General features: G+C 33.0%; 2 protein-coding genes and 1 pseudogene across 3 annotated transcripts; 2 read left to right on the top strand and 1 right to left on the bottom strand.

Annotated features, from left to right (window-relative positions):
• The first annotated feature begins 39,323 nt into the window (after positions 1–39,323).
• Positions 39,324–53,595, top strand: LOC105762309 (phenylacetaldehyde reductase-like; annotated as a pseudogene).
• Positions 53,596–59,588: 5,993 nt separating this feature from the next.
• Positions 59,589–61,932, top strand: LOC105794181 (phenylacetaldehyde reductase). Its single transcript, XM_012623224.2, has 6 exons — positions 59,589–59,819; positions 59,902–60,071; positions 60,168–60,359; positions 60,954–61,116; positions 61,278–61,464; positions 61,628–61,932. Exons 1-6 carry the CDS (start codon positions 59,699–59,701, stop codon positions 61,782–61,784), a joined length of 990 nt encoding a protein of 329 aa, XP_012478678.1. The 5' UTR covers positions 59,589–59,698; the 3' UTR covers positions 61,785–61,932.
• Positions 61,933–61,987: 55 nt separating this feature from the next.
• On the bottom strand, positions 61,988–66,906 carry LOC105794174 (sulfite reductase [ferredoxin], chloroplastic). 2 transcript variants are annotated; one of them, XM_052633046.1, is made up of 9 exons: positions 66,575–66,906; positions 65,424–66,209; positions 65,034–65,330; positions 64,629–64,826; positions 63,193–63,327; positions 63,025–63,075; positions 62,814–62,930; positions 62,569–62,727; positions 61,988–62,400 (listed from the first exon to the last, which is right to left on the bottom strand). In XM_052633046.1, exons 1-9 carry the CDS (start codon positions 66,743–66,745, stop codon positions 62,191–62,193), a joined length of 2,124 nt encoding a protein of 707 aa, XP_052489006.1. In that variant the 5' UTR covers positions 66,746–66,906; the 3' UTR covers positions 61,988–62,190. The 2 variants fall into 2 exon arrangements, with proteins under 2 accessions (XP_052489006.1, XP_012478667.1); XM_012623213.2 differs by lacking the exon at positions 63,025–63,075 and having other exon boundaries at positions 66,575–66,905.
• Between the last annotated feature and the right edge of the window lie 5,183 nt (positions 66,907–72,089).

Raw genomic sequence — 72,089 nt, 5'->3', positions numbered from 1 at the left:
GTTAACCCAAGCTCTTGTGTTAATTTAGCTCGAATCAGGGAAAGAATATGTGATGTACAGTGATACATCCTATACCGGCCATGGATGTGTGTTGATGCAAGACAATAAAATTGTTGTCTATGTGTTAAGGCAATTGAAGCAATATGAGTGCAATTACCCGACTAATGATTTAGATTTGGTTGTAGTAGTTTTTGCACTAAAAATTTGAATGCACTACTTGTATTGGGAGAAGTGTTACACCTATATTGATCATAAGAGTCTTAAGTACTTTCTCACTCAAAAAGAATTGAACCTGAGGCAATGGAGGTGGTTAGAGCTAGTAAAATATTATGATTGTGTAATTTAATACCATCCTAAAAAAGCCAATGTTTTAGCAAGTGTTCTAAGTAGAAAACAGATGATTGATTTAAGAATAATGTTTACTAGGCTAAGTTTAGTGGATGATGGAGGCTTACTAGCCGAGCTACAAGTGAAACCCACCTTAGCTAATAAGATCAAAGTCAAACAACCCTTAGGTATATCCATATTATCGTGGATTAAACAGGTGGACGACGGTCATTTCGGGTTTAATGACGATGGTATATTGTGCTTCCACGAAAGATATTGTGTACTTAATAACAAGGATTTAAGACAAATCATAGTGCGGGAAATGTATACTAGCCATTATTCCATGCATCCCGGATAAGATAAGATGTATTGTGATTTAAAGAAACTATACTGGTGGCTAAGACTGAAATGAGATGTAATGGGGTTTGTGCCTAAGTGCCTAACATGTTATCAAGTGAAAGCTAAACATCAGTTTCCCTCTAAGTTGTTACAACCTATCAAAATACATAAATGGAAATGGGAGCGAATAACAATTGAATTTATTAATGGATTACTCTTAACACCCACTAAGAAAGATTCAATTTGGGTGATAGTAGACCGATAAATTAAGTCAACACAATTCTTACCCGTCCATAAGGATTATTCGTTGCAAAAGTTAGTTAAGTTATATATTTCGGAGATAGTGAGGTTGCATAGGGTTCCCATATCGATTATTTTCTATTAGGATCCCCGTTTTACATCTCAATTCTAGAAGAAGCGCCAAGAGTCATTATGTACCCGTTTGGACTTTAGCACTGTCTTCTATCCACAGTGTGATTGGCAATCCAAACGAGTTATACAAATATTGAAAGATATTTTAAAAGGCCACATTATCAAATTCTAAGGCTGTTGGGAGGAACATTTGTATCTAGCCAAATTTTCCTACAATAATAGCTTCCAATCGAGTATCTAAATGCCATCTTATGAGGCCTTATATGGTCGTAAATGTCAAACACCTTTGTGTTGGACCAAACTAGGTGAAAGGAAAGTTTTGGGTCCCGAGTTAGTACAAAAGTCTGAGGGGAAAATCAAACTAATACATGAGAGACTGAAAGCAACTTCGAATAGGCAAAAATCATATACAAACTTAAAGGAAAAATACATTGAGTACAATGTCAAAGATCAAGTCTTCCATTGAAAGTGTTAAGGTTCGGAAGAAATGGAAAGTTAAGTCCTAAATTCATTGGACTTTATAAAATCCTTAATAGAGTCATTCCAGTTGGTTATCAACTGGAATTACCTCCTGAACTGAATTGAATCTATGACGTTTTCCATGTCTCCATGTTGAGACAATAGTAATCAGACCTGTCCCATATTTTCCAATCGAAGAGATTGAGGTACGACCAGATTTGTCCTTTGAGGAGGAACTTGTACAAATTTTGGACCGTGGGGTAAATTTTCTAAGAAGGAAACGAATCCTATTTGTTAAGGTTCTGTGGCAGAACCATGGCATCGAGGAGGGCACGTGGGAACCAAAAGATGCAATTCGTCAATAATATCCTCATTTTTTCTATCCAGGTAAATTTAGAGGATAAAATTTCTTTAAGGAAGGGGGAACTGTAACACCCCAAAATATATAGGGTTAGATGAAATAATTATCAAAGAAATGACCTAGGCCGAGTGGTTAAGTAGTTAGGACACTCCCTAGAGGTCCTAAGTTTTATCCACACATCTCCCAATTCTTTTATTTTCATTTTTAGCAAACTAGGATGAAAATCACTCTAAAATAAATATTATTTAGAGTAAAAATAAAACAAGAAGTGGGTAGCAGCCTAATGGTTAGACATGCCCAACTCCCCTTAGCTTACTTGTGATCGAGCCTTCAAATTCTCATTTCCCCTTTTTATTTTTGGCAACAGGGGTAAATTGCCATCCAACCCCGTTAAAGTTTGAAAACCCAAGGTATATAATCCCTTTTCCTAATTACAATTGAGTTATTTCTTTATTTTCCAAATCAAACTAAAATTTTGTTTTTCTCTTCTCTGTTTTTTCTACCTTTTCATGTTCATCTTCTTCTTTACAAATATTTTCTCGTCATTGTTGTAAATTTATATTGCTTATTCAGAACCTAAGCCAACCTCTATTAACTCATTTTCCTACTAGAATCATAATCGTCATTAGAAACCCCCTAATCTTTGTCAAGAAGTGGTAAGTACGCCTCAAATCCCAAAGTTTGATATTGAATCTTTATAGATTTTCTATCTAACGATAATCTTGTGACCGATTAAACAATCTTTCTCGTTTTTTCATCAAAACTTTGATAATCTTGACAAATCTTGAAATTCGTTATTAATTCTTGAGTAAATGTCATTTGAAAGACCCGTTTTAGGTACCTCAGATCAGATTTGAACGTGAGGAATGTCGTTGAAGATCCTGGTGATAGGTGTGTGTGTTCTTTTACAAGCGAATAGGGAAAAATCGTACCTCGGAATTGGGCCACATGGCTAGCCACACTTCCCCCTCACAGCCATGTCCCCCTTGAAACCCTAGGATATTCGATTCTAACACAGTTTGGAACCCTCCACATGACCTACCATAGGTTGTGTCTACACTGTACCTTGATTTTACAATTTTCACACGACCTCAATCTATTACATGACCTGACCACACAACCATGTAACCCCTTCACACAGCTTAAGGCATTGCACATGACTTGACTACACGACCATGTGCCCTTATTTTCCAGATTTTAAATTTTTTTCTAGAATTTTATTTTTTGTTCAATTTAGTCCTTGAATGGTTCTCGAACTTTTTTTAGTGTTTTATTTTATTCAATTGAGTCCCTAATGATATGAATAATGTTAGAATCCACACTTTGATTGACTGAATTATTAATACATACATGCATAAACTGTGAATAATGTATATATATATGCTTATCGATTCTGTATTTGTGATTTTACATACAACATGTCTTATTCTTACCGTTAATTCGAATTAATGATAAACATGTTTTATTGTAGTGATTAAATGAGAGCATATTTATTACTGCCACATTGTTATGTAGAAAGTATATTATTCGTTTATGATTTATATGTTATAAGCATGTCATATTACATTGCATGGGGAGAGACGTTTTGAAAATGAGGAAGTTTTAGCAGATCGATAATTTGCAACTCTGGTGGTTTACCCACAAACTATCTGACAACTTTTATTTACAATCATGTTGTGTATTCACAACCATCTGACAACATATTAACCTGCAGCATTGGTGGTTCACCCACCCATATGGTAGCTCTTATCTACAAATATGTTGTGCATTCACAACCATTTGACAACGTATTAACCTACAACTTATGTTTATCCATAACCCGATGTGTAAGGATGGATGAGTTTTGGGAAACTGTTGCTATGGTGTATAGCGGTGGGGTAGGATCTTTTTTGTTAAATTCGAAACTATGATGCATTCACAAAGCATGTGCAAACGATTCTAAGATTTCTAATATGGTATATATGTATATGTATGTGTGTATTGTGTTGATTTGATATTCCGATAATTCGAAACTGCTATTGTGAATTATTTTAGGTGATGTGATTTTGTATGTTAGCCGGTTGCACAGATTTTCTTGTGATGGAACTCACACTGAGCTTCATAGCTCACTCATTTTTAATTTTCATCCTTACAGATAACCCACTAGGTTAGGATGCGGACACAACATCTGGAGGATCTCAACTCAGATTTTAATTATAAAATCGTTTTAGGCTCATTATTTGATTTATTTTATTATTCGAGGATTGTAATATTTTATTTTGAACTGTGGCATGAGATTTAGGATTTGGGTTTTATTTTATTGCTGAAATTTAATTTGATTTTAGGATATTAGAATATGAATATTAACTAATTATGTATGAACTTCCATTTTTTTTATTAAAATACAAACTATTATTACTTGATTGTTGCTAAATTATAGTTAAGAATTTTGTACAATAAATAAATCGATAATTATCTAAGTTTTCTACTAAAATAATCAAATGTTTTAAAATGATTGTTTTCAAAAACTCGATAGCTTACTAGACTATTTTGGTGGTTAATATAATTTTCCAAATTTAAACTTAACGTTTAGGCGAATTGAGAAGATTACAGCTCATATGTAACAAATTGAAATTCAATAGGAAAATATCTTGAAAGCATATGTATAAAAAAATCGAATGAAGATAAGTAAAATTCCTTAAATAAATCAAAAATGTCTTATAATGTTAGTATTGAAAAAACCGTTATTAAACTCATAATGATAAAATTTTAATTAATTAAAAACTATATCGTAAATGAATTCAAAATATTTGTCATAATTCAATAACTGTTACAAAATACGGATATAAATTTTTGTTTTTGTAAGTCATTAATATAATATATTGTAAATGGAACAATTCCATTGTTTTCTATAAACTTATAATAAAAAGAAAAGAAGTTGGAGGGATGGAAGAATTTCATTGTTTATCAGTCATTGTAAAGATTTCACTACAATTCCAACTCTCATGTTTCACGACCTTACTGTTTAATTTCTCATCTTCAACATTTGATTTTACTTTTCCGATGCAACGCTTTTATTAACGAAAGTAAAATAAAAGTCGATTGAGTCTTAACTCGATTGACATGGATATTATTATTAAAGTAGAAAAACATGGATTTGAATGTGCTAAAGTACATTATTCTCTTATTTATGAATTGAGGAGGATTATGAATAATTGTAAACAAATATAATCAGATATAATAAAATTATTTAAAATATATATAGACATAAACATATCTTCCATACCTACAAGTCTACAACCTTATATTGCTATATATATAATTTATTTTCTTATATGGAAAAATATTGTAATGGATTGATTATCGGGTTTTGTGGTCTCTTTCTTTACAGGATTTGGAAATTATTTTTATATAGCATTCAATTATGTACTTCATTTTTCTTATATTGAAATTATTTCTATCGTTAAATGTCTAATATCCTAATCTTGGTTACTTTACAATTGTTGAGAATTACTTTATATACAATTAGATTTTATCACATGGAAAAATATACTTTATATTATAATGAAATAGTAATAAATGTGTATTTTAATATTATCTAACACGTCAATGGATATGTAATTTTAATTTTATTATTTAAAATTATATAAAAATATAAAAGAAAAATATTAATTATAATTTAAAATAATAGTATTTCAGTAATTTAATTACTAAATTAATTATTTTTTAATTTTACATAGATATAAATAGATATTTTCTATACACATTTTAGATAGTTAATTATATAAATGTTTGATCTTCTAATCAATTGAGTGTTGAGTTTATTTCTTTTACAATTTTTATTTAAACAATAAAGTAGTAAAATACATTTTTATAATTTTTAATTAATATTTTAATAAATCTTATCTTATGTATCTTTCATGTATTAAAGCTAAAGCATCTATAAGAAAAAAAATTTACTCTCCTGTGGCTATCATTTTAACATGTGGAGGATATCAATTTTCCGACGCATCATTCATTTGATTTTAAAATATTTTATAAATTTATTCATTTATTCACTTTAACTTTCTACTTTTCACCCCTCATTTTCATTTCATATTTTACACTATTTATTAATTTAATTATTCTTTCTCAAATATTTGGTTATGTATTAGAATATATAAATGTAACTATGAGATAAAAAATTCCATCGCATTACAATTACTGTTCATTCAAAGGGGTCTAGAGGCCGCCGCCATTTTTCTTACCTCCAAATGGTATGGTTCTTACAACCTTATAATAAAATTTGATAGTGAAATTATTGAGAGATTCCCGAGAGTCATGATAGGATAGAGAGTTATGCAACTCCATTCTAATGTGTACTCCTATCGTTAAGAGATGGATGTTTAAGGTTAGTATTCACTGAATGAATCTTTTAGTATTTTCCACGACCACTATTCAGGGTTCGTGGTTATTTTTTTAATAATATTATGTTCAAAATTTGAATTTACGTTTCCATATATATGTAATAAAATTATTTTAGCAAAAACATTTTTATCTATAAAATATAAAATATTTATAATAAATTAGATCTGCACATAAAAGGTCTTTTATTAACAAAATTAATCACATTAATTTATTTCTTTTTAATTTTAAAATTGTCAAAATTAATGAATTTTAAATTTAATAGTAATTAAAAATAACTGAATTATTTGTATTAATATTTTCCTAAAATAAAAACTTTAATTGCCACATTAACACATGGTATAGTATGTATCACATTCTTACAAGTATAAATTAGGATAAATTATAGAATTAGAGTGTTTCTGTTTTGGTCACCCAATTATGAAAGTTTTCAATTTTGGTTACTAATGTTTTACATTATTTTTATTTTGGTCACTCACGTTTTAGATCGTTTATATTTTGGTCACTCTCTATTAAATGGTTAATGGAAGTGATGATGTGATCTTTTTCTAATTTGTATAATAATATATTTAGTCCTCAATACTTACACGTTTTATCAATTTAATCCTAATTCTAAATAATTCAATAAATTTAATCCTACACATTTACAAATTCTATCATTTTTTTATTATATTAATAGTAAACAAAATAATAATAAAAAATATTCCTCCCCTTTCCCAAACCTTCCCCCACCGTTCCTCTCCTTCTCCCCTACTGTCCCTCCCTTTCTCTCCATCTTCTCAAGCTTTTATTGCTCTGTTTGGAACTGTAGAAGTAATAAAACGGTTCATGTGTTGCGAAGGGGATTTTATTGTATGCATCTAGTCATGCTTTTCTTCCCCTTGTTTTTTGTGTCTTGTTCTTGCTCAAGATAAAACTATTAAGTTTTTCCGATGAATTAAAGAGAGATAAGGTAAGATGTAATGGATAAATCTGTTGACTTGGAAATAGTTTGTCCTCCCTTGGATGCTTTGTGTTGATTCTCTTTCTTCACCTTTGATTTATGAAATTGCTTTTGTATGCTTTTCTTATTCCTAAGAATATTGTTTGACTTGATCACTATAAATATATTTATAGATTAACCATTCTATAGAATTTAATTTTGCATTTGTGCATTTATTTTATTACTTAAATTTAATTTTACCTTAATTCTAATTATTTTTATGTTTAAATAATATTAGTTTTACTAAATTCATAGTTGATTAGCATGTCTTGTGCATAGCATGGTTTATAACATTTTTAATCAAATTATAACATTTAAATTTGAAGGTTAAAATATGTTTTAAATCTTTATACTTTTGTATATTTAAAATTTAATGATGATACTTTTATTTTCAGTTATTTAGTCTCTTTACTTTTTCAGATCTAATTATTAATCTTGTTAAAATTCTTTGGTGTAACATATTGAAATTTTAAAAATAATCACTAGTAACGATGTAACAAAAGAGAAAACATTACAATAATGACATTAATTTAATAGGAAATTTAACGGTAATAACAATTCTTAGAAATTCACTAAACGTTTTAATTTGAATAAAATATTTAGACTAACTAATGATATTATAAAAGTTGAAGTATTAAATTATGCCAAAATTAAAGTATAGAGATTACATTTCAAAAGCATAATATAAGGACCAAAATTGAAATTTGAAGTTTTTCATATAATCTTTATATATATATATATATATATATATATATATATATATATATATGGCATCTATTTGGACAAGTGTTAGTTAAAGAATGCCTTAAGAAGACATTCTTGTTTTTTTTTAAGAGCGGATTTGATAACATTCTTAACTTGACTCATGAATAAATGTGCGAATCAAACTGTTTAAATATGTCGTTTAAAATTAAAATAATAAATTAACAAAATATATTTATCCATGCAGGCATATAAAATGTATTATTTAGAAATAAAACTAAATGATAATAATTTTAATTTTTTCGTAAGTTGTTAGAAAACAAATAATAAATTGATTCGTAAGTTGGCATATACAAACACATTTAAATACGTATTTTAAATATAAAATGAATTAATAAAATACTTTTTCTAGATTAGATATAAATGTTAAATCAAAGTTACTATAGATAAAATGATGAGGTGGAATTTTTTATTAAAATATACATTCAAACTTATCATGTTAAGAGAGATTTTGTTATATGTTAAAAGGTATTTTTAAAAAATTATGTTAGCAGTTTAAGATAATAACAATTTAGATTAACTAACGCTATTGTAAAAATAAAAATTAAATTATGTTAAATTAAAATATAAATATAATAATAGTTGAAGGATCAAAATTGAAAATGTATTTTGATGGGAAAAAAAAAAGAAGAAGAAGGAGGAGGAGGAGGAAAGCCTTGTGGGCATTTTAAAAAGAAGAATAAAAGTAAAATCACATGTAGAAATAATACAAATAATTGGAGCGTGCAAAACACCTCCTAAAACATACGTGTAGATTTGTGGCAGAGAGAGGTAGCACACATTGCATAGGTTCCACGATCACATTGATTTATGGAATCTTAACAATATTTAAAATTATTTTAAAATATGCCAGAATCTTTTTGTTTGCTTTATATTATAAACTACGTTTACGCTTGCCATATCCACATTAATTAATTTTATGTATTAATTAAATTATGTTAATCATTTTAATTTTTATAATTTTTATAAATAATATAATTATGAAATTAAAATATCCTCTCTTTTATGTTGAATTTATTATTTCTTTGTGTCAAATTATGGAATATAAATTTGAAGGTTAAGATATATTCTAATCCTACCTTTAGTTTAAAAATTTAGACTTTTTACTTTTGGATTTAGAAATTTAGATAATAAAATCATGATAATTGATATTATAATGAATTAAAAAATATTTTGAATTTATTGTTAAAATATGAATACCATGGTAATAGATTGTTATATATAATTTTAATTTAATTTTAATTAATAATTAGTGAATGTAGATTGTTAATTAAATGTAAATAATGTGACTATTAAATAAATCTAGAAATATATTTTAACAATTGGCATCCCTATTTATTATAATCCTTGTAATATAACCTTTCCAAACTTCATAATTAATATATATTTTACATATCAATTCTTTAATGTTAAGATTGAATTTACATGATTTATTTCTATTTCTTTTAAAATAATTTGTATTGACAAACATTATTAACTCCTGTATTGTACAAGTATGTAAACTAATATATATGATTGTTTTTCTTTATTTAAGACTTAAAGTTGGAGTCGATTTTTATTTTTAACTTATCATTGGTAGGTGTTGGTCAACGTTGACCGATGTTCATCGGAACTCAATCTTTTCTTTTGAATTTTAATGTATTTTTGTTTTTTTCAACTCAAATTTTTATTTTTCTATAAATTGTTTTGAATTTATATAATATTTAAAATTTTAATTATTTCTTAATTTTAGCTATTTTAAAATTTAATTATATTTTTGAAATTTTAATTTTTATTTATATATGTTTACATTTAAAAGAAACATTTTCAAAATTTTACTTAAATTAATTAACATTTAAAACTGACACGTGTCCAATTCTCATTGGCTCAAATTAAAAAATTAACGTTATTTGCCTTAGGTACTAGATCGAGATGAAATCAAAAGTTAAGAATTTAATTGGAAAAAATAATACCAAATTAAACATAGGTCAAGTACCATTAAAGAAGAAAAGAATATATTTCTAATATTGGTGACCCAAAAATAGTCTTGAGTATTCTATAAGAGAACAAAAGAATCTTTAGAAAATATAATAAATACATGACATATGCTAGTTTGTGTAAAATTCTAACAATTGTGATTTAAAATTAATATATTTATTAAGAAATTCATTTCGCACCAAGTGTTTAAGATTTTAATACATGTTTTACAAAACTATTCAACAAAAGACTCCGCTGAAAATTTATTAAAATATATTATTTTTACAAAGTAAATTATGTTATTATAAAATAAAATTTTTTAAAATGTTTTTATATAAAATCGATAAAATCTCATACAGATTTGAACCTAAAATACAATCTTTTTCTTTTACATAAACATCATAATTTTAAACATTCAACTTTACTGTTTTAATCAAAGCTTTATTTAGTTATTACCTAACCTTTTAATAAATATATTTTTATATGATTTTTTACCCGCATTGTAAATGTATCATAATCTATCAAGATATTTTTTCACCACATCGCACCAAGGGCTAATCAAAAGTACGTCATAATTTTTCACCTGTAATAATATAATTTTAACATGAGTAGATGTAATTTTAACATTCAATACTTTATTTTTAAAATATTTTCACTAAAATCAAATTGACTGAGAAATAAAAGAAAATCTTGAAAATGATATACAACTACATCTAATAAAAGGAGAGCATGCCATTTCATTTCCAATGGTGATGAGATTGAGAAGAATAACAAAAAAAAAAAAAAAAGGCAAAACTATTCTTAGCAGCACTATCTTTTCTTATTTTTCTACTTTCCACCATTCTTAAACAATTATCAAGGTGAAAGACAAAAGAAAAGGTGTTGGAACCCAGTTCTCTTTCATAATGACTAGTATTATTCCCCGCTACGCTGGGGATTTTTCACGATTTCTTTATTTAGGAGATTTTATTTTCAATTTCCAAGTAATATTCATATATATACAGACAAGTTATTAATATTTTTGGACCTTAGGCTAAATAATAAATTGGACCTCTTTTAAAGAATTATAAAATGTAATATAATAAAATAAAAATATATACTAATAATTTTATTAAAATCATCTTTTATGACATTAAGCAAATAAGATAGTTTCTAACAAAATTTAAAAAAAAAACATTTTTCATTCAATCTACTCCAATGTCATCAACTACAAAAATACAAAAAATCATAAAAAAAGGGTTCTATGAGCATTCCGAGATGCAAAATCATTAATGATAACATTAACATCAATGTTTTCCAAAAAAATTCTTCTCGATTGTTAAAATTGCTAGACCATTCAACTATTATTGTGACATTGATGACCTCAAGTAGGTTTTGATTAACTTTAGCTTTGAAAAACGTCTTTCAGTTGATGCCACAGTCACAGGGATTGTTAAAAAAAATTCTATAACCAATTGAAACATTAATTCATTCTGTAAAGTAAATTGCAACACTTTCAATTTAGATAAAAGATCATTTAAATCAACATCTAATGAATCACCATGAGAAAAGGTAGAGTGAAAAGTAGCACAACATTCTCTCAATTCCTTTTCATCCAATGACTTTAACTTGTTTGAATCAAACAAAAACCCAAAAATACTTTCAAATATTTTTAGTTGCTCAAATCTGCTCTTTAAAAAGTAATTGTCATGTCTACAATAACTAAAAAGTGATTAACTCTAAATAATTTATCAGCCGACTGAATTTCTTTATCCTCTTGGTTATTCTCATCAAATTGTTTTTTTTCTAATAATACGACACTTTGTTGGAAGGGTAGGCTCTACATTCATATCAAGTGTAATACTTTTAGCAATATTCATACTAGAAGTAAAGCCTTCATCTCTATACTTTTCAAAATATGACAATACACCTTCTGATTGCTTTATTGTGGTGTCAATGCACATAGACTTAGATTGCAATTTCTTGCTCACCATATTTATAACAAATAAAATTTCATACCAAATTAAATACCAAGCAAAAACTCAAAACTCTCAAGTGCATTGACCAAACTCTTTGCTACACTTTTTGACTTTGCATCATCACAAGATTCATATAATTCCGACAAAGCCAATCTTATTTGGGAAGTTTGAAATCTAATAGCTTTAACACTTTTAATTCAACTCTCCTAACGAGTATTAGATAAAATTTCACAGTTAATTCAAGGACATTGTCAAGTAAAATTTGTCATCCTTTTGTAAAACTCGAAAATAATGAATATATGCGTTGAACAATTCCAAAAAAAAATGAAATAGCTCTAATGCAAGAATGTGACATATCACTAAGAGTAAGATTCAGACTATGACAAGCACAAGGCATATATAATGCTCTCGGGTTTATTTCAAGAAATCGCTTTTGAACACCTTGGTGCTTCCCTTTCATATTGGAACCATTATCATAATCCTGACCCCTTACATCCTCAGCACTAAGATCAAGAGACTTCAAAATATCTTGTAATTCAATAAAAAGTCTCGACCTAGTTGTATCATCCACCTTCAAAAACTCTAAAAAATACCCCTTAATTTTCATTTTATTAGTTCACAAATTTGCACATCGTACTATTAGAGTCATTTGTTTTTGATGACCAATATTAGGGGTACAATCAAGAATTATAGGAAAAACATTTCGCCTCTTTGATGGTCTTAATTATAAAACTTTTAACAGTATCAGCCAAAAGGGAATCAATTCATTTTGAATTTTATGCCCAAGATAATGATAACAAATTTCACGGTTTTGAATGCGTCTAACATTATCGTGCATTTTCACATCGAATTCCGCAATCATTTCAATCAATCCCAGGAAATTACCATTGCTATCTTGGTAGAGTTTTTCATTGGATCCTCGAAAAGCCAAATTATGAGTAGCAAGACATTTCATAGCTGAAAATATTCTAAGTAAAACTTGCCACCATCGCTCTTTCTCTTTCATATTTTGTTATTACAAACTTTTATCAATTGTTTCATTTTTATCCAACCTTACTCTCATTTCATTCCAAGTATTCATATTAGTCATATGCTTATCACTGTTTTCATGTTGTTTGAGCCTCTCACTAATATACCTCCAATCACTTAAACCCTCATTTGCTAACAAACTTTTGTTACTAATAAATTTGAACAACTTACAACAAAAACAAAACACTTTGTCAACATGTTTGGAATAAACCAACCATTTTCTATCGCTAATCTCACCATTGCTCAACTTCTTAGAAAAATAAGCATATATTGAGAGGAAAATCAAGATTCATTTCTCTTATAGGCCCCTTTTCAACTAAAATGTCCCTTGTTTTGTTATCAAGATTAGCACAATTTCTAGAATCATAAATATCCAAAGAAGGAATTATTTGTCCTCCATCAATGCCAATATCAGGAGGAATTGTTTGTTCTTCATTAAGATCAAGATTTTCAATATTGGATACATTTGGCACACCATTAGGCTCATTTAGATCATTAATTTCATCATTCTCATGGGCATGCAAACTTTCATTTGATTGATCCAAATTTTCATTAAAAACTACTTTTTTAAAAATAAATTTATCAATAGCATCTTGCTGTGATTTTTTTAACTCTTCAGCACGTTTTCTCTTTTTTCACTTCTAGATAAATGTTTCTTAGACAACATTATATATGAAATATAAATCAGATACTCAAGTGACACAACAAAATAAAACAATAGCACCTAATAGAAGAATTTTAGTTGAATATTTGCTTTCACATTTGCTAGATCCAAAAGTCAAATCGAGTTATTGGAATTATGTAAATATAATTATAATAATCAATTACAAATAGACATTGTAATGAACTAAAAATTAAATGAAATGCAAATAAAAAATTAAATGAGTAACAAAAACTTAGCATCAAGGAAATTTTTTTAATAGGACAATGGCATGATACTTCATACTTTAAAATATTACTCTATAGACTATAGCAAACTGGCTTCATCTTCTCATCTAATTTCGAGTCTCCGGTCTCGAAACTCCACCAAATCCCACCATATTATATATATAACTATTGATGATGATAATGATGATATGATATCAAATTGACAAATCCAACCCCGTACCATATATATCAAACATGAAATTGAAAACCATATAGTTCCTCACTTCCCTTAAAAAGAAAAAACATTAACAAAACCCAACTCAAAGGTTGTTCCCTTCCCCCAAGAATACTAAAAGCTTAAAGTAAAAACACAACCCAGAATCTGTATAACATTAGGAAGAAAAAGACAAGAACAAATGGCTATTTTTCGTACCATTCTTTCAATTACATGAAGCAATACCCGCATTACAAGATTCGCTCGAGTTGAACCATATTAAAACCAACCCAATAACATATAGTTCCCCAAGAATACTAAAAGCTTAAAGTAAAAACACAACCCCGAATCCATCACCTCTTTATTTCTCGATTCTTTTTCCAATGCAAAAATAGAAACATTGATTTTTTTGGTTTTATCAATTGGGGTTGGAATTTGGGATGTAAGGGACAGTCGGAGAAGTCAAAGAGTTAGAGATAAAGCAAGGAAAAATTCAAAGCACACTTTTTTTGGGAAGAATTGAAAACACTTTTATTTTCTGCTTTTATTTTCTTGCCTATTATGAAAAGTTCATGAGAAAAACTGTTTTTTTTTTAGAAATAAAATTTTTTGGCTCCCTTCCAACTTTGGGCCCTAGGAAGTTGCACTTCTAGACTACCCACAAGGTCAGGCATGTATATATATAATATAGTCAATTAAGTCCTAACCCAATTGGCATGGACATTGTTGCTAATGCAAGAAGACGTAGGTTCGAGTGCACTGAAGCGCATTATCCTCCTATTTATGTGCTGGGGAGGGGCTATGGGTAGTTCTAAGCATTGTGTAAAAAAAAAAAGATATGATCATAACTTATAATGAGATTGTGTCAAAATTTATTCTCTCAAGCAAAACTCTAAGCCTCTCAAAATTTAAGCTCTCAAATTCAAATTTTATCATGTTAGTCTTTTGCATTTTTTTCCATTATTAGTGTTATTAATAATTTTATATGGTTTTTTTATGTTAAACGCTATTTTTGTATTGTTGAAGTTGTAACTATGATTAAAAATGTTTTTATTATTGAAATTTTTTATTCTCTTAGCATTTTTCTAACTTAACATTTTACAACTTCAATTGCCAAAATGACGAATTGATTTATTACACAATTCTATTGTAATGGATCAATCATGATGATTGATATAGGTGTCATTTTTGAATTGAAAAATTCCATTAACATCATGTTTAAGATGGATGTCACATTGGAGGGAATGAAACGGAGGGTTTGTTGTGGAATTTTCAAACACATGCAAGCATACGTACTATACAAGTAGTATAAAAAATTTTGATCCCTCAAAGACCAAATTAAGCTAAATAATTCTCACTAATATAATTCAGTCCAAGTTAAAAATGATAAAAGAGGAATTAAAAATATGGGCGAATGAGAACACGAAATAAGAAAATAATTGTAAATCCTTAAATGAAAGTTTATTAATATCTATAAATATATGTACCTAACTTTCCCCTACATTTCCCTTCAATGAGTATTTCTATCCTTCTATCCTTATATTTTGGTTGTTAACCTAAGGTTCGGATTAATCACTAAGTTCTCTTGAATCAATAATGAATCTAATTATTAGATCAATTTTCTATATTCCTATGGTAAATTGTAATCTAATAAAAGCTTTAAGCATCAACCTTAATTAGGATACCTATGGTGTTTAGGTATATTTCTATCCTAATCTCAAGGGTCAATCACAAGCTATATTGATTGGGTCTAAAATAAGTTTCCTTTTCCAAGTTTCACTTAGATTACACTAAAAAATTCCAAATATAACCCGTTAATAGAAAGTATCAAAACAAATCAATATATACAACTTTTATTAGCAAAATAATAAGAATCCAAAAATAACCCAATTCAAATTAAAATTGAGTTCCATTGAATCTCTAGAAAATAAAGTTTTGTTCCTCACAACAAAAAACATTTCAAAATAGTAAGAAAATGTGAATATAAACATGAAATAAAAATACTAAAATAGAAAGAAGATGTAATCCTAGAGTAGAAATCATCCTCCTTACACTCCCTTGAATCTTGTCTTTCAAATCCTCTCTAAAATGACTATAGAGACACCCTTTGATCATTCCTTTTGAAAATTGGCTTATTTCCTATTTGTATGGACTAAGAATTAGGTCTAAAAGGGTGAAAATTTTCTTTTAATCAAAACATCATTTTGGTTCTCTTGACCACCGCTTAGACGAGAAATAGTGTTGCCCATGTAACAGCCCGAATTTTGGGCTAGTCGGAATAATGGTTTCGGGACCTCAAATTCGACGAGAAAAAAAATTATTTTCATTATATTTTTATGGTCTAAGATTTCAAAAAATGATTTTGTGAAAATTTCGTTCGAAAATTTTGACGTTTGGGCACTCAATTTAGTCAAAAGAACTAAATTGTAAAAAGTGCAAAAGTTGAGTTCTACATGTTAGAAGTGTCCAATTGTTATGAAATTTTAAATTGGAGGTCCTTAAATGGTAATTATACCATTGGTTAACTTGTTGGACAAAAATAGACAAGAGATAACTGAAATAAGAAATTTTTAAGTTGGGGGCATTTTGGTCATTTAGTAATTAAAAGAATTAAAAAGGCCAAAATAGCCAGAAATTTGTCCATCTTCTCCATGGTGAACAAAATCAGCCAGGGAGAAGCCATATTTAGGGTTTTCAAGCTTCCAAGCTCCATAGTAAGTGATTTCAAGCCTCGTTTTAATGTTCTTTACGTTTTTGGAGTCCCAGTAACTTGATTTAGCTTATTCTAGCAATAATTTAATCTAAGGTTCATATTTGGAAAAATAACCGTAGGTGAAATATGTTTATTTTGATGTTTTATGATAGAATATGAAGCTTGAAATTATGTTAAATAACTTTTGCTAGCCAATTTTAAGTGAAAACGAGTAAATTGACATAATCGGTAAAAATACCTAATGTTCATAAGTAAGTGTTAGAGTGAGAATTTGATGTTGCCATAGAAGGTAAAGATGTTCAGCATGTCATAAAACATAAGAAAAAGGAATAAAGTTTAATTTCTGAGCCTAGGGGCAAAATCATAATTTTTGTAAAACTTTAGGGGAAAAATGTAATTTTTCTAAAATGTGATTTTTGGACTGGATTGAATAATGTGAGTGTTAAATAAGTTAAATGTGTTATTATAAGTCAAGAAAGACAAGGAATTGACTTTGATTAGTGAAAAGGAAAAATGAGAAAAGTGAGAAATTTCCGATTGAACATTCGGAATAAAAAGGGATACGAATGAAGTGACAGAAATGATCACATGTGTGGCATGGACTGTGTGTAGGCCACTATGTGAAAGTGAAAGTGATGGTCACGTGTGTAATACTATGTGCAGGCTACTACGTGTACCAGAATGATAGGTTGCATGTGTAGTACTATGTGCAGGCTACTATGCGTACCGGATAGTTTCGATCACGTGTGTAGTACTATGTGCAGCTACTACGTGTATCGGATAGTGATGGTCACATGTGTAGTACTATGTGCAGGCTACTATGTGAACCAGTATCATTAATTATAAGGTGGTTGCTATGTGCTGATCCCACCGGATATCATTGATTACAAAGGGTGGTTGCTGTGTGCTGAATCCACCGTGTATCTGTTATTATTCCAAAGTGTTCATCCGGAAATTGACTAAGTGAAAATACATGAGATCATGTAATGATTAAGTGTGATTGAATGATGAATATATGTGTGGAATTGAATTGAATAATGATTGAAAGTGAAAAAGTGAAATTATGAAAAAGTAAAATTAGCAACAAAACAGTTTTGGACAGTAACAATAGTGTGAATTTGAAAAATCACCAAAAATTTTGGAAATTGAATTAGAGAGTGAATAAGATATGAAATGAAATCTTAATGAGTCTATTTTACATAAAAGAAACATAGCAAGCAAAAGAGTTATATATTTTGAGATATTTGAATTTTAGTGAGGCAGGGTCGGATTGATTTTGGAATCCCCTGTTCTGACTTTGGAAAATAATTAAAAAATTTTAAAAAAATAATTATGAGTTATAATTTATATGATTAGAATCTTTAATGAGTCTATTTTCAAATGAAATAAATAGAAATACCATCTGAATTCTGTACAATGAGATAATTTATTTTTAGTGAAGAGAGGTCAAAGATGTTGAGCAGTGAAACAAGGGTGACTTTAAAGATTAAACTATACTAATTGAATAAGAAAAAAATTCTGAAAATTTTATGGTAAGAAAATATATGAGTCTAGGTTCAGGGAAAGTTAATGGAACTTAATTTGAAGCACTGTAACTCCAGATAAAAATAATTTAGTGACTGTAACTCGACTAGACAGATTTGAATTTAAATATAAGTGAATAGTGAAATTATGTATAATGCTATTTAAGCATGTTATATACATAAAGGCTGTGGGATGGAGAGGAGGAGGAGGAAAATAAAGTATATGAATGAATTGTGTATAATTGGTTAAATGTCTGATTATAATCGATAAATGTTGAAATAGGAGTGATGCTTATATTGATGCATTACTGGTCATGGTAAGCTCATGAGAGAAAATAAAGTTTCATAGCATATGCGTGTGGTATATTTGGCATGAAATGATGTCATGAGTGGCTCATGAATTAAATCATGTTGGTAAGTTGATGCATAATAATAGTATTCAAATATATACATATTTGTAATATTTTGCTATGTGATTCGGAAAAATGGGAATAAATAGCATATGAAAATTCGGCCATGGTGCTAGTTTATGTTAAAGGAGTGTTTTATGGCATATCTTAAGTAATGGAATGTTATGAATTTTGAGATTAACTTGCTAATCAAATAAATGACAAATGAATTGATTACGTATTCGTAATTTTGACATATGCTTGGTATATGAAACGTAATAATATATGCTTGAATAAACTTTAAGTATTCAAATGACATGGATTTGATGGTGATAAGATTCGAACATTGAATTCATGAAGCACAGGTATTGTATTATTATTGTGTGATAGCTTGGTTCGAGAAATTGGTTAGGTAAATGGTAAGTGAAAGCATTTATGGATATAGAAGAAAATTTGGAGTGAATATGAAATTTAGCTCAATTAAATGATTTCATCAATTAAACATTGTCTATACCAGAATGTGTTAGTGAATTACATATTCGTAAATTGACATTCAAAGTTCAGTTAGTGATATATGAAAATAACATGAAAAGATTTATGATTGTGATTAATATTGGTTCTGACTTAAAGTGCATTCTTCAATATTGGATTGATTTAACGGATATATTGAGCATATGAATAGGTATGTATTGGGTCTCGTAAACCCTAATTAGCGACTCGAAGATAATAATTTGAAAGTTTTTAATTTGGATGAAATTTTATAACTCAGTTTAATATGTTTATAAGTGTATTTATTTTGGTAATGTCTCGTACCCTATTCCAGCGTAGAATATGGGTATGGGGTGTTACAATGTGACATCACCAGATTCGGCCCTAATGTTTAGGCTGGGTTTAGGGTGTTACAGCCCAGGTGGAAAGCAAGTTGGCCAAGTGAATTTTTCTTTATGATTTGAAGCAGGCATGTCACTTAGGAAGGAAACATTACCGCCCAAGTAGTGAGTAGGCTACTAATGACAATTTTTATTTATGTTTTCTTCTAGTTTACTTGCTCCAAAAGATACCTCTAAACTCCCTCACAATCCTAACAACCATCATTTGCACGATGAGCCTAAAAATAGGTGCAAAAACATAAACTTAAGATAAAATGAACTCAAACGAAAATTAAGATTAAACACAACTTTTATTCATAAAATAATTAAAATTATATTAAAAAATACTCAAATTCTACCTAAAATAAGAGTAAATTAATTCTATTTATCAAGTTATCACGATTCAAAGGAAAATCAAAGATGGAAGATTGGAGAGAATATCTAGTCTGAAGCATATATGGTAGGGGTCTACAAGAGATTGTGTTCATTTTGCGCAATCACGCTCAATGATGATGATGTCAAAACCATTGTATTTGGACACTAGCAAATTGACAATTGCTTAGTTGAGATATACACAAAGATAGAGTATGTAGTCATGGATATGAAGCTAATGATTATTTGTTTGGATCAATGTTTCCTACTCAAGAGATTCCTCCAAACTTCCAATATGTTTTTACTTAAGAGTCCACAAGGTGTTTCAAATTATGTGAATTCTTCATGGTTATTGTCAACTGAACCAATTCCGTCATATAATTGATGCCTTTAAATGAACTGATTCAATCATATCATTTAGAGATGCCTACAACCTTTAGCGGGAGGACATAAAAGAATAAAATAACGAGACATTATGAACTTGGATAATCAATGATATATATAAATGGAATCTTCTTGTTTGAGAAATACAAGAAGAAATTATTTTTGGTCATAGCTCAAGATGGGAACTACAACATAATATCAATTGCTTTCACCATTGTTGGGGAGACCACGAACAGTAGATCACTTTTTCTTCAAAATTTACGGTGGTGTTGTCTAAGATTATGCCAAGATTTTATTGATATCTAACCGACACAAAATTATCTTTACCATGGTTGGTAATCCAAAAAGATAAATCTAGTGAGTCACATTTGTATCATAAGTTCTACATTTGGCACATCACGCAAAATTTCAAGAGGAAATTTGAAAAAAAAAAACATCAACATGGTACATAATGTTATTTTATAAAATTTGTGTGTTACAAAATTCAATTGTTAACTATTTTTGTGTTACAAAGTAATGCGAGTCTCAAGGCCCAATTTCAAGCTCATGAATGTGATGTGCTCAAATTTCCTCAAGGCCCAATAACGAGGTCAAAGGCCAAGTAAATCCGAGCAAGATCAAATGGGACCATCCAAGACTTCGTTACCAAGATCCTAGATGCGCACACGACTGAAAAAGAATATCAAGATTCACTTTCTTATTTTCAAGAAACTGAATCTTGGTCCAATTTTACTATTTCAGACAATTTCAAGAATCAAGAAAATCAAGATTTAAATATTGGAAATTTTGGACCAAGAAACCGGATCTTGCAGCCAATGCATTTTGGATTTTATATACGAGCTTGAACAAGCCAATTTCAAGAGCAAATGGATCACAAGACCAAGTTCTTAGAAAGAATGGCCTAATAAGATGTCTACAAGCTCATTCTGAAGTATGGAAAGTAATTTTATTGAATATCAAGCCATATTATCAAAATGGCCCAAGTTGTAAAATATTTAAACTTTAGGTCCAATTTTATTTTAATAGGTGGATCATCATGTAAGAATTCAACCCAATGAGCCCATTTAATTCCTTTGGTTGAATTCCCATTAGAAGTCCATACTTAGAATTATTTTGTTTTTTTTATTTAATGAGTTGTCATTTTAGTTATTCCATTAGGGATAGGAAAAATTATTTTTGGGGCCTATAAGTAGCATGGACGTCCACCCTTATAGATGAACAATTGATTTTTGTTTTTTTAAGTTAAAAATAATTCTCTTTGAGTTTTTCTTCAAAAATTGCCCTTGAGTTTCTTTTAGAAGCTGTTTTAACAATATTTTAGGTTGTGAGAATCATCTTCAAGCCTTTTCTTGCCAAGATCTCTTTCTTGGAGGATGAATTAGAGCCATTGAAAAGAGTTGTGGATTCTTAATGTTTCAAGGCTTCTTAGGGCGTCATCTTCTATTTTCTAGCATTAATTTATTATTTCTTGTTTATTTTAATTTAGTTCTTGCTGTTTTGACTTACGAATTTTATTGGTTTTCGTTCTAGGTTAAAATTGCTTTAAAAAGACATTCTCCTATCTTGTTCCATCAAGAAACACATCAAAATTAGGAGTTTTAATCTTTCTTATTGTTTCAAATATTCTTGCACAAAATAGTTTGCTTTTGTCTTCAAAATCACTTCTAACAAATCTAATTTGTGTTTCGTTTTCCAAATCTAGTTTCTTGAGGTCCAAGGATGATTTCTTTCCATCCAAGAAACCCTAATTCATTCTCTATTGGACCCTTTACCAACCGGCTCATCTTTCTTTTGATTCTAATTTGTGACAACTAATCTCTTTTCATTGTTTCTCATTTCCGTTTACGTTCGTCTAGAGATTTAAGATACATCCGCAACTTGAACAAACTTTACGATCCGCTTCTGCGTTCATTCGCCTCATTCTTTATCACAAAGGGTAGGAGAGCCTAGGAAACCTCATTTTAGACAAAACTTGGAACAAGTTCCTACATTAGATGAGCATGCAGAATGTTGGCTTGTTGAAATCCCAATTGAGTAGTAGACACAGTCACATGATAAAGGTTGGCCTTATGGGATGTGACAATAAATTTTGTGGAATGATCAACATAGTGTTAAGAGAACGTGTCATTTCCCATTATAGCGTTCGTCAAATTGACATGCTACAAGTTGGTCAACCTCTTCGTGCGATGGGGGACAAAAGCTACTACAATGATGGAGGGTAGAGATATATTTACATCAAAACCATGGACAAAGCCATGAAGAAAAATTGTGGGAAAGGTAACTCCCACCAAATTTAGTTTTTCTTTCATGAACATTGCCCATACCAGGCTCAATAGTTAGTACAATACAAGGAGTGCCACTTGATGAATTTAAAGTCAATTTGAATGCGAAGTGGTGTGGATGTGGGTACTTCTAAGTGCTACTGTACCCTTGTTCCCACATTGTTGCATGCAACAAGGTGCGTCTCGATTTGTTTAAACTTGTTGATGACACCAACAAGCTTGGCATGATTTTAACGTTTATCATTCCAATAGGTCCCACATAATGACCATGAGAGGTTGCGCAGGGATTACAAATTAACTCCAAGTCCTGAATGATTGAGAGGCAAGAAAGTTTGGCCTCAAACAGGACAAATCTGCATTGAAATAGGCATTAGGGATCCAACCCAGCGATGAAGGCCACGGCTAACACCAATGTCCTATGAGGGATCAATAACATAATTTTAGTTAATTTTGAAAATTTCAGAACTTTAACTTCAATATTCTATTGATTTTATTTAATTGCATAGTCGTTTGTTTAATTGGTAATTTTAATGTTAATATTGACATGAATATATTTTGTACGTTAATTTGAATTGATTCTGAAAGTATAATTGTTGTTATTTTGTTAATTTTGATAATACTTAATGCACTATAATTTTTTACATATTTAACCACCTAGGCATGATTTTGTTTATGATTTTTTTGTGATAAACCAGAGACAACAATTACATCAAATTAAATTGAACAAAAGCACCACTAGCTTTGTCTTGTTGCAGAAACTCCAAAACTTCATTTGACGTATTAACGAAAACCTGCTGGCTTGACCTCCATACTAAACTCAACTTGGCCAAGCAATCAGCCACTAAATTATTTTCTCTAAGAACATACCTAATTCGCCACTGCCCTTCAACTATCATAATCCGTTGAATCCTTCTGAGTATTGTGATTCATGTGTCCACTATCACATCATCATGCAATACTATAACCACCTCCAGATTATCTGATTGGATTGTATCCCTTTTGAACCCTTTGTTGAGCAAAATGGGAAAGACCATCTAAAATGTCCCATAACTCAACCTCAAATACAGTGCATCTTCCTAAGTAACGATTAAACCCCAAGATCCAACTCTTATGATGATCACGCAACACACCACCAGCAGAAGCATTCCCATTATCATTAGCCATTGCCCCGTCAACGAATAGATGCACCCACGTTCCTTCCAAGATTGCACGAGAACCAAGAGAATGAAGGATGCACTGATATCCACAATGACTTTGCTCATATTGTCGAGCCCAACTACAAGAGACCTTGATGATCTCCGGGGCCGACCAAGCTATTCCTTGGAATATAAACAAATTCCTATTTTTCCAAATCCTCCAAACAATAAGACCAAACAGGCAAGACCAAATTACTCTCTTGCAGACAACCTCACATGGCAATCAAGATTAAAGTTGAACCAATCATCAAGAGAACCAGAAAAAAAAAACCCTGGAATGTTGATCAGTTGGAATAACATACCTCCAAACTTCTTTTGCTGTCGAGCAATCCCTAAGTACATGAAGGGTATCCTCTATTTCTTTTCCACAAATAGGGCAAGAGCTATTCTGACCAATTCCCCGCCAAACACGCTCTGCATTAGTTAGCAACTTTTGTTTAGGCACTAACTAAAGGAGAAAAGTAACTCTCTGTGGACCCTGATACTTCCAGTTCCTCTTCCAAAATGGATCTCTAGAGTTCCATGAATTCTCCTTGAAAAACCAATAGGCACTGTGAACTGAAAAGGATCCTGATGAGGTGCATTTCCAAATAATCTTATCTGGACCCAAAGAAGGGTGTGGAGGAGGAATGCCGACTATTTTTTGAATGACGTCGTCAGACAACCAGATGCGGAATATATTAAGGTTCCAACCTCCATCAGGCGTGACCATTTTTTTGAGAAATCAATTCAAATCAAGATTAACATGCGCAGGAATAAGAGAGATTAGAGAACCTACAACTGGAATCTAAGCATCCCTCCAACAGCTAATATCAAGTGCATTAAATTTGCTAATTGTGAACTAAATTAAAGTTAATTGTTTAATTGTGAACTTCATTTACTAAAAAAAAACATATCAAGTGTATTAAATTAAAAAAATAAAAATACAAAAAATATAATTAAATAAACTAACCCTAAATATACATATATAAAGCATCACCAGTGTCGAAAAAATGCCTTGTACATTCTGCCAAACGTCAGTTGCATAGTACATTCTGCCATGGTGGGCCTTCAACTAAATCTATAACACTCTACATTCGATTTAGAAGATGATCAAATATAAAAAGGCCCATTCATTGTCAAAGTAATGCAAAGAAACGATCATAAAATTATTTTTCACAAAATTTAATGTTAAAACATGCTCATCTATGCATTGGATCTTTATAGATTACTAGCACTAGTTCCCACGCTAACGTAGGGGATTAATAAATTTGTAATAATTTATTTAAATAAATAATAATTAATTTCAAATTAAAAATATTAATTTAAGTAATTAATTGTTATATAAAGTACTTATCTGCTTAATCTTTTGATGATAATAATATTATTAATATATTATGATTTTTCGATTATGAAAATTAAATTTATTTACAATGATAATTTAAGAATGATTATATATCAAATCGATGAGTGAATCAAATTGAAACAATCATTTTAAATAAATTATTTAAAGTAAAACTTAAAATAAAAATTTTCTTGATCGAATTTGGATATAAATCAAACTTTAAACAAACATAAAATACAACTATTTTAACATTTAAAAAAGTTACAAACAAATTATGTATATATTAAAAATATGACTATTAATAATATATTTTATTAATTTTTAAATTAAATTTATGATAAATTATCAAAATTAATTTTTTAATACATTATTATTTAAATTCTTTTAGAAAAGTCTTATTTAAATTTATAAGAATTCTATGGCCAAAATTTGTATATAAAAATTTATATTGGAATGTTGTTTGTGGATTTAAAAAGCTTAAGTGGCAAATAAATCGAATATGTATTTCAATCTACTTGAAAGAAAATGCAAGAACAAAATTATTTAAATATTTAATTCAAAATAAAAATTAGTAGTTTTGATTTCAGGAATTTATCTCCTCTGCGACTAATTTAAAATTAAAATTCAATTTGGCAACACTTTTATTGAATTTTGTGGATATTGAATATGCAACATTTTAATGTTCAAAGGATAACTCATAGTCAAATTTATAGAAATAAAGTAATAATGTTATCAATTTAACTTTAACTTTTAAATTAAATAAGTAGATGGGTGAAAAGCGAGTAAAGGACTTAATCCAGAAGTTAAAAAAGTATAGGGACTGAGGGATTATTACACCTTTTTTCTCCCTTACTTTCTCATCCACACAAAGGAAAACGTGTGAGGATGTTCCGGGGTCAAAGATAGTCAAATAAGAAGTCATGTTACGAATTCTGATCTCAAATATTAAAATCATGTTTTGAGACGTTACAGTTTATATTTTTAAGTTTTAAATTTTAAAGCTTCAAATCTTGAGACAACGGAATTATGTCTCAGGAATTATACCCCCATGTCTCAAGACATGCACTTGATAATGCATGTAGAGGAAAACAATTTCCTCCTATCTCAAGATATCAACCCAAAACATAGAAAAACAGCAGTTTAACTCATGTAATTATATCTCAAATCATGTAATGCCAAGAGTAACGTAAAAAAAAATTTAGGGATAAAATTAAATTGTAATTTTTATAATAGTAAAAATAGAATTTTACCATTTTAATAGTCTATGTATTTATAATTTTTAAAGGATTAAATTAAAATTTTATCATTTTTAGGGGGTCAATGTGTAATTTTAACTTTACTAATTTAATTTTTAAAAAATTTAAAGAACATAAATAGAAAATTTTCTATTTTAGGGGGGCCAAGACCCCTGCTAACCCCCTAACTATGCCTCTATGTAACACCTCAAAATTTGTGATATTAAATTTTGCGAAATTCTGATAAAATATCGCAAGATTTATCAAGAATTAATTACGTAACGTGAATTTAATACCATAAAAACATTGTTTTTAGAGATAATAATTTTTTTTTTGAATTTTAGTAATTATTGGGTATTGATTTGGGGCAATGATTGACTTGAAAGAAAGTGAAATTGAAAGTTTGAAGAATTGAGGGACTAATTTAAACAATGAAAAATTTTGGGAGGTTTCAATAGTCATTTAGCCTAAGTTGATTTTAAACCAAATTCATGTCCCTTTCTATCTCTTGGTTGTCGTTATTCATAAAAATAAGAGAGAAACCAAAAACCAACTATAAGCACAATAAGAAGAAACCATCTAAAATAAGTCCTTCCCATTAAAATTTGCCCTTTCTAATTGAATTGATGCTTTATTTGCTTCAAAGCTGATTGACGCTCTTAGTATGTCGACGAGTGAATTGGTATCAAAAGTTGGATGTTTCATGAAATTCTTTTACTGTGTTATTTTATTGGTTGTGTTCCATGTTTCTATAGGCCTTTCACAAAAAGAAGAAAAGTGTTGTATGGGTTTGGTTAACTCATTTACCTTCACCATGCTTTTGCCTTTACATGTCACCTGCAAAGTGTTCTTCTTCTTCTTATAATTATACTTCGGTTAGGGTTAATTTATTTAATATTAATTGAATTTGGAGTTCTTTATAATGTTAAGATATGGGATTATTCTAATCTGAATTATGTTTAGAATTAGCCTTGACGTTGGTTAGATTGATCATTAGAGATGGTTAATTTGCATATTAGATTTAATATGATTATCAATTAATTTTATTAGTTAATTTTGACAATCAATGTTGATGTTTGATTTTGATGATTTTAGTTTAACTTTATACGTTTAATTCTACATTGAGGTACGCGAATTGTCGAAAGCAAATGACGTTAAAGATTAATCACTTCAAAGCAACATGTACTAGAGAACTAATTCTCATATATTTTCTCTATATAGTAATTAGTTGTAACCCCCTAATTCTAGTTGTAATCTCCTAATTCTAGGATAGTTCCTATTTATGTTCCGCAATTTGTGTGTATACTTATATTCCTTCTTAATCAATGAAAAATCAAGCCATTGTTTTCAATATTCTACTCTATAGTCTCAACACGGTATCAAGAGCCTAATCTTCTTGGACACATATATTTTCAGAAAAACCACAATCAGCATCCTTCAAAAATATACATATATCATTCTTCAATGGCTACGAAACAACCTCACCAATCATGCCCCACCACTACACTTTCATCTCCTGATCAACGCTAACCTAAATCTTATTTGGGTCATTGTCAAGTTTGTGGAATTCAAGGACACACTTCCAAATGATGTTCGATGTTTCAGCTAGTCACTTACCAACAATCTGCAAAACCTCATCCTCAAGGCTTTCAGGGATAGTGGCGCATCCCACCATTTTACGTCCGACTTAAACAATCTTTCTCTTTATAGCTCGTATCAAGGATCTGATGATGTCATGATCGACCCTTCACATCACCCACACTAGTTCTACCACCGTACCTACTTCCCCTCGCACCTTTACTTTACAAAATGTCCTTTGTGTTCCTTCTAGGATAAAGAACTTAAATTCGGGTTATCAGTTTTGCACTAATAATCATGTTTCTGTTGAATTCTCACTTTTATTTTTCAGGTGAAGGATCTAAACACGGGGGCAATCCTTTTTATGGTGAACCTAAGGATGGGACATATGAGTGGCCAACCACATCTCTTTCAATTCCCTCTTCACCGGTGCTTGCCTTTTCCAATGTTAAGACCACTTCATCCGAGTGGCACTCTAGACTAGGTCATCCATCCTTCCTTATTATGCAAAATATTGTTTCCAAGTTTTCTTTACCATTATTTAGTCCATTATCTTATTTCACACATTTTAATGTATGTTCATATAATTAAAGTCAAAAAATTCCATTTTCTTCTTCTACCTTAACCTCATCCCATTCACTTGAACTTCTCTTTTCTAATTTATGGACCTCTCCTGTTTATTCTGTAGATGGTTTTCAGTATTATGTTATTTTTGTTGATCATTATACTCAATATGTTTGGTATTATCCACTTAAGCTTAAATCCCATGTTTATGATGTCTTCGTGCGCTTCAAGGCATTAATTGAAAAAGAATTTAAACATTAAATTGTTACTCTCTATTTAGATAATGGTGGTGAATACCAAGCTCTTGAAATTTTTCTCTCCACCAATGGTATGTCCCATCGTACTACACCACCCTATACATTTGAACACAATGGTCTTTTTGAACAGCAACATCGTCATATTGTTGAAACCAGTTATCTCTTCTCACTCATACATCCATGCCTCTAACTTATTGGACTTATGCCTTTGTCATTGTTGTATATCTTATCAATCATCTGCCACACCCACACTACATCTTTTTATCTCTTTTTGAAATACTCTTTGGGTCTTCACCCAACTACACTAAACTTCGAGTGCGCAGTTGCTTATGTTATCTATAGCTTCGTCCATATTATCAATATAAACTTGATTCTCGTTCCACACCTTGTGTTTTTCTCGGTTACTCTTCTACACAAAGTGCATATATCTATCTTGATCTGTCCACTTCTAAAACATATATTTCTCATCATGTCAGATTTCTTGAAAACTCATTTCCTTTCACTACTCACTAGTCCCATTTATCTCGTACCACTCTAGATATCATTTCCAAATGGCTTCCACCAATCCAAATTCTCCCCATTTCACGTGGCTCACTCAACACGTCTCCACAATGGGATTCCTTGTGTCAACATCCATCATCACATGCCCAAACAGTTACCGACCCCCATCACCAGTTGGTTGCTCACCTCAATCCTCAAATCTCCCTTTACCTAGACACAATTTGATTAACAGTTTACCACTTGTACCTTACTGATAAACTGTAAAAGTAACATATTGTAATCCCATTCTTAATGCATTTTTTGGATGATTAATGATGTAAATTATTGAATTTGATGCTCCTAATCCTCTAAATTCATGTTTCTATACTTAGGAGAGCATTCAGGAGCAAAAGGAGCAAAAAAAAGCCAAAATCAGACAAATAGAGCTGTTTCCACTATCCACATGGCCTAGGCATTTCCACACGGGCTGGCCACGCGCCCATGTGCCAGCCCGTGTCAATATCGCTCCCTATTTCCCAAACACGCGAAAAAAACCCAATTTTTAAGCTTTCTGAGCATTCTAAAAGTTTATAAATATCAATTAGAAGAAGATCTAAGGGGGCACTCAGAGAAGATTGAATAAATTACTCGAAGAACACCATCAGAGCCAACTCAAAAGCGGGTCTCCTTCAAGATTGAAGATCTCCTTTTAGCTTCTTTTGAAGTTTTATTAAATTTCTTTATGTCTTGTGGTTTTTCTGTCTTTGAGATGTTTTCATTTCAGATTATGAACTAAATTCCCTATATACATAGAGAAGATGAAACCTATGTTGAATCTTATTATTTGATTTCTAAATTACATGATAAATACTTGATTCTTGTTCTCAATTATGTATGCTTAATTCATGTTTTAAAACTATCAAGATATTAATTCATGTTTAATGTGCTTATTTCAGTGGAGCAAAAGTCTCTGTTTAAGAGTAGATCTAGCAGAATTGAGTGAAGTTGTATACAATATTAGAAATAGGATGACATAAATCTACCGAATTAGAGTCAAATCTAATAGGGGAATCCATAGATCGAGTTAATGCAACAATAGGGGTTTTAATTAGAAAGAGATTTCAATTAATCAACCTAAAGTCAGTTGTTCTTACTCTTAAAAGAGATAATTTAAGGATTTTTACGGATGAAGACACAAGTGAATAAATCGTTTAATTAAGATTCAAAATAATATGTGAAGTCTAGATGGATTCTTTCCTTGATATTATCTTTCTCATTGGTTGTCCTCGATTATTCTCCCACTGCATTCTCTGTTGCGTTCGTAGTTAAATTAGATTAGTAAATTTAGATTAAAAACCATCACTTCAATTTATCGGCTAAATAATAGAAAAACAGTAATTACTAATACTTTTAGTCCTCATGGATACGATATTCCCTACTCACTATAGCTATACTATTGTTCAATAGGTGCGCTTTCATTTGTCGTAATTATAGTTAGTTTAGTGACCATCAAGTTTTTGGCGTCATTGCCGAGGACTAAAATATTAGGAACACTTAATTTTTATTAATTTAGCCATTTATTTTTATTGCATTTTAATTTTAATTTTTAGTTTAATTTTTGTTTTCTAATTTTTCTTTTATTTGCTCCTAGTAGGTTCCTTTTAGTTTATGATTAGAAGAAACTCGTCAGGACCATTAGTATTTGATAGTGAAATTGAAAGTACAGCTTGTAGAAACCGTAGAGAAGCAAGGCAGAGTCAACAGAGTATAGTGAAGAGCAAGAGGACGTTATTATTATTACTGAGGATATGGCTGATAACTAGAATAATCAGCTACCTCCTGTGGTTGCTGCAAATCCAGCAAATCCAAATCTTGCTCCTCATACTATGTACGATTATGCTGAGCCCACTCTAACTGGGGATGAATCAAGTATTGTGAGACCCACCATTGCTGCAAATAATTTTGAGCTGAAGCCAAACACTATTTAGATGATTCAACAGTTTGTTCAGTTCAATGGTTTGCAAGGCGAATATCTAAATACTCATTTGGCTAATTTTATAGAAGTTTGCGACACTTTCAAGATAAATGGCATTTCTAACGACGCCATTCGCCTACGGTTGTTTCCTTTCTCATTGAGGAACAAAGCCAAACAATGGTTAAATTCTTTACCTCGAGGTTCCATTACTACATGAGACCAAATGACCAAGAAATTCCTACTAAAGTACTTCCCACCGGCTAAGACAGCTAAGCAGAGGAATGATATCTCTTCCTTCGTGTAGATTGACTTAGAAACCCTATATGATTTATTGAGAAGGTGCCCTCACCATGGGTTACCTTTATGGCTACATGTTCAAACCTTCTACAATGATTTGAACCCCTCAACTAGGCAGTTAATGGATGTAGCAGCCGGTGGTACTCTAAATGATAAAACACCTGAAGCGGCTTATGAGTTTATAAAGGAGATGACACTGAATAATTATCAGTGGCAAGTCACAAGGACAAAGCCGATAAAAGTAGTCGGAGTTTTTAACTTAGATGCGGTCACCATGTTATCGAATCAGGTAGAACTTTTAAATAAGAAAATTGATGGTTTATGTGTTTCTACGCAGGTACATTTGGTGATGCAGTGCGATACAAATGGAAGAGGAATGAACAATCCAAAATGTTTACCCGATGGTCCTAGCACAGAGAACGAACAAATAAATTATATGGGTAATAATTCTTGCCTCAAAATAACCCTTACAGTAACACCTATAATGCAGGTTGGAAGAACCATCCTAATATCTCTTGGGTGGTCAAGGAAACCAAAGACCACAACCCCCTCTAGGCTTCCAACTACCTTACCAACAAGAGAAAAAGTCAAACCTTGAAGAGATGTTGACGAAGTTTATTTCGGTGTCAGAAACCCGCTTCCAAAAAATCGAAACAACACTTAAAAATCAACAAGCATTGATTCAAGGGCTTGAGAACCAAATCGGTCAACTCACAAAGTTGATCTCAGAATAACCACAAGGTAGCTTGCCTAGCAACACCTAAACTAACCCAAGAGAGCAGCTTCATGCAATTACTGTTTGAGAGGAAAAAAAGTTAGTTGAAACTGAATCAGAACCAATGCAAGAAATTGTGAAAAGTAATGGTAAGGTCAAGGTAAGCCAAAATAAACAAAAATCGGTTAGTAAAGATTATAAACCTCGAGTGTCATATCCTAAGGTGACAAAGAAAAACCACACGAACGAACAATTTAGTAAATTTCTTAAACTTTTGAAAAAATTACATATTAACTTACTGTTTATTGAAGCTCTTTCGCAGATGCCCAATTACGTTAAATTTTTAAATGAGCTTTTGGTAAACAAACGAAAGTTAGATTATTCGTCGCATCTGAAGCTAAATGCAGTGTGCTCAGCCATTTTGCAAAATAAACTACCCAACAAATTGAAAGATCTAGGGAGTTTTACTATTCATTTTTTAATTGGTAGTTTAAATGTTAATAATACTTTGGCTGATTTAGGGGCTAGTATTAATGTCATGCCCTATAAAATGTTTAAGCAATTAGGTCTTAGGAAACCCAAACAAACTAGGATGAGTATTTAATTAGCACATAGAACCATTAGATTTCCTAGGGGTATTAGTGAAGACGTTCTTGCCAAAATTGATAAATTCATATTCCCAGTTGATTTTGTTGTTTTAAACATGGATGAGGATAGTGCAATACATTTGATTCTAGGTCGGCCCTTTTTAGCAACTGCTAGAACTATTATTGATGCCGGTACAAGTGAATTAATATTTCGTGTAGGTGATGACACGATTACTCTCTAAGCTCGTGATTCTGTTAAGACATCTAGTGATCGAGATAATTCTACAAGTTCTGTTATTATTAGTAACCACGTGGCTCAACCTTTTTTGTAGGAAACCCCTCAGAAAAACGTAACGGAGGCACGTTCCAGTCCATACGACAGAAACAGAATGACTCATAAAGAACGAATGTTACAGATTGATGAACGATACGAATGGCAGACACATGTCAATGAGAAACTGGGAATACAAGATGCAGAATGAAAATGACGCCATGATAAGCATGTGGATGGAACGAACCCATTTAAGGTTGGAGACAAGGTATTGCTAGATAAAATGGATCCACGTAGTGCCATTTTAGAGCTTAATGCAAACGAAGCAACTCCTTTTACGGTACTAAATGTCTATCCATATGGTATAGTAGAGGTAACTCATTCTAAATTTGACACTTTTAAGGTGAATGGTACTCGACTTAAACTTTCTGTTGATAATAGAACTGATAACGAGAAAAAGGAGTTTAGACTCTACGAACCACCATAATCGTGCGAATACGAGGTAAGTCGGGCTTAGACTTTAAATAAGCGCTTCTCAGGAGGCAACTCGAGTGTTAACACTGCTAATCTTCCTAATTTTATTTCATGATATTCTTAAAATTAATTAATTTTCAAAATTAGAAAAATGTTTTTTGACCCACACGGCTTGGACACACGGGTGTGTCCTAGGCTGTGTGCACAAAAAAATGGTTCGACAGTGAGTTACACGGCCTAAAAAAATAGGCGTGTCCGTGGCTGTGTGGATCTTGGGACTTAATTTTTTTTCAAAAATCAGCAGAGACACGACCTAAAGTAATCCACACGGGCATGTGACATGGCCGTGTGAAACTTAAAGCTAATTTTTTCATTTAAAAATCAAGTCAGAGAGTTACACGGACAAGGCAGACGACCGTGTGCGAGACACAGCCGAGCCACACGGGCATATGGGAGTTCAAACGGGCGTGAGAGAAACGAATGAGGTCGCACATGGCCAGGTGACACGACTGTGTGTGCCACACAACCTGGATGCATGGGCGGGTCCAAGGCCGTGTGAAGATTGGGTTAGGATTTTTAAAACACACACGGGCTGAAAACGTATCACATGGGTGTGTGACACGGTCGTGTGGCCCAACACGGGCTCACACAACCATGTCACCTTTTTTTAACTTCCAAACCCTAACTTTTTCTTTTCAATTTCATCTTCCTAAAATTTTCAACCCCAACCACCGTCAGCCTTCCCTTTGCAAATTCGGCCACCGTCGTCCCCCACCACCTGAACCCCCTCTTCCCTGGGCTTCCTCTTCCCACCCAACCACGCACCTTTCCAACTGCGCTCTTCACTTTTCCCTTATCCCCCTCACCGTCCGCCCCACACACCCTACGACCAACCACCCTTACACTATCCCCTCTCTTCTCCATCTCCCTTTCATATCCCCCGCCCTAGTTCCAGCCCCATTGCACCGCGCAACGCCATACTCCCTCACCCACCAGCAGCACCTCAACCACTGACCACCACACAACCTCCTTGCCCACCCCCTTTCCTTCTCATCCCACAACATCTCGAGCCGCTTTTCCCATGTGCACAACCCATCAACCACTGTGCACAACCCTCTAGTGTCTCACCTCCGTACCTCCGATCACCATCCGTCGTTCAATGGATTACTCCTGTTTACCTTCTTTTACTATTATTTTATTCTTTATTATTCTATTATTTTTATTTTCTTTAATATTTATTTATTTATTTATTTATTTATTTTCCTTATTTTTGTTATTACTTTATCATTTCTAATTATTTCTTTTCCGTATTAATTTTTCATTATTATTATTATTACTAGTATTATTCGACTTATTATTATCATTCGAATTAGTTTACGGCTCACCTTATCTATTTTCATTCCATGCCTGTACTATTCTTCGTGCTTTAGTATGCATATTTGATAAATTTAGTCCTTAGTTTTTGCATGTTTCGATATTAGTGCATAGGATTTTAGGAATAGATTATCCATCTAGGCCACTTTTATTTTTGATATTCATCACACTCGATTACTTAGAGTCGTATTTTTGTATTATTTACACGTTTCTTCATAGGTTCCTCTACGTGTTTAACTGGTGATATATCTGTTTTATTTTACTGATATTGGAATATTCTATCTTTCAGGTACACCATGATAAACACTCGTAGCAAGTCCAAGCTTACCGTCCCAGCTTCGAAGAAGCGAAAGACACCTAGCACGACCTCCTCATCGAACGCTTAAGTCGAGGCTTGCCACCCTTATCTTCAATTTTTAGCAGGTCCCCAGAAGAAATTATTTCAGCTACTTTGATTGCGACCACTCGGCTTTGGCCGATGTATTGATTAGGCCACTTTAGAGCAGGTCCGGTTAGCTGATCTTGTTCGCACTTTTCTTACCACAGCCCCGTGGGATCGGTTCTTCTCTATCATTGAGCCCACATACATGGAGTTGACTTTGGAGTTCTGCTCGACCTTTACACTTCAACATACAATGACGACTCATGATAAGCCTGGCACCATCACTTTCAGACTTGGTGGCTTGGTGCGTTATATGAGTGTCCCTGAGTTCGGCACTGCTTTAGGTCTATACACTGAAGAGTTTATGAGTGCCGAGAACTTTCTTTGCCTACATCGACATATCCACTACTCGCCAGCTAGTTGTTGGACAGGTCTTACAGCGAGTATGACACCCTATAACGTGAGTCGCTCGAAGGAGACTTCTCTCCCTTCGACTTTACGGTACATTCATATCCTCTTAGCTCATACTTTGACCGGTAGGGGAGAGAGCATCGGAGTCATCGGTACTACCGATGCATATTTTTTATGAAGCACGGCCACCGAACATATTTTTTATTTAGCATAGTTCATCGCCCTAGCCTTCCACCATCAGACAGACCGCAACATGAAGGGTCCTATCTGTTTAGGCCCTTATGTGACTCAACTTGCTCGACACTTTGGTCTCCTCGACACACCAAAGCAGTCCTCTACGCTTACACTCGTTGGCCAGATGTCCCCACAGGGAATATCGAGTATGATACATATGAGGATGATCGAGCGACTTTGTGGAGTGGATCCTCCTCAATACTGATTATTTCATTCTGACGCTCAGAATGATCCCAAGGACTTCACTAATGATGTTCCTCTCCATCACAAGGACCCACCTCAGCCTTCACCTTCAAGTCACCGTCCTGTTTCTTCTGCTGCTAATTTAGCGGACCTCTCCGAGTGGTTCACTCACTTCGAGCAGCACTACTTTCATAGGTTCGACAGTATTGACGTGACATTGCAGTAGATCCGTCAGCATCTCCATATCTCCTCCTCAGCTCTGTCGACTATGACACCGACACTTCTGATGACGAGGACCATTAAGTTTATTTATATCATTTTTATCTTTTAAACTATATTTATTTTTATGGTTGTTTCTAATCGAGTATAATCCCTTAATCTTCTTCACTACTTGTTTATTTTCTTATTAGTTTGCTAAGAATCATGCTCTACATTTAGATTTGACAACAATTCCGCTTTTCACTATTCTAGGGATTTCATCCAATATTCAGGGTAGTTTTAGTTTTCTCCCTCTCTTATGATATTCTATTTATATTGTGATTATCTATGTTTGTACATTGAGGACAATGTACATCCCTGACAATTATATCTTATTTTTAAGTACTTTTCTCATACTTCTTTTAGAATGATTTTTTATCGATTTGTGATTTTTATTGATGTGTTTTGGATTAAATACATAGATAATTGTGTATTGTTTTTTTAACTTTAAGACATGAGAGAACCAAGCATGATAAGTTTATTTTCAGAATTAAAAATTTTAGGTTGCTTCCCTGAATTGAGGTATTACCTTAAAGTTTGAGATTTGTAAGATTGACATCAAAAACCATAATTTTTTGTGTGAGATTTTGAGCCTTTAGAGCATACGTTTTTCTTGCTCATTTTTATTATTGGTTATAAGTGTGTAAATTTGATTTGTTATTCTAGAACTTGCTTCGATTATGCATATCGAGACCAGACCTTTGATTTGATATACTGAGATGATAAAGGCACTTAGGTTTTAACCCACTTATCCCATAAAAAGCCTACCTACATATTAACCCTTAGTGAACCCCTTTGAGCCTAACACACCGTTTCTTAATTTACCCATTAATGTTAAGCCATAACTCATTTTCTACTCATTAGAATTTTTCCCATTTTATTGACTCCATTTTTATCGAGATTTGATTTGGTTAGTTGTCTGATTAAGCCTTATGTTTAATTTGCTAAATTATTTCTTATTGTTCTCAATTCAAAAAAGGAAAAATGAGAAGAAAATCAAAATATACATATATATTGATTATTATTTAGTTCTATCTTAATTGAGCTTGAATAGCTAAATTCATATTTTGAGAAGAAGCTCGTGTTATTCTTGAACAGTTTTTGATTGATGTAATTGTTTTTAATTCAGCATTTGTTTATTTTTCTAGTTTAGTAATTTATCAATTCAATCTCGATTTTAACCATCTTTTTCAGCCTTTCTCCACACCCTTAACCTAAGCACCATTATAACCTCTTAAAGACCTTTTGATTTGTGTATCATCTCATTTTATAGTGGTGGAGATTTGATTTTCATGCAAGCATATGGTAATGACTTTTCATGGTTGATTATTGAGTGCTTATTCTTGAACCTTAAATACTTTGAGTGATTTGAGTGAATCTTTAGTGAGGATGTCAATTCTTGTCGATTTTGAATTAAAGGTAATTACTTAGACAAGGGGAAATAACTATGTTTTCATGCTTTAAAAATGTTCGACTTGGATTGTTTGAATATTTAGCTCTTTTAGTTGAATTATCAATATATGATTATTTGTGAATTATGATGAAACATCATTGATGAGAATTATGAGTTGAGAAAGATTAATTTTAATTGTGAGTTGAGGATTGTGCTTAAGGACAAGCAAACGCTTAAGTGTAGGGATATTTGATAAGCTGTAAAAGTAACATATTTTAATCACATTCTTAATGCATTTTTTGGATGATTAATGATGTAAATTAGTGAATTTGATGCTCCTAATCCTTTAAATTCATGTTTCTATACTTAGGAGAGCATTTGGGAGCAAAAAGAGCGAAAAACGAGCCAAAATAGGACGAATAAAGCTATTTTTAGGATCCACAAGGCCTAGGCATTTCCACACGGGCTAGCCACAAGCCCATCTGTCAGCCCGTGCCGATATCACTCCCTATTTCCCAAACACGCGGAAAACCCAATTTTTAGGCTTTTTGAGCATTTTAAAGTCTATAAATAAAAATTAGAAGAAGATCTAAGGGGGAACTCAGAGAAGATTGAAGAAATTACTCGAAGAACACCATCGGAGCCAACTCAGAAGCAGATCTCTTTCAAGATTGAAGATCTCCTTTTAGCTTCTTTTAAAGTTTTATTGAATTTTTTTATGTCTTGTGGTTTTTCTGTCTTTGAGATGTTTTCATTTCAGATTATGAACTAAATTCCCTAGATCTTAGGGAAGATGAAACCTATGTTGAATGTTATTATTTGATTTCTAAATTACATGATAAATACTTGATTCTTGTTCTCAATTATGTATGTTTAATTCGTGTTTTAAAATTATCAAGATATTAATTCATGTTTAATGTGCTTATTTCAGTGGAGCAAAAGTCTCTGTTTAAGAGTAGATCTAGCAGAATTGAGTGAAGTTGCATGCAATAGTAGAAATAGGACGACATAAATCTACCGAATTAGAGTCAAATCTAATAGGGAAATCTATACATCGAGTTAATACAACAATAGGGGTTTTAATTAGAAAGAGATTTCAATTAATCAACCAATAGTCAGTTGTTCTTACTCTCAAAAGAGATAATTTAAGGATTTTTACGGATCAAGACACAAGTGAATAAATCGTTTAATTCAGATTCAGAATAATAGGTGAAGTCTAGGTGGATTCTTTCCTGGGTATTGTCTTTCTCAATTGTTGTCCTCAATTATTCTCCTATTTCATTCTTTGTTGCGTTCGTAATTAAATTAGATTAGTAAATTTAGACTAAAAACCATCACTTCAATTTATCGACTAAATAATAGAAAAACAGTAATTACTAGTACTTTTAGTCCTCGTAGATACGATATTCCCTACTCACCATAGCTATACTATTGTTCGATAGGTGCGCTTGCCTTTGTCGTAATTATAGTTAGTTTAGTGACCATCACCTACAATTTTGAAACTTCCTCTTCAACCACAACTCAACCCAACCCTCAAAATACTAATCTCATGACCACTAGAGTGAAAAATAACATCCAGAAACCCCTAACCAAGATGGCTCCCACTATTATCCTTCTTCAATCATCAAACGTTAAACCGCATATTGTTAACCAAACCTTAAAATATCCCAAATGGGGACAAGCTATGAATGATGAGTTTGGTGCTCTTGTTCAAAATGGATCCTGGGACCTTGTTCCATCCTCTTCTCTACAGAATCTTGTTGATTGTAAGTGGATCTTTTATATTAAACGACTTGCTGATGGTTTTGTTAACAAGTACAAAGCTAGACTAGTTGCCAAAGATTTTCATCAGCTACCTAATATGGATTATCGTGACACCTTTAGTCCAATTGTCAAGCCAACAACAATACGCCTTGTTCTAAGCCTGGCAATCAGTAGAGGTTGGCAGTTGCCGTAGTTGGATGTTAATAATGTCTTTCTTCAAGGTCATCTTTCTGAAGATGTCTACATGGCCCAGGCTTTGGGATTTGTTGATCGAGACAACCCAACACATGTATGCAAATTAAAGAAGGCTATATATAGACTCAAGCGGGCCATATGGGCTTGGTACCTTGAACTTCACCAATTTCTCATTGCGCTTGGGTTCACAAACTCACATGCAAACACTTATTTATTCATACTCCACTATGGTGCCACTACTATATATCTATTTGTTTATGTAGATAGGGGTGAGCAAAACTCGATTCGATTCGAAAAAATCGAAAAAAAATTTGAATTTTGAGTTAAATGAATCGAGTTATCGAGTTAATCGAGTTAATCGAATCAACTTGAATTTTTTTTCGAATTTCGAGTTCGAATTGAGTTGAGTTTTCAAATTTGAATAACTCGAATAATTTGAATAATTTGAATATCAAACTATAATATTTTATATTTTTACCCCAAACTCCCAAACCTTTTTACTTTTCCCTCAAAACTTTTACTCCTTCCCACTTTCCCCCCAAAACTTTTACTCCCCTCCCAACCCCCCAATCTACCCAAAATCCATTTCCCACCAAAATTTTACTCTCCCACTTATTTTTTCTCAAAATTTTACTCCCAAAACCCTCAAAACCTTTTATTTTCTCCCAAAATTTTACTCCTCCCACTTTTCCCTAAAACTTTTATTCCTTCCCATCCCACCTCCCATCTACCCCAAACCCTCCCCTCCAATTTTTTTAATATTTTCCTCCAAAATTTTACTCCCCTATTTACTTTCCCTCAAACTTTTATTTTCTAAAACTTTTATTTTCCCCTAAACTTTTACTTCTCACCCTTTACCTCAAATAAAAATCAAAATTATCCAAAAAATTCACTAAACATAAATAGTAATAATTTTATTTATATCTACTATTTATATTATTAAATTAAATTTCGTATTTTATATTATTTATATTATTTATATTATTGAATTGTTTAGTCATATTGAATATTTATATTAAAATTGAATTATTAATTATGCCATAAATATTCGTGTTAAAATTTTATATTGGTATCAATTTCACATTTTATTTTTAAAATAACTTTTATTAAAAAATCATATTTTTACATTTAATATATTTTTAATTCCAAAATACATAGTGGCAAGAATCTGAAGATAATTGAAACAACTAAGCAAGCAAAGAAGCTAACCAATATATAAAAAATTAATAAATAAATTATGAGGTGGCGAAAGTTAATAAAAAAATTGATTAAGGTGGACAAATTTTATTACGATGGGTGACAGTGGTTACAAGGACCCAAAATTATTTTTTTAGAATTTAACTCGAACAAATATAATCGATTTGATTCGATTCGAATTCCATCTCACTCGACTCGATTCGAGAAAACTTCAAATAAAGTTAGGATGATAAAATGAGATTCGAAAACTCGATTAACTTGAAAATTTTAGATTCAATTCGATTCGATTTGATCGAATGCTCGCCCCTATATGTAGATGACATTATTATCACAGGTACCAACACTAATGTTGTTCAATGCTACATTAATCTCTTGGCATAACATTTTTCAATCAAGGATCTTGGTTCCTTATTCTATTTTCTCGAAATTGAGGTTCTCACCATTTTGTCTGGTCTATTGCTTATCAAAATCGCTACATCACTGATCTTTTTACTCGAAAAAAATGTCTGGTGCACACCCTGTTGCTACACCACTTGCTACCGATGGAAATCTCACACTTCATTCAGGTACAACATTGACTAACTACAAAGAATATAGAACTATTGTTGGTAGTCTAAAATATCTTTACCTTACTCCCTCAGACATAACGTATGATGTAAACAAGCTATCCTAATTCATGCATCACCCAACATCTAAACATTAGAATGTTGCAAAATGGCTACTTCGGTATCTGTGTATCACACTGACTTATGGATTATTTCTTCATAAATGAAATGAACTTTCTCTTCATGCCTTCTCAGATGCAGTTTGGGCTGGCACTAAAAACGATTATACCTCTACAAGTGCCTATAGTATCTATTTTGGTTGTCATTCCATTTCTTGGTCATTCATAAAACAATGCACAATTGCTCGGTCATCCATAAAGTTTGAGTATCAATCAGTTGCTACTACTACTTCAGAAATCAATTGGATTTGTTCTCTTTTCACAGAACTTAGAGTCACTCTTCCTACAAACCTATTATTTATTGTGACAATATCGGTGCCACCTACCTCTACTCTAATCTAGTCTTTCATTCACGCATGAAACATGTGAAAATTTCCTATCACTTTATTCGGGAACAAGTTTGATCAGGTGCTCTTCGTGTTACACATGTTTACTTAGCAGATCAACTTGTCGATGCTCTTACCAAACCGCTTCCACAAAAACACTTCCAAGAATTCAGGGTCAAGATTGGAGTCTCTTTTAGAGCTCCATCTTGAAGGGGCATATTAAAGAATTAATTCCCAAAGATTTTCTCTATATTGTAATTAGTTGTAATCCCCTAATTCTAGTTGTAACCCCATTAGTTGTAGTCCCTAAATTCTAGGATAATTCCTATTTATGTTGCCCAATTTGTCTATATATATTCCTTCTTAATCAATGGAAAATCAAGCCATTGTTTCCAATATTCTACTCCATAGTCTCAACAACAAGTGCTTAGAATTAAGGTTTGTGATCCTTATGTTTTAAATTATTTAATGTTATAGTTAAATTATTAGCTTAGTGATTGTAATTTTATGATATTAAATTGTATTAGATATGCATTATAATTGCTTAGTAAAACTTATCGAAAATCTTTTAGATATAGTCGGCATGTTGTAGACTATAGAGATGCCAACATTGTTATATTGTGTTGTAATGACTCGTATTTCGTCAATGTCGAAAAAGCTAGTTTTGGGATCGAATCTATTAAACCAAGTTGTTCAAAATTTTTATTGATCAATTATGGAATTAAGAAATAAAAATATTGATAATTAAATTAGAAATAAAATTATTTAGTAATGAATTAAATAGAACATTAAAATTAGTATATGGACTAAATCATATAATGATCAAAAGCAGTGGAAATTTATTTGAATTTTGTGGGGCCTTAAATGACAATTGCACCAAGGATTGGTGGATAATTTTTACATTATTAACGTTAAATTAGTGTCCTAAATTGATTCAGGCCATCCATAGTCATTAAGTTATTTTTAGATGAATAATGGCCATTGATTTTTATTTTTTATTAATTAATTTTAATTAGTATATACATAAGTTATAGTGGAAAGAAAGATTAATATCATCTTCCTCATCATTAGTGTCGTACCTAAGAGATGAAATAACAAGAAAAAAAATTTGTTTTCATTCTTCTTGGTGCCATTCCATATTTTACAAGGTAAGTGAGCTTATTTTGTCAAAAACTTTTCATGCATTTTAAACTAATGAAGGTGGGAATGTTTAACCCAATAGTAAATTTTATTATTATGAAAGTGAGCTTAAGTTACCATGATAAAAAAATAGAGAAATTGAGTTTGAAATCATAACATGTTTGAATGTTGAGCTTGGTTTATGAGAAAAGCATGCTAAAGATGAATTGTCTTAAGTAGAAATAAAGGTTAATTAAGTTAAGTTATATGGTTAATGATGGATTTTTAGGGACCTATTTGAAAAAAGTGAGAATTTTTGGGTTGAATGTTAATGGTTAATCTTGGTTTAAGTAAGAGAGTGCTAGTAGCTAGTGGATATTGTTGAGATAATTTTGAGTAAGCCTTATCTAAGGAAATCATTATTGTGTTATTAGGGACCAAATTGAATAGAATGAAAGCTTTTGGAAAGTAATGTTATGAATAGATAGGTTGAGATCCCTAGAGCATAAAGATGAAGTCATATTTTGATTCAATCAAGTAAATATGAATTATAGACATTTCATATATACAAATTAAAAAGGGACATAATTGTAAACTAGTCATTTATGTTTGATTATTTGATTACGTTTTGATTAGTTGTGAGGCTAATACCATTTCGTAAACAAATTATCAAATGTAGCTAATGGTGAGGTTGGAATGTTGAGGGCCAAGTCAAAAACGGGTAATGAATAACGAAATTGATTTGTGCTTGCATAATTTGTTTTCATTATATTTTATATTTTATTAAATAATTAACTTAGGGAAAAATAAAAATATAATTGATGTCATGTATATGAACTTAATATTTGAGGATGATTGATATAAGGTGGAGTATACTTAGTTAAACACAAATGGTGAATTATTAGGTATGTGTATAAGAATTGGATATGTATATAACTATGTCTATAATTCTAATATCTATGCTTTGATTTGAATTGATATGGCAATTAATATGCATGAGATGCATGGCTAGGTTTTGATATTTGAAAAGATGAAATGCACCCTAAGTTTTGGTGGTTAAATAGGATTTCTTTAAGTTAACTATTTATGTATGTGAGAAACGTGCTATTATGATAAGTTATATGAATTCATGAGATATTAAAGTAAAATGGTTTAGCTTTGACAAGTTTATGTGATGAAAATTAAAATTATACATGTTAGAATGGTATTCAATTTTGAATGTTACTATGCATTAATAAATGAATATGTTTTGTATGACATAATTAAGTGATATGGTTTTTGGTAAATGTTATTAAATTGTATGATGAAAGTGTGAGATTGTGATGCTACTCTCTTTGTAATGTGATTTGATTATAAATGAAAAAAACACTCTATTAACGATGTCGGCTAGAGTTACAGATATAGTTGTTGTACAGTTATATTTGCTTCTGTGTGCAGGTTTCGGATAAGCTTTTAGTAGATTGCAGTTGTAAAACATCCAAGGTCTGTAGTTCGACTTAACTCTGATCAATTTTGTACTCCTTTTGTATGAAAATTTATAATTAATAACATGTACCTAGGTTGATTCTCATAAATCAGTGTTTATTTGATGGTTTTGGTATGTTTTGATAGGTTAGGCATAAAAGGTCTTATTTGATAATTTTTCAATGCTTAAATAGTAAGTTAATATGAATTGTAATGCCCTAGAATTTGGGCCTAGAAGTATTGGGACTTGAGTAAGGGAACGGTTTGGAAACTGTGTACAAAAGTATGTCTGCTTTAGAGGTTAAGGGTCCTGAGAGGAGTTGGAAAAGTCTTGGGTTCAAACCTGGGCTTCAACAAAAATTTTGGTTTTAAGTGGATAAAACCCTGGATGCTTGGATGTAGGCCTTTTAAATTATTGTGTTAAAAAAATGTCATGAGGAAGCATGTGGTCTAGTGGTTGTGGCGTCATTAAGGTTGCAAGGGAGCTTAGGTTCAAGTCTTCACTCTTGCAATTTATTTTGGTTTGTCTTTTAAAGGAACCTGGACTTTGGCCTTTAGACCTTTTAGTTAATTGAAGACAGAATGTGACACAAAAAAGCTTGTGGTCTAGCGACAATGTGGCGTGTTGTGTAACTGTGAGGTCTGAGATTCAAGTCTTGGGTTGTACAATGGGATATTTATTTATTTTGCTGCTTGAGCCGTGTAAGTGGCAGAGTTGGAGTGAAATACTGCCGAAGGAAGTTTGAACTGGTTATAGAGGGAGTTGAGGAGAAATTGGTGGGGGTGATAAGGGGAGAGATTTGGGGAGAGAATATTGGGATTTAGGAAGGTTGTTGTTGTGGAGAGTTATATTTATCAATCTCATTTGTTCCTTCTTCTGAATGGGGGGAGATCGGCAAGGCTTTCAAGGTTATTCGTTGCTTTCTTCAACCTACATTGCTTCCATTCCTTATTGGTGGTGGGTGAGGTTGATTGGCACATTGCCTGGGAACCAAGGGTACGATAATCATTGATTTGCGGAATAAGAGTTTTCGGATCGAAGGGAATCTACAAATCGCATCATGTGTGTAAACTCCCCACTGTAATTGTAGAACGGCAAAAGCCAAAATACGGCGTTTGGGACCACACGAGCATGCGATCGCTTGTGTGAAAATCCGAACCTACGAATCATGGGCGATAGACTGTAGAGGCCTCCATGAGCATTTCTATGGGCTTAGGCTGTAATGGGCCACGTGGGTCGAAATGGGCTCAATGGGCTTGTGGGCTCCACACAGATAAAATCTATGATTGGTGGCAAATACTGGACCGGGCTATGTAGTTCGTATATCGTAACTGAATTTGGGCTAATTGGGCCACACGAGCATGTGGGCCCACTTGGGTCGAATATGGGCTTTAGGTCTATTTGTACCGTTATGACCATTTAGGTTATCTGTGTCACTCGAAGGGACTGTAGGCCTTCTGAAATGTTGTAAAATTACTGGAATACCCTAAAAGGGTAAAATGACCTTAACTCCCTTGTAGGCTAAAATGATCGTAATTCCCTATAGGATAAAATGACTATTTTACCCCTCAGGGTTAAATGATTGATTTGCCTGTGATGTAAATGAATGATTTGTTCGAGATGTAAATGACTGATTTGTCTATGATTTAAATGACTGATTTCTCTGTGATTTAAATGACTGATTTGTTTGTGATTTGTATGACTGATTCCGTGCATGGCATTCTGCATACACGACATACTGCATGGGGTGGGAATTCTGTTATGGAGGAAGTATCGCATCGATGGCTCGCCACAATCATCATTATCGGTAGCTTTGCTACGATCATCGTTGTCGGCGACTTTGTCGCGATGCTCTTGATGGCTTTGTGCCGATCATAGTATCGTTATTGATGGCTTTGTGTCTATCATAGTACCGTTATTGATGGTTTTGTACCGATCATAGTACCATTACTGATGGCTTTGTGTCGATCATAGTATCGTTACTGATAGTTTTGTGCTGATCATATTACAGTTACTGATGAGTGTGTGCCGATCATTTCACTATTACTGATGGCTGTGTGCCGATCATATCACTGCTACTGATGGCTTTGTGCCGATCATGTTACTGTTACTGATGGTTTTGTGCCGATCATAACACTGCTACTGATGGCTTTGTGCCAATCACATTACTGTACTTATGGCTTGTAGTCATTCTATTTATAGCTTATAACTATCCTGTTTACAGCTCTTAGCCATTCTGACTATTGGCAGCTCTGCTGCATTATTACTACTGGTAGTTATGCTGCGATATGGGTGTGAGGGTTCGATGGGTCGACTCTGTCCCCACATGGTATGCTGGGTTGGTACGGGTGATGTGTTGGCTGGATTGGGATAGGTTGCATACTTGTACCATACTGATACTGTATCGGGCTTAGGTCCACACTGTTTCTGTATTGGTCTAAGGCCCACACTATTTCTGTATTGGGCTAAGGCCCACACTGTTTCTATATTGGGAAGGCCACACTATACTGTTACTGTTAAAGGGCTCAGGCCTAGACTGTGTTGTTTTTGTTTACTAATTGTTTCTTTAATAAGGGGATTACACACTGAGTTTTCGTAAACTCACCCCGGTTTTAACCTTTTAGGTAATCCCCAGCGTTAGACAGTTCGGAGCTGCGAGGGACTCGGAGGTGGCCACACAACCACATCAGCTTTTGTTTTTAGCTTTTGATTTATAAGTAACTGAATTTGGGTATTTTTATGTAAAAATGTCTCTTTAAAGTTATAAACTTTAAATTGGGGTTTTTATTTATTTAGTTTGATATAAACTGATAATTGTAAAATAAGACGGGTTTTCAAAAAGTAACTGTTTTCAAAGACACCACGTTTTTGCAATAAATGAGATTTTGGAAAATTTATAACATTTTAAAAGTGATTAGCTTTTAATGATGCACGCTTGGAAATGAACAACCCGTTTTGGAATCACCGTTTAATAACAAAATGATTAATTGGTTTTTAAAGATTTCAAGAACAACAAGTTTTACGCTGAACACCTCAATGTGACACCGCCAGATTCGGCCATAACTCCTAGGTCGGGTTTGGGGTGTTACATAAATGCTTATAAGTGATAGCTTATGTAATTAACCTTGTCAGGCTTGATGAAATGAATATTATACTTGGGAAGTGTGTGATCATGTTTAGTATGTTAAAATTGATGCATATATATTTAGTAATAAGTTAGTATAATTTAAGTATGAAATTAGTTGCAAGTTGCGTGCATTAAAATGTTCATATTAAGTCTTTCTACCTTAATGTCTCAAAACAACAAGAACATGTCTCGATACAACAAGAAAATTTTTTACCATATGCACACGTTATAGGTTTAGGTTTTGAAACTACACAAACAAGTCTCGAGCTAACATGGCTTAAGTCTTGAGACAGAGTGGTCTTTTTTTCGAGACAAGAGCACATTAAAGCTAAATTAGAAAATAAGGGGAAAGGCATCTTGAGACCAGTCTTGAGACATGAACGCCAATTTCTTGAGACAATATCACATCGAAGTAAATATAGTGAAACATGGGAAGCTTGTTTAGAGACATGAAATTTTCTGTCTCGAGACATATTGTTGGATTATGGTATTTAGAATTTGGATCTGAATCTTAACTTCGTATTTGACCTTGTACAACCCCTAAATACTTTAAATGAGATCAATTGACTTTCATGGAATATGTTATGTGATGAATTGAAATTAAATGCGATTTATTTGATCGAATGTCATATTACTCGGTAAATTGATACCGAGTAGGTTTTAGGGATCCGACGAGTAGGTCGGATGTGGAGAGTCATATGTATGGATTGTCTTATGCATCCAGGAGTATTGTTATTGTTGCGCTTTGCACATTTGGTCTAATGGTTGGCTAAGTCACATATAACATGCACTGGAATATTACTATTGTTTAATAAGTGTTGCGCGCTTCATTAGTCATTTGTTCTTCGGTTGGATACTAATGTGTCCAAATGCCTTTCCACGTAGTGTTACTTGAGCCAATAGTTATTTTGTGATTGTATTATGTTTTGAAAATTTTTATTGAATATGACTTCACTTTTCGAATTATTGCATAAATATATAGTTGTTCATGATTAGAACACTTTTAATTCTAACTATATGCATTGGTAGCTTGAAATGTATTAGATCATCACTGAGCTGTGAAAACCACAGGTTCGTGTTTTTAATTCCAAGACCATGTAATAATTACACCGAAGAGTTTGTGAAAAAAATAACATTGCAAAGAGTCTTCGCAACCCATATTCTATTAAGACATTTCTTTTTACTTTTGGCCTTGGCATGTACTTAAGACCATATGATTAATTGGTAACTTTTATGTCGATTAAACATTTGGTTTGAGGCATATGATCCTTATTGCATGTTTGAACTGAATGATTACTTTATTTTAAGCTTTTAATTATGAATTTTGTAATTGGATTTGTTAAAATGAAATGGTTGATTAATTGATTTGAATGATTGAATAATTGTGCCACTCCAATGACCACTATGACATTCTAGATTCGATCAGGCTTCCAATCATGTTTGGGGTGTTACAATTTTTTTACTTAGGGACTTAATTATATCATCAATTATTGATTTTAGGGATAATTTCAAACCCACCCCCACTATTGCAAACAACCACACCTTTTTTAATGGCTCTCGATGAATCTCTTTCCACTTCACTAATCTCCTTTATGACAAAACCAACGGTGAAGGGCCCCCTACTGCAACAACGGTCCTTCATCACCTTCCCCTAGCTCTTGCTCTATAATTGAAAACAAATAAGGGTCTTGGTTTTCATCCACCTAAATAACATAATGGTAATCCTTATTAAGTGATGAAACTAATCTTTGAGCTTTAAACGGCAGTCGACTTAACTCCTCACTAGCAAAAATGCCTCCCTTTAACAACAACTGACTTCAACCTTGGCCTATCATCATAAGCTCCTCATCAGTTGGTTTCACTCCTTTTATAGATCTTTGGCTTGGGCCCTAGCCCACATTCACAAGCTTAACATTAATTTTAGTAAGGATCACTCCATCTTTAGGCTTAGCAATATTCTTTTCATAGTTCTCAACCAACTCACTTTAAAGGCCCCATTGTTGTTCCTTATGGCTTCATTATTTGTCAACTTACAAATTCATTTATTTACTCCATCCTCTACAATATCCTCGACAAGCTTTGCAATGACTTTAAATCTTGATTTCTCATAATTAGTGAAACCATCCATTAATTTGCCATCATTGGGTCTCTTGATTAACCTCCGTGGGCACCTCTCCACAAACATCCAAGGTCTGTAATTCTTGTTTTAAACTTGGATATCGACGTTGACCTTCAATTCCATTGCCATTATTGATTATTTTGATAGCCTCGCATCTATCCTTTCTATGACCATAGCGATCACATTAAAAAAATGTTAGGCAAGGCTTAACTCATTAAAGATTCCCATCAATTCTAATTTTTGAAATTAATGAACTATGAAAATCGATATAAACAACCATCTTTAAAAAAAAGACCTCTAGATCCACTATGAGTATTATAGTCAATTCTAATAACCTTTCCAATAGTGTCACCAATCACCTTGAGGATACATTGCTCCGGACAAACCTGGTAACCAGATACACATCATAACCTAATATAAATACAGTTGAGTAGTCAAGAATGATGTACACTAAGGTTGCAACATTAGGTATTGACTAAAGACAATTTAGGGACCTTCCGAAAGCACTTTCGTATAATCATCTTTTGATGTAAAATTTGTTTAGTAATAATCATCTTTAAGTCTATTATTTGAAATTGTTGAGTTGGCTTCCAAAAAGCATAACATTTGTTCAACAAGGCACTATACTTGATTACCTACTTAAGAGTTTAACAATGATTGTCTAAGACAGGCTTTTCTTTATTAGATTTTGAGCCCAATCAAAGAACTTTATGGATGGAATTCCATCTTCAAAATTAGTTAACACATTACCATCCGAAATTTCGATATCATTGTAATCAGTAGACTCATCCATTGTTTATGGCATACTTTAAGACCTAAGTAATCTCTCCTTAAATGACATATTAGGGCTTCTGGAATCCTCAGAGGCCATCATATCATCGTTAGGGAGATCTTCCTCCCTTAGTCTAACTTTCTTTATGACTCTCATCCTATTTAGGAGCATGGAGCATAGGTATTTTTTTTTTAATGTTTATAATCTACAAATAAATCTTTGAAGAACACATATAAGCAGATAAAACTTAAAATTCTTTATTAATTTTATTCATCCAAATAAATTCATTTTTTTAAATAAAAATTTTCTTTCAAATGTCTCGTCCAAACATACTCTAAAAGGATAACGGCATCTCCCAATCCATAAATAAGAGGATAATGCACTTCAATACACTCGAACCCACATTTTACTGCATTGGCAACAATACTCATGCCAATCGAGCTAAGACGTAATTGACTTATAATAGTTTTAGATAGAAACTGAACACTAAAACTCAAAAAAAAACCTAGTTGCTAATATTATTATTATTTGTTCAAATAAAGAAACGTAACTGTCAAAGAGAAGGAAACAGAAGAACATGCAATTGACAGATATAGAATAGAGCAAAAGTCACCAAAAAGAAACAAGTAAAGGGAGGAAAGTGAGCAGCGGAGCAGGAAAAACCGTGTGTAACCGGAGCCTCTGGCTACATCGCGTCATGGCTTGTTAAGCAACTTCTACTTCGTGGTTACACTGTCAAAGCCTCTGTTCGTGACCCAAGTCTGTTCCTTTTTCATACTTTTTTTTCGTTTCTCTACTCATTGTTGCTCTTACTTACAAGTGATATTTCATTAGATGATCCAAGGAAGACACGACACTTGCTTGGACTTGAGGGTGCTGAGAGCAGGCTCATGTTATTCAAAGTAGACCTATTGGAACAAGGTTCCTTTAATTTTAGGGTTGAAGGCTGGGTAGGTGTTTTCCACATTGCATCTCCCGTCTATCACCATGTCCTTGACCCACAGGTTGACCTTCCATTCTTGATCTACATTTAATATACCCCTTCTCTTTCCACCTATATACAATCAAGGTTATGAATTTTGTTTATCATGATATCAGGTAGAATTACTTGATCCCATTGTGAAGGGAACGCTGAATGTTTTGAGCTCATGCGCTAAGACCCCTTGTGTTAAACAAGTGGCATTGACATCTTCTATAGCTGCAATCGCATATAACGGAAAACCTCGAACTCCCGATGTTGTGGTTGATGAGAATTGGTTTAGCGATCCTGATTACTGTAAGAGCTTAAAGGTGCGTATGTCTTCAATCCCATCTGCTGAATGTTTTGTGTTTTCTTTTACAACTTCAACCTGTTATATTGATATAATTATGGAAATTTAAACAAGAAAAGGATTGTATACTGATGCCAATAGTTTTGTTGTTGAACAAATAAGAATACGATCATGAAGAATCCAGATAATTTTTTCAGAATTTCACATTTGGTTTCATAATATCTTAATCCATGCTTGATGATTGGTGGTCCAACTTGTATCAAACATGAATTTTATCCAGTTTATGAACTCATAAACCTATATGCTTCTATCATATTACTAGAATGGATGCTAATCCTATCACTTCTGCAGATTTCGAGTTTCAGATATTTGAGTTTGAGTACACGTTATGGAACAAATTTTGCAAGGTTGCATAACCGGTTAGTTGTTGCCTTGTTGCTGCTATAATTTGCATTACATTTCTATGTTTGTGAACTAAACAATTTGTTCATGCTACAGCCCCTAACATTTAAGTGAGTGATAAGTTTATATATGTAAATTAATGCTGAAAATTTGTCCTCTTTTTACTTAATGTTTTGTTTTTTTTTTTGTTATTATTTATTTTTAATTCAGCTATGGTACGTAGTCTCAAAAATAATGGCCGAGGATTCTGCCTGGAAATTTTCAAAGGAGAAAGGCATTAACATGGTTGCCATAAACCCTGCCAACACTTAACACCAGTGCTACAGCAATTTTAAATTTGATTAAAGGTATTTTAGGCCACTATTTTCTTTCTCCATTTAGACATTGTCATTCACGTCATATATGGCGGTAAGTATTTTCGACCTCAGTGATGGAAAAAATAAATTTAAAAAAGGAAAACTACAAAGACAACTTTTGTTTACGATCTTTTTGTTGTTTTATTGTGCAGGAGCAGAAACTTTTCCCAATCCAACTCTTGGTTGGGTGAATGTTAAGGATGTTGCAACTGCACATATCTAGGCATTTGAGATTCCAACAGCAAGTGGCAGATATTGTTTAGTTGAGAGAGTTGTACATCACTCAGAAACTGTCAACATCTTACACCACCTCTATCCTTCTTTGCAACTTCCATAAAAGTAAGTTATTAACTTTCGGTCGAATTTGGGAGTGGTGTCAAGTCTGAACACTTGATATCAACCCGGCATGATTTGCTATTTCTGTTTTTAAGCTAAAATGATATCTTATGTGTTATGTTACATGGTGGAGGTTGGGATGTATTATTGGTGTTAAAGGCAGTAAGCAAGCTGATTTAGCCTGGCTTGGTTAGCAAGCCTCGTGACTTGGAGAAGAAACAAAGTAGAAACCTTTCTTTTGTTTGTAAGCAAAGAATAGAGAGTATGTGAATGAAAACAAGCTGAATTTTCATTAATTCAAACATTGGCAAGTTGCCATTACATATATCAAATATGAGCCAAGCTTACAAGTCAAAATACTACCTAAACATTTACCTAACACCACTTAATATATTGAAAGATAGCTAGACTAGCTTGCACTAGTTACTTTGCTGAATTTCAGTCAATCAACAGCTGAAACTACATCAAAAATATTTACCAACTAAGTTTAAATCTAACTAGATTACAAAATGATCATTGGAGTAACTAAATGAAACAAACAGAACAGTAGCATTGTGCTTCAGCTGCTGCAAAGCTTGGCTCAACTGTATGTTGTGCTTCTTGCTGCATGTGACTTGCATGGCCACCTTTGCTGCTCCACATGATGCATGGGAACTAACTTCAACACTCCTCCTTAGTTTCCATGCTTGTAACACCTAGTTGTTTCCTTAATTTTATAAATCTTGACACATTAAGTGCCTTTGTAAAAATATCTGCAATTTGCTCCTCTGAATTGCAATGAACCAGCTCTATTTCATGAGCTTGCTCCATTTCCCTTATCACATGAAGCTTGATATCAAAATGCTTTATTCTACCATGGAAAATAGGATTCTTTGCAATTGCAACAGCAGACTTGTTATCGCAATAAATCACTGTTGCTCCTTCTTGATGTTGGTTCAAATCAACTAGGATTTTTCTAAGCCATATGGCTTGGTTCACAGCTCCTGCAGCAGCAACATATTCAGCTTCTGCTATTGACTGTGCTACAAGATTCTGCTTCCTTGAACTCCAACAAAACATGCCTGAGGCAAGACTAAAAGCATATCCAAAAGTGCTTTTCATGTCATCACTCAAACCAGACTAATCACTGTCAGCATAGCCTGTTAACTTCAAGCTTTCAGCTTTGTTGAATAACACACCATGGCCAAGAGTGCCTTTGACATAGCTTAGCACTCTCTTTGATGCTTGTAAATACTGCTCATTGCAACAATTCATAAACCTCGATAGAAAACTAACAGCAAACATGATATCAGGTATGGTTGTTGTCAAATACAGCAAACTACCAAAAAGACTTTTGTACATTGATTCACAGACTGGCTCACCAATTCCTTAGCTCAATAGTTTCATGCCAACAGCCATAGGTGTGCTAGTTGGTTTACAATTCTGCATAGAAAACTTGTCTAAAATCTTCTTGGCAAAGGATTTTTGACTGAGAAATATTCCTTTTCTGGTTTGCATCACCTCCATTCCAAGGAAGTAGTTCATTCTATCTAAGTCAGACATCTCAAACATCTCCATCATTTTGGTTTTGAAATCGACCAACATAATCTTGTCTCCTCCTGTCACCAAGAGATCATCAACATAAAGGGACAAAATGAGTTATGTTTCAACTTCATTCTTCTTGACATACAGTGTTGGTTCACTAACACTTCTCTTTAATCCCAAACTGACCAAATAGGTGTCAATTCAAGCATACCAGGCTCTAGGAGCTTGCTTCAAGCCATATAAGGCCTTTTTGAGTTTGTACACCATGTGTTCCTTGCTAGATACAATAAATCCTTGAGGCTGATCAATATAAATTTCTTCTTCCAAGAAGCCATTAAGAAATGCAGACTTCACATCCAATTGATGAATGGTCCACTGCTTTTGTGCAGCCAAAGCAACTAACATTCTGACTGTATCAAGCCTAGCTACTGGTGCAAAAATCTCCAAGTAGTCTAGACCATATCTTTGGCTAAAGCCTTTGACAACTAGTCTGGCTTTCAATTTATTTAGTCTCCAATCAGCATTTTGTTTGACTCGATAGACCCATTTTACACCAATGGTCTTCTTGTCAGCAGGCCTTTCAACCAGCTCCCATGTCTGATTCTTCTGAATCATGCTGATTTCATCAATCATGGCTTGCATCCATCCTTCAGCAGCCTCTGCTTCCTCAAAACTGCTTGGTTTCACTGTGGCAACATGTGCTTTTTCATAAATTTTATCTAAGAGCCTTGTGCCCCTGATAGGCACATCATCAATGTCCATTTCAGGACAAAACTGATTAGGTTCAGTCTAATCAGCCGTCAACTCTTCAGAAATAGCTTCTAGCTCATTTCTTTCTCAATTCCAGCAACCTTGTTCATCAAAGACCACATCTCTGCTCACTTGGATTTTATTTTTTGAAGGATCCAAGATCCTGTAACCTTTCTTAACTGAGTTGTAGCCTACCAGTATACTAGGTGAGGCCCTTTTTAACAGTTTGTCTCTCTTCACATTTGGTATTTGTGCATAGCACAAGCAACCAAAGATTTTTATATGAGCCAATGATGGTTTAAATCCAAACCAAGCTTCAAAAGGTGTCTTGTGGGCAAGTGCTTTAGATGGAAGCCTGTTTTGAATATAAACAGCAGTATTGACTGCTTCACCGCACAAGGTCTTGGGCAATTGCTTCTTAAACAAAAGGCACCTTGCCATATCCAAAAGGCTTCTATTTTTCTTTCACTTGCCCCATTTTGCTGAGGTGTATAGACATTGGTTAGCTAATGTTTGATACCAGCAACATTACAAACAGCTTGAAACTAAGCTGAGGTGTACTCAGTCCCATTGTCTGATCTTATAGACTTCAATTTACATCATGTCTCTGTTTCAACTGCAGCTTTAAACTTCAAAAATACTTGAGCTACCTCAGACTTGTATTTCAAAATGAAAATCCAGTAATATCTTGTACAATCATCAATGAAAAGAATGAAGTACCTGTTGCAATTTAGTGATTCAGTCTTCATTGGGCCACATACATCAGTGTACACCAGCTACAATTTCTCTGAGGCTCTCCAGGCTTTATTGGTAGGAAATGGCAGTCTTGCTTGTTTTCCTAGCTGACATACTTCACAAACTTCATCATTCTTCACTGAGTTGGTGAAGTTTTCAACCAAATCTTCATAGACCATCTAAGCCATCGATCTGAAGTTAGCATGCCCAAGCCTTTGGTGTCAAAGCTTGGAATCATCAATTGAGGCAATGCAGGCTGAGTATTCTGAGTCACTTAGCCAGTTAACTTCAAAGCAGTTATCAGTCATAGTGACTGTCATGAGGCTTGATCCATTTGGATCAGCTATTTGGCACTCCTTACCCTTGAACACCATTGAGTAGCCTTTCTCAAGCAGTTGAGCAATGCTGAGAAGATTCCTATCAATCTCAGGTACTAGCAGCACATTTGAAATAATTTTATTGCTAGCAGGGGTGCATATTAGCATATCCCCTTTTTCCTTCAGCCTTTATGAATTAACCATTGCCAACATTCACTTTGGTTTTGCAGCTCCTCCTGAGAGTTTTAAAAATGCTTGCATTTGGTGACATTTGGTTAGTGCAACCACTGTCCAACAGCCAGCCTTTTGAACCCTTCTTCTGATTAGCTGAGCATGACACAGCAAAGACCTGTTCTTCATGATCACTACTGTCTTCTGCCACACGAGCTTCAACATTCTTCTGTTGTAATTAAATCTGCCTAGGTTTGCCCTTGTTTTTGCAGACCCTTTCAACATGCCTTCTTTTCTTGCAATGTTGACATAAAGCATCTGGTCTAAACCAGCATTTTTCTTCTGGATGACCAGGCCTTTTGCAGTGTCTACAAAGTTAGTCTTCCCTTCTTGCAGCATCAGGTTTAGGCCTATTTTTTCAAGCCTTTTTACCTTTGAAGACATTAGTGCTCGAGGACTCTCGGGCCTTAGCTTGAAAGGCACCTTCTTGGTGCTCTTCGACCCTGCTAGCTCTCATTTGCTTCTGAGCATAGAATGAGTTTATTAGCTCAGTTAAAGAGATGCTAGCTAGGTCTCTTGAATCCTCTAAGGAGGATATTTTTGCCTCATACCTCTCAGGTAAGGTAGAGAGGACTTTCTCCACTATCCTTGCTTCATCAAACTACTCACCAAGGAGTCTTATGCTGGTGACCACTGCCATGATCCTATCTGCATACCACTTTACTATTTCTTCTTCCCTCATCTTCAAGTTTTCAAAATATCTTCTCAAATTCAACAGCTGCTGCCTTGTCCTCTTTGTGCCTTGGAACTCTTCTTTAAGCTTGTCCCAAGCTTGCTTTGGTGTCTCACAAGCCATAATTCTGGTGAAGATGATATCTGACACACAATTTTGAATGCAGAACATGACTTTGTGCCTTTTAGTCCTCTCATCAGCATGTTGTCTGATTTGAGCCACTGTGGGATTGGCCCTAAGTGGTCCTGGCTCAGCATCAATGTTTACAACTTCCCACAGATCAAAGGCCTGCAGGTAAGTCCTCATCTTGACCACCCAGATGTGAAATCCCTCTCCATTGAAGACTAGTGGGGCTGTTGGAGAAAAGCCTGAAGAAGCCATTCGAATTGTGTTTCCCGTGCAACAAGTCCACTAAGACAAAGGCTCTAAATACCAATTATTGGTGTTAAAGGAAGTAAGCAAGCTGATTTAGCCTGGCTTGGTCAGCAAGCCTCGTGACTTGGAGAAGAAACAAAGTAGAAACCTTTCTTCTGTTTGTAAGCAAAGATAGAGGGTATGTGAATGAAAACAAGCTGAATTTTTCATTAATTCAAACATTGGCAAGTAGCCATTACATATATCAAGTATGAGTCAAGCTTACAAGTCAAAATACTACCTAAACATTTACCTAACACCACTTAATATATTGAAAGATAGCTAGACTAGATTGCACTAGTTACTTTGTTAAATTTTAGTCAATCAACATTTGAAATTACATCAAAAAGATTTACCAACTAAGTTTAAATCTAACTAGATTACAAAATGATCATTAGAGTAACTAAATCAAACAAACAGAACAGTAGCATTGTGCTTCAGTTGCTGCAAAGCTTGGCTCGACTGCATGTTGTGCTTCTTGTTGTATGTGACCTACATTGCCACCTTTGCTGCTCCACATGATGCATGGGAACTAACTTCATCATGTATACTTGAGCAGTGGTGATTTGATAATAAAAAAAATTGACAAATGTGCGGGTGATAAGCCGTGTGTGCCAACATATCAGGTGTCAAAGCAAAAAGCAAAAAGCTTGGGTATAGAATTCATTCCTTTGGATGTCAGCCTCAAGGAAACAGTTGAAAGCTTGAAGGAGAAGGGATTTGTCTATTTGACCTCTTTTTATTAGCTTCTTCTACACGCTATTATAATACATATATTGGCGTTGTTTCTGGTTTTGATGTCACACTTTTCTTGTTTTTGTTTTACTTGAATGGAGAATTGTGAAAAGAACTGATATAATCAGCTATATTTTCCAAGTTCAATCCTTTCTAGTTTTATAGTTCAGTGTTTTGAAATTACCTTACAATTGCTCTGGACAAACCTAATAACTGGATACACATCAGAACCTGATGTGAATACCATTGAGTAGTCAAGAATGGTTGCAACATTAGATGTTGACTAAAGAGAATCCGGGGAACTTCTGAAAACACTTTCATATAATTCCCTTTTGATCTAAACTTTATTTAGTAATAATCATTCTTTAAGTCCATTAATTGAAATTGTTGAGTTGGCTTCGAAAGAGTATAGTATTTGTTCAATAAGAAACTAAACCTGGTTTCTTTCCTAAAGGTTTAACAATAATTGTCCTCCATTAGATCATGAACCCAATCAGGAAACTATATGAATGGAATTTCATCTTCAGAACTATTTAAAAGTTTGATATCATTGTAATGAATAAAATCACCTATTATCTATGGCATACTTGAAGACCTAACTAATTTCTCTTTAAATCACATTTAAGGGCTTTTGGAATCCTCTAAGACCATTATATCATGGTTAGAGAGATCTTCCACCTTCACCCCAACTTTCTTTATGACTCTCCTCCCAATTAATTGCATAGAAGGAGTGCCTTGATTCCTACTTTTGCATAATGGCACAAAGAGCATAGGTTTTTTTTTTAAAAAAAAATTATAATCTGCCAATAATCTTTGAAGAATATATATAAGCTAATAAAATTTAAAATTCTTTATTATTTTTATTGGTAAAAATAAATTTATATTTTAATTTTAATTTTAAAACCTTCAATTTAAATGAAAATTTCCTTCCCAACCTCTTATCCAAATACACTCTAAAAAAATTTAAATATATAAAAAAAACACACACACACTTGAAGCCTTAACTCATAGGATGGGCCTAGAAGGCTAGGCCCATTGCAATAAATAATGGGCTGTGATACAACATTTCTTATCAAATATAGTAAAAACAGATAGATTAAATCATTGGTGAAATGACAAAAATTAATTTGGTTTACCGTTGAGATTAAGTTTAAATTGGATTTAATTTCATACCCTTGTTAGTAAAAGATTAAATAATAGCTCAGGCGAACTTTTTTATATAATAAAGTTGATACTAAATTAAATAATGTGACTTTTATTGAAATATATATGAGTTCTATTATCTAGATTCGGCCCGATATGATAAAAGCTCTTTCAAACACTAAAATAAAGAGAAGGAAACAAAGATAAGGGCATGCAATTGACAGCCACAGAATAGAGCAAAAATCACCAAAAATAAATAAGTAAAGGGAGGAAAATGAGCAGCGGCGCAGGAAAAACCGTGTGTGTAACCGGAGCCTCTGGCTACATCGCGTCATGGCTTGTTAAGCAGCTTCTACTTTGTGGTTACACTGTCAAAGCCTCTGTTCGTGACCCAAGTCTGTTCCTTTTTCATGCTTTTTTTTTTTTTGTTGTTGCTTTACTCATTGTTGCTCTTACTTACAAGTGATATTTCATTAGATGATCCAAGGAAGACACGACACTTGCTTGGACTTGAGGGTGCTGAGGGCAGGCTCAAGTTGTTCAAAGCAGACCTATTGGAACAAGGTTCCTTTGATTCTGTGGTTGAAGGTTGTGTAGGTGTTTTCCACACTGCATCTCCCTTCTATCACGATGTCCTTGACCCACAGGTTGACCCTTACATCCTTGATCTACATTGAATATACCCCTTCTCTTTCCACCCTATATACAATCAAGGTTATGAATTTTGTTTATCATGATATCAGGCAGAATTACTCGATCCCGCTGTGAAGGGAACACTGAATGTTTTGAGCTCATGCGCTAAGACCCCTTCCGTTAAACGAGTGGTATTGACATCTTCTATAGCTGCAGTCGCATATAACGGAAAACCTCGAACTCCCGATGTTGTGGTTGACGAGAATTGGTTTAGCGATCCTGATTACTGTAAGGGCTTAAAGGTGCGTATGTCTTCAATCCCATCTGCTGAATGTTTTGTGTTTTCTTTTACAACTTCAACCTGTTATATTGAAATAATTATGGAAATTTGAGCAAGAAAAGGATTGTATACTGATGCCAATAGTTTTGTTGTTGAACAAATAAGAATACGATCATGAAGAATCAAGATAAGTTTTTCAGAATTTCACATTTGGTTTCATAATATCTTAATCCATGCTTGATGATTGGTGGTCCAACTTGTATCAAACGTGAACTTTATCCAGTTTATGAACTCTTAAACCTATATGCTTGCTCTATCATATTACTAGAATGGATGCCAATCCTATCACTTCTGCAGATTTCGAGTCTCAGATATTTGAGTTTGAGTACACGTTATGGAACAAATTTTGCAAGGTTGCATAACCGGCTAGTTGTTGCCTTGTTGCTGCTATAATTTGCATTACATTTCTATGTTTGTGAACTATACAATTTGTTCATGCTACAGCCCCTAACATTTAAGTGAGTGATAAGTTTATATATGTAAATTAATGCTGAAAATTTGTCCTCTTTTTACTTAATGTTTTGTTTTTTTTGGTTATTATTTATTTTTAATTCAGCTATGGTACGTAGTCTCAAAAACAATGGCCGAGGATTCTGCCTGGAAATTTTCAAAGGAGAAGGGCATTGATATGGTTGCCATAAACCCTGCAATGGTGATTGGCCCTCTTTTACAGCCAACACTTAACACCAGTGCTGCAGCAATTTTAAACTTGATTAAAGGTATTTTAGGCCACTATTTTCTTTCTCCGTTTAGACATTGTTGTTCACATCATATATGGCGGTAAGTATTTTCTAACTCAGTGGTGGAGAAAATTAATTTAAACAAAGAAAATTACAAAGACAACTTCTGTTCACGATCTTTCTGTTGTTTGATTGTGCAGGAGCAGAAACTTTTCCCAATGCAACTTTTGGTTGGGTAAATGTTAAGGATGTTGCAACTGCACATATCCAGGCATTTGAGATTCCATCAGCTAGTGGTAGATATTGTTTAGTTGAGAGGGTTGTACATTACTCAGAAATTGTCAACATCTTACACCACCTCTATCCTTCTTTGCAACTTCCACAAAAGTAAGTCATTAACTTCCGATCCAATCCGAACACTTGATATCAACCCGCCATGATTTGTTATTTCTGTTTTTAATCTAAAATGATATCTTGCGTGTTATGTTACATGCTGGAGGTTGGGATGTATACTTAAGCAGCGGTGATTTGATAAAAAAAAAATTGACAGATGTGCAGGTGACAAGCCGTATGTGCCAACATATCAGGTGTCGAAGGAAAAAGCAAAAAGCTTGGGTATAGAATTCATTCCTTTGGATGTCAGCCTCAAGGAAACAGTTGAAAGCTTGAAGGAGAAGGGATTTGTCCATTTGTCCTCTCTTTATTAGCTTCTTCTACACGCTATTATAATACATATATTAGCGTTGTTTCTGGTTTTGATGTCACACTTTTCTTGTTTTCTTTACTTGAATGGATAATTGTGGAAAGAACTGTGCAATCAGCTATGTTATCCAGGTTCAATCCTTCCTAGGTTTATAGCTCAGTGTTTTGAAATTGCCTTACAATTCCTGCCCAGTCAAGAAGAAATATCTAAAGGCGCAAAACTACAACACTGGGAATTGTATTTTTTAAAGCAAATTCGAGAAACTACTCCTGAATATAGAGAATCCAGATCCTGTATAATGCTAATACAATACCAAAACTGGAATACAAAATGATTTCATCCGCTCTAGATGTTGGCTAATGGTATCGAAGTCCGAAAGAGAATGCAGCAGCAATAGTTTCTCGTATGACTCATTCACTTTTACCATTTTGCTGGGAAGCAACAAAATTGCGAATGACTTCAATTGCCAGCTGATGAGCACTCTTGTTTTGCAGCTTTGCAAGCTCATCCATGACTTCATATGTCTCTTTATCGGCAAAAAGCTTTAGGTTATACCTTGCTGGTGGCGTTTGCACTACACCTTCCCACTTGTCCACCAGCTCTTTAAGTTTTTCAAATCCCTGCAAGAAATCGACATCCTCATCAGTTTCTGTGCCATGAGTTCACTGTATCATAAATGACTCACAAAGGAATATGGGTAAAAATTGACAAAGGAAATAGAATACTTTCCTACTAGTGTGCCTGAAGAGAATGATGATGGAAACATGATAGTTGTTCTGAGTACTTACAATGCGGGCTGTGAAGTCACCAAATGATTCTTTTGGTTGTCTTTTTTGTTTCCAGTAGTAGAACAAAGGTTCAAAAACATTTTCAAGATCCTGAACTTTGACTTTGTCCATAAAACTTCTTGCTAATTGGGTTTGATTTGGTGTTCCTCCAAGCCAAATCTGATTTTAACAACAAAATCCCAATGACCCGGTTATGCTAGGAATTGATTAGTATGGAAAGGCATCGATTCATATGATTGAACTACCTGATAGCTGTTGGGACCATCACCAACCAGTCCAAGCTCAGCCATGTACGGTCTAGCACAACCATTAGGGCAGCCAGTTATTCTGATCACCACAGAATCATTGTACTTCAGACCGACCTGAAATTAGGCAAGACCTCTGTTTAGTAAACTTCCGAACCTGATTTCATACCAAGTTAAATAATAGATAGGGAAGAGGATTTGCAGAACTGACTAGATTAGGGAAACTTGAGACAGAATTAAATGAAGGCCATGCACAGAACATCTTGAAAAGGATAATGGAGAAGTTAAATGTCAGTTTGACAATAATTCAGCAGGTTTACTTCAGTGTTAAGCCAGTCCCTTTTTTTTTCTAATTAGAGTGTGTATTTGATAAACATACCTTCTCAAAGACGGATCTGACACGCTTGAGGATGTCAGGTATGCCTCGCTCAGCTTCTGTTATTGCCAATGGGCAAAGTGGGAAAGCTGGACATGCCATAGCTGTTAAGTTCAGGGGGTCTACATATTTAGGATGCTGCACAGAGCAAGCAGCAGTCAGCTATACATCTAATTTGAAGTGTAAATTATAGCATAATAAGAGAGAATAAGGTAAAGAAATTCTTAGAATGAATATTGAGAAGCAAAGGAAACACTTCTTAATGAACCATATAACATTACTGCAACCCAAGGAAAATTTAAAAAGAAAAAAAAGCGAGGGGGGGCAGCAAAGTGCAGACAGCATAGGGCATATGTCCCTGAATATGTTTAACTAGGTGAAACCCATGCTACCAAAAAAGAAGGGTTTCATGAACACTATATACTTATGCAATCTGATTTTACAATTGGAATATTGTGTAACAACCATATACTCCCAAGTTTTTCATTTGAAGTACACATGTCCAACACTCTTGTTACAAATATATCTGTACATAGGTATAGGGATATAACTCTCCAAGAACCCTCCAAATACATGGAAAAACTTGAAAAGGAAAATTGAACATACCCTAGTCAGACACATATTCATACGCGACACTTACACTAGAGTCCAAGTAACATAGGTGAAATCTACTCTAGCATTGTGGTTTTGTAACTTGAGAGCAGATTTGCAATAAATCCAAGGTTTTCATTCCATGAACTGATGCCTTTAGGGAAACAATAATAATGATTAACATTTTTTACACTTGACTTTGAAGGGTGAAAACCATCTTACGCTTGCATGCACCTAATTGTCCATTAGGCAATATTTGAGCAATATCCCACTAATCATATCAGAGCCCTTCTTCTGTTTTTCCTCTTTTTGTTTTTCTTCTTCTTTCTGGGGACAATTATGCTTAAACACATTATTGCTGCTTATAGAAGACATAAAGAAAATGCTCACATTCCTTTATTACTAGGGGCCTTAAGCTGCCCGTCATTACACACTGCAAGCACCCTACTTAAGCCACCTTGAGGTTTCTCATCTGGAAACAAAAAGCAACTGAAAAATATAACGAAATGTGATCTCATATCTTCTGTCCAATATTTTTAGTGGTATTCTATGAAATGTCTTAAGTGGTTCATCCATTCATATGATCCCATACTATCAGTCTTCTCTAGCTACTAACATGCCATAAAATTATGGAACTTTTAAGTGAGCTAACAACAGCAGCTAATTCTTAATTAATCAATTTTATTATTTCTTCAAAATCTGTATTATAAAGATTGGCAACCACCAATAACACAATAGACAAAGCAAATCTTCTTCTGATTAAGATGCTCAATTCAAACTTTTGCAGATATTGTAAACTAAAGGTTCAGAAAGCTATAGGCTATTATAGCAAGTAATAAGCATCTTACCAGCAGGCCAGCTTGAGCAAGAACTGTGGTAATGGGACGCCTCCACGCACTACGAATGTCGCACAAAATAATGTTTTGGTTTGGGGTAATTCGCACATTTAAGTTATACTTCTCTATTACTTCCCTCAGTGTCTTTTTCATTTTCCCTCCAACACGACCATTATCTACATGAAGCCCGCAAAACAAAGCACCATCTCCCTGCCAAAAGTTTCTAACCAGTCAGAAGTGACCAAGAAGGTCATCAAATGCACTATAGTATACTCTAAGGATCGTATTTGAGTTGAAACCACTCTAGGCCAAGCATAATATCAAAAGATCAAAACACAATTAGAAATTAAGCAATGCAGAAACTGATAAGTGAAACAAAAGACATCGTGTACAACATCTCCAAATAGAAACACAAACCTGCTCATGCCATCCCAAGTAACTCTTAAACTCCCATTCAGGCAACTCACGGAAAGGCCCAAATTTCTTTCCATAATATTGCTCAACAACAGTTTTAAACTTTTCAATTCCCCAAGAGCTGATCAAATATTTCATTCTACTATATCTACGGTCATCCCTTCTGCCATGATCTCGTTGAGTAGCAACAATGGCTTTAATAGCATACAAAATGTCCTCTTTTGGAACATAACCTAACGGTTCTCCCAGCCGAGGAAAAGTGGCCTCCATTCTATGAGTTCTTCCCATACCACCACCAACCTGCAATGAAAATAACAAGAAATGGATGCTTTTAGATATAAACACTTTGAAAAAAAAAAAAACTTGATTTCTTAAGTCACACAGTAGACTTACATAGATGTTGAATCCCTGAGGCTCCCCGTTATCATCAGAAACTACCACAACACCAATATCATTTGTGAGGATATCCACCGAGTTATCAGTTGGCACAGTGACAGCAATTTTAAACTTCCTCGGCAAGAACTGAGTCCCATATATTGGCTCAGGTGAATCCGGAAAATTCGTTTTATGAGAATTATCATTCCTTGCCTTCACTACTTCCGGAGGCTCTGATGTCATGAACCTCTCCCCGTCCACCCACACATCATAGTAAAAACCTGACTGCGGGGTTAACAGAGCAGCTATGTTATCAGCAGTTTCCTGGGCAAACAGGTACTCTTTTGTCATCAGGGGAGCAGCAGGAGCAAGCACATTTCTATTGAGATCCCCGCAGGCACCGAGAGTTGAACCCATGTTCTTAATAATCGTGCTCATTACCGTCTTGAGGTTCTTCTTCAAAACTCCATGGAGCTGAAACGTTTGCCTTGTGGTCAATCTAAGTGTTCCGATACCAAACTGATCAGCAAGATCATCCATTGTCAAGTAGAGCTGGTTTGGGACTTTTCCACCGGGGTTTTTGGTTCGAAGCATGAACGAATAAGACCTTGTACCACGCTCATCTCGGTTATACTGTTGATAGCTCCCATGGAACTTAATTAATTGTGTTGCAGCCTCGTTTATATTGGGTGTATCAGTCAATATCTCCTCATTAAGAGGGTATCTAATGAAATTGCTTTGTTCTTTGAATATTTCAACTTTACTTCGCTTTGGCTCTGTTGTACTGGTTTCGGGTTTCACTGGCTGAAACGGGATTCAACAACTTATTTAAAACAAACACGTTCATACATAAATTTACAAATTTAGATTCACAAGGAAAAAAGATAATAAAAATTATTCTAGCGTAGATATATACATTGCAGTGAATTAAAATATATCCAATTTTTCTCACCAATATATATATATATATATATATATATATATATATATAAGGAAAGGAATCCTTTTTGTAAAAAGAAAAAAAGACAAACTGAGAAAAAAGAAAGTGAAAAGGCATACAAGTTGTAAAAAGCTGAAAAATGTTCTGAGACTCACTTAGCTTCCAAACAACAGTTAACATTCAAAACAAAATTAAATTTCATTTTTGTCTGAAACAAAATGAAACTGACCGTAGAGACAGCTGTAATAACAGAAGGAGTGGAGAAGGGAAGTGGAAACACGCGATGATTCCTCGCCAAAGCTATAGAATGCAAAGATTTCAACCCCGTAAAGCTTTGCATTCTAATCTTGGGATCGTTGGGTATCACGGTACTCGTTGCACTCCCAAACGATGTCGTCATGGTCTCAATGGAAAGCTAAAGCCTCAACCTTCAATTTTATTTTGGAAAAAAAAAAATCAGCTAGGGTTCCTCAACCTTCTCTTTAAATGAAGAAAAAAGAAAAAGAAAAGATGGCGCAGAGAGCGACTGTAGCGAAGGAAAAAATAAAAATGCAGTTACAGAAATATCCACCCTCTGTGGGTGCTAAATAGAGCTGGCTTTTGTTTGATTTTGCTAAAGGTGCATCATCACGTGCCTCGCACGGGACTTTCTTTTATGAATCTGGGCCCACATGCTGTCTAAATACCGAAAGGAACACTTTTGATTTATTCTATTTTTTATTATAATTAAATAAAAATTCATTCAAAATAAAAAATTAATTCAGGTGATTTTTATCCAACTCTAAAATTAATAATTTAATCACAACACTTTAATTAAAAAAATGGTATTCCACATCATATTTTCATTTTTTACATAATTTAAAATTGTGATTGCTAATAATGTGGATATAAATTAAGATTAATTGAAGTTAAAAGTTTATATATATAAATTAAAGATTAAAATATTATTTTGTATGCAATAAAATATATCTTTTATTTTCATTTTAGTCTTAAACTACGTTTTATAATTTTAATTTTAATTTTTTTAAGAAAATTCATCATCATTACTAAAGAATTTTTACAAATTTTAAATTTTGATATATTATAAAAATAAATTTTTAATTTTTGCAAAAAAATATTTTCCTAATAGTCAATAAATTGGTCATAACGGTTTGTAGTTAATATATAATTAATATAATATATAAAGTTAGATTATATAAATTTATTATTTATAAAATTTTATATATAAAATATAAAATTAGTTGTTATATAAATAATTAAACTAGAGTAATATATTGGGAGGAAAAACTAGAGTAATATAATTTTTAATGGAAACATAAATAAATGTAAAATAATTCAATATAAAGTTTAAACTTTTATTTATTATATAAATTCAATTAAAACAATTTTAATAAAATTTATTTATAAGTATGATAAATATTATAAATAATTTAAATATCAAATTTAGTAAAATAAAAAAATATTATATTGTCCAGTTTAAAACTTCATCTAAATTTGTGTTTTCATGTATATTTTTGGGCAAAATACAATTAAAAGCCTTTTTTTTCAATATTTATCGAAATGGGCCCGGTAAATAATTATTTACCGGAGTGGGCCCTTTTCCCCGAAAACGCGTCCACGTCATCGCAATGTCAGGGTACGTAACAGGAAAACGAGTCCTCAACGGCGTGCTTTGTCCTCGTGGACAGAAAGCGTGCTGACGTGGACGTGTTTTGTTGCCACGTCAGCGCGTCCCAGGGGACGCGTTTTCCCCGCGAATGAACAGTGCCAACGGTCATTTTTTGACCGTTGCCCCCCCAACGGTAAAAATATATATATAAAAACCCTCCACCCCTTCATTTTTTTTCACAAATTAATCCTTTCTCAATTATTTTCTCAATTTCCTCTCAATCTCCTCTCAATTTCCTTCTAAGTTTCTCTCAAATCCATATTTAATCTCAATTTGCTCTCAATTTCCTCTTAAATTTCTCTTAAATCCCTATTTTTAATTATTTTAAAAAAAATTGTAATTTTTTTAAATTTTTTTTAAATCGTAAAAATTTGTACGAATTTAGCAATTGCCGGAGAATTGATTCGTCTTGATAACAAGCACATATCCTTTATACTTTAATTTTAAAATATTTTTAAAATACTTTTTTATTTTTATTTTAAAAATAATTTTTCCGGTGTTTATTAAAAAATGGGTTGGGCCGGACTCGGGCTTATCAATTTTTTTCCTGGGCCGGGCCTAGACAAAATTTCAAGCCCATATTTCGGGCCGGGAATTGAACCAAACATTTTTCCCTCGGCTCGGCCCAGCCCAGCTGTAATAGCCCGATTTTAGGCCTAGTCGGAACAGTGGTTTCGGGACCACAAATTCGACGAGAAAAAAAAATGTAATGGCCTGAATTTTCAGAGGTGTCGGAACGGTGATTCGAGATCACTAAATTCGACAAATGGGTAGAAAATATTATTAATTTAGTAAGTATAAGTTAAATGTGAAGTTAGGAAAATTTTTGAAATAGTGAATAGTGCACTAGAAATAAATATTAAAATAATTAGAATCGAAATGAGGTATCAAGACCTCGGGGATTTTAAACTGAGCCATAAATATTTTTATAAATATTTATGGAGTTTTAAAAGGTTAGTATTAAAGTTTCGTTAAGAAATTTTAAAGTTACGATAATTAATTGAACAAAAAGGACTAAATTGTAACAAATGCAAAATTTTGGGAAATGATTAAATAGCTTAAATGATAAAGGAAGAGGGGTTAAAAGGCAAATAGACCCAATGTCTATTTGGGCTGGACGGCAAAGGCATGAAATCAGCAAGAAAGTAAGAAGAATTAAGGGCAAAATTGGAGTATTGCAAAATTTGCTTAATAAAGTTATGACCAAAGAGGAATTATCTAGATTTCTCTTCATTTTTCTGAATTCTTATCAGCTAAAACACCATGGAAGGGCTTCTTCAAGCTGGTTCTTCATATTTTTATTACAAGCAAGTTCAATTCTTGACTATTTCTTGAAATTTTTGTATTTTTATGACTTTTACAACTAGGCCCACTTGTTAAATTCATTAGTTTTTGATTTTATGAAAGAATTTTAAAGTTGATATGAATATGTGCTGGAATTATATGATGATTTATCATGAAATTAGAGCTTTAAATTGTTCATATGCTGATTTTATTGAAAGAATTGAATAGAAAGTGAATGTTTGGGACCTAATAGTAAAAGAGTTTGAAGATAAAGTTATATGTGGAAATTATGAATTTCAATAGTTGTGTAACAACTTATAATGTCTAGGTAAAGTATTAATTGAGAAAATAAGATTAATTGAGGGGTTAATTGAGAAAGAACCGAATTGTATAAACTGTGAAATTTGGGGCAAAATGGAAATCAACATTTTGCACTAAAGCAGTTTTGGACAGCAGCAGTAGTGTAACTTTGAAAAATCACCAAAAATTTTAGAGATTGAATTAGAGGATGAATAAAATATGAAACTAAAGCTTATTGAGTCTAGTTTCTTATAAAAGAAACGGTGTGAGCAATGGAATTGTAAATCATGAGATATAATAGATTTTGTGAGACAAGGTCAGAATGAATTTGGGTTCCCCTGTTCTGACTTTGGAAAATCATTAAAAAGTGTACAAAAAAGATTATGAGTTATAGTTTATATGGTTAGAATCCCTAATGAGTCTATTTTTAGAAGAAACAAACTAAAACATCATCTAGATTCTGTACAATGAGATAATTAATTTTTAGTGAAGAGTGGTTGGAACTGTCAGACAGCGAAACAGGGGAAACTTTAAAGAATAAACTGTACTATTTGGCTGAACCAAAAATTCTGAAAATTTTATGGTATGAAGATATGTCAGTCTAGTTTCAAGGAAATTTGGAGCTCTGTAGCTCCGGATAAAAATAATTTAGTGACTCTGACTCGGATAAACAGTTTTGAATATACATGTGAGTGAATAGTGAAATTATAGTTAATGTTGTTTAAGTGTGTTATACACATTAAGGATGTGGAATGGAGAGTAGGAGGAGGAAAATTAGGAAATATATGAATGATTTGTGTATAATTGGTCATATGCTTGATTTTAATTGATAAACGATGAAATAGAAATTATGCTTATATTTGTGCATTATTGGTCATGGTTTAAGCTCATGTGTGAAAATAAAAGTTTCATAGTATGTGTGTATGGTATATTTGGTATATGATTTGGCATGAAATAATGTCATGAATGGTTTATGAATTAACACATGTTGGTAAGCCTGATACATGAATAAATGTTGTGCTCATCCATGCTTATAATGCTTATGCTATACGTGTATTTGGCTAACATATTTGGTGTATATGCTTAGACTTTGGCCAAGTAGTGGCTAGATTATGCCACGTTAAATTTATAAGTTATGCATTGAAAATTTATCGTGTGGTTAGTTCCAAAAAGAGTTATGTTTAAATACACTAGCTTGCAACTATGGTTGAATGATATGCTTATATCTTGTGTGATGTGCATAGAAACAAGTGTGGAAAGATAATGAAATAATAAGTTCATATGGCTGAAATTTAATGATTAAATATTAATTTCATGAATTATATAATGTATGATGAAATGTATTTAGTGTTGAAAAGAGAGTAAAATAAAAATGTGAAAATCGAATAAATGATCAAATTAAGCTGAACGCCGGATTTGAGTACTTCTGATCAAGAGATAAAGTGATAAGTGGTAGCTTTAGCTACACTTATCTGATCAAGTGAAAAAGTGATAAGTGTTACACTTATCTGATCAAGAGACAAAGTGATAAGTGGTAGCTTTAGCTACACTTATCTGATCAAGTGAAAAAGTGATAAGTGTTATACTTATCTGATCAAGTGAAAAAGTGATAAGTGCTATACTTATCTGATCAAGTGAGAAAGTGATAAGTGGTAGCCTTAGCTACACTTATCTGATCAAGTGACAAAGTGATAAGTGGTAGCCTAGCTACACTTATCTGATCAGGGACAAGTGATAAGTGATTATACGTAAGACCATAGTTATACTATGGCAAAGTGAAAGTGAAGTACTCAATTTTCCGTAACCGTTCCCTAATTTGATTAAGGATGGTGAGTGACAAATGGGCCCAAAAGAATTAAAGTAAATGGATAAGTGGTAGTGTATTTATATCAGGACGATGTTGTTATTCAAGCTAAAGTGATATTTTCATTACAAAATTGAAAATTTCATAAATGTGTTATTGAATAGTATAATCAATAAACATTGAGTTAAATGGTAAATACGTATTAGTGTTGAACTTGATGTCATTGAATTGTACGTGAATTAAATGGAAATTGCTAGTGATATGATCTAAATCGTGAGCATGAGAAATTGCGAATTGAAGGAAATGGAAATGAAGCATTGAATTGCATGAGTTTGTATCGGGTCTCGTAAGCCCTAATTATTATGATTATAACATTTTGAGGATATACTATGAAAAGTTATAGGAGCTTGTTAATTATTTTGAAAGTTTTAATTTAGATGAAATTTTATAACTCAGTTAAATACGTTTACAAGTGCATGTGTTTTGGTAATGCCTCGTACCCTATTCCGGTATTGAATACGGGTAAGGGGTGTTACACCAGCCCATGAACACCCCTAAACCCTAAACTATAATCACCCCTAAACCCTAAACTATAATCCCTTATACTTTAATTCTTAACCCTAAAACCCTAAAGCCTAAACCTTAAAAGTGCAGGCAAAACGCGTCCCTGAGGGAGCGTTTTGCTTA

The sequence above is a fragment of the Gossypium raimondii genome, chromosome 7 (genome assembly GCF_025698545.1).
Source record: "Gossypium raimondii isolate GPD5lz chromosome 7, ASM2569854v1, whole genome shotgun sequence".
Lineage (NCBI taxonomy): Eukaryota > Viridiplantae > Streptophyta > Magnoliopsida > Malvales > Malvaceae > Gossypium > Gossypium raimondii.
Note: the sequence above shows the minus strand (reverse complement) of the source record. Positions and strands in the feature narration are given on the sequence as shown.

What these genes read in the sequence shown, in the direction of transcription:
- LOC105794174 (XM_052633046.1), bottom strand. Translation starts at nt 66,745, where the DNA reads ATGACGACATCGTTTGGGAGTGCAACGAGTACCGTGATACCCAACGAT. An exon ending in TTATTACAGCTGTCTCTACG is followed by an intron (nt 66,210 to 66,574) that starts GTCAGTTTCATT and finishes ATCCCGTTTCAG; the next exon opens with CCAGTGAAACCCGAAACCAG. An exon ending in TCAGATCCGTCTTTGAGAAG is followed by an intron (nt 63,076 to 63,192) that starts GTATGTTTATCA and finishes ATCCTTTTCAAG; the next exon opens with ATGTTCTGTGCATGGCCTTC.
- LOC105794181 (XM_012623224.2), top strand. Translation starts at nt 59,699, where the DNA reads ATGAGCAGCGGCGCAGGAAAAACCGTGTGTGTAACCGGAGCCTCTGGC. An exon ending in ACGATGTCCTTGACCCACAG is followed by an intron (nt 60,072 to 60,167) that starts GTTGACCCTTAC and finishes TCATGATATCAG; the next exon opens with GCAGAATTACTCGATCCCGC. An exon ending in AATTTTAAACTTGATTAAAG is followed by an intron (nt 61,117 to 61,277) that starts GTATTTTAGGCC and finishes TTGATTGTGCAG; the next exon opens with GAGCAGAAACTTTTCCCAAT.